The sequence below is a fragment of the Aythya ferina genome (genome assembly GCF_964211825.1).
Source record: "Aythya ferina genome assembly, chromosome: 2".
Taxonomy (NCBI): Eukaryota; Metazoa; Chordata; class Aves; order Anseriformes; family Anatidae; genus Aythya; species Aythya ferina.
This window is the reverse complement of record NC_140297.1, coordinates 28,613,247-28,676,718: the sequence shown is the minus strand read 5'-3', so window position 1 is coordinate 28,676,718 and position 63,472 is coordinate 28,613,247. Positions and strand designations below refer to the sequence as shown.

At 39.5% G+C, this 63,472-nt stretch overlaps 1 long non-coding RNA gene across 2 annotated transcripts; it reads right to left on the bottom strand.

Moving 5' to 3' along the window:
- Positions 1-31,689: 31,689 nt before the first annotated feature.
- On the bottom strand, positions 31,690-46,126 carry LOC311430748. Of its 2 annotated transcripts, none has more exons than XR_014689009.1 (3): positions 45,980-46,126; positions 32,473-32,517; positions 31,690-32,193 (listed from the first exon to the last, which is right to left on the bottom strand). It is a non-coding gene; the product is annotated as an uncharacterized lncRNA (long non-coding RNA). The 2 variants fall into 2 exon arrangements; XR_014689010.1 differs by lacking the exon at positions 45,980-46,126 and adding an exon at positions 35,255-35,398.
- Positions 46,127-63,472: the final 17,346 nt, after the last annotated feature.

Below are 63,472 nucleotides of genomic sequence, written 5' to 3'. Positions count from 1 at the left end.
ATTGTTGGGATAGAAGGGGACCAGTTTTGGAACATTCCGGGAGCAGATAGTCAAAACTTTCCTAAGGAATCCAGACATTGTAGGACAAACCATGATTTGAACTTTTTAATAAATGAATAAATAAAACCAACCAAACTTGAATGGAATTTCAAAGCCACTTCTTTTTGCCATGGATATTCTTGCTTTCTTGACTTTTGCCTGTTACATCAAAGAAGGTAGAAGGCATAAAAAGGACATTAAGCTGCTCTCACTACAACTTTGTCTATGATATATGTTGGTACATCCATTTAGCTATTTACCTATCTACATACATATATACATATACACAGACACATGCTGTGCTAGATTCTGAGCTCATGGAAACAACAATTATTACTTAAATCAGCTCGAGTTGTCACAAGATGCTTACTAGGCTGATATGGGCATACACAATGTCACATGTATAAATAAGAAAAGTTTAACAATATTGTCCTAATTTTGCATTAAAACCTATATATAAATACACATATGTACACATGCATATTCAGACATGTAAAAATATACATGTACACATATGCAAAAGACTGGCTTGCAGCTATCTGTCTGTCTATCCATTTATCTATTTAATTTCAAACAATTTCTGTATTACCATGATGTTTTACTGCCATGAAACTCATTTCATATTCCATCAGTCCCTTTGAAAATGATGAAGTGAGATCATTTACCCTGGTTTTGTTAATGGGCTGGGCTTTTTATTCTTACTACAACAAAATGAGAGAATAGCTTAGCAAATTCATATCCATTATTACAACAGATGTACTGCAGTGATACTAGTCAGATCATGTTTAATATTTGTGCTAATAAAGAAAAATATTCTGTCATTTGACAAAGTCTGAAATGAGAAAAGTTGGTATGTTTTCTTCTGTTCTGCAATGTTTAGTGTTCTGCCCAACCTACAAATTTCACACCTTTTTGTGAAAACTCCTGTGAAGTTCAAGAACTATTAGGCACATATGACTTTGTTTTGCACTTGTGTAAGTCTGAAGGTATCTACTTTTAGCATGAGGTTGTAATTAATAATACTTTGCAGGCATCCAAATGACTCTAAGCCTTCTGCAAAATTTAATTAATACTTATAACAACCTGGAGAGGTAGTCATGGGAGATAAAGGAATTCTTTCACATGAATTGAAATGCAGCTGTCCTTGGACTGGCATGTGGCAGCTGTTTAACAGGAGGTGGAAGCACAGCTTAAGACTGAAGATGAACTAATAGCAAGAGGAAATTTCGGTAGTTAAATTGTCCAAGGTTGGTTGAAGGGTGGACATTATGGCTAATGCTCTGTTGATTACATCATGATCCCATATGTCTGGCTTATAATAGCTGTAGTTTGTAGTAGGTTGATTAGAGAAATAGATACTTTACTAATGGATGCCTTCTATGCACTTAGATGGAAAGATAATTAATTAAACAAATCAGATGCAAACAAAATTATATTTTGATAAAAATGATGGGAGAAATAGAGAACCTTTGATTTCCCCAGCGTGACAAAAGCATTATGTATCAGAGCAAATCTATGCTATTAGTTTTGGAACAGTCTCTGGAGGACGTGTGGAGGAACAGTAGTAATATTTATTTAAAATGAAGCTGTCATTTCAATTCTCAAATAATCAGATGCCAATATAAAATCAAATGAGCTAATTTTCTACTCCAAGATTGCTCCTAGTAATGGTTTCCTGAGGATTTTGGAGGCCCTGGTTTCAGTGGTGACTGGAGGTCTTTGGGCAAGTAAATGTGCTCACGAGCAGTTCTCCACCATATGCATGTTTGAAGTGATGAACGGCTATGTCAGGGTTTCAAGAGTCATCTCTGTATATACAATGTTTCTTTTCCAGAGTTTCTGGCAGTAAGGCTACAAGAGTTCAAGAGAAATGACTTATCATTGTGGGTAACAGCCAGACAGTTTTATTGGGACTGGAGAAACCGCCCATATGATACGGGGGACTCTGCTCCCATAGGACTTGCTGGGTGGGGAACCTTTAGAGATTTCCAAAAAACCCAGGCCCGTAGGTTGCCTCTTCAGGTGACTCTGGCTATTGATGTGGCTTTATTAAAATTACATATTGTCGTTTCTTTCATTAGCACAACATTAAAGGTTTAGAAAATAGTACAACTCCCCATTTTCTGCTGTTGTAGTTCATACAATATTAATATATTAAATATCATTACTTTCAAATGACTTGAGATAAAGGGAATCAGCAATATTCCCCTGGGTCAGTTCCTCCATTTAAAGAGACATGCTTGTACTGCAGAATGGTAGTGGCAATAGTATTTTGACAAACAGCTATAAAACAAGAAAAAGTCCTACTTTCCAGTATTAATCCATCAGGAAGCTTTCAGGGATTCATCTTGTCTAAAATATTCATAGGCAGCAAAATGTCCTGAATGCCCTACAGAATTTGTGCAGAGTCAGGCAGATGATTGATAGTAAAGTTCTGTTCTGAGTCACTCACAGTATGTAATTCTATTTGTCTTGCCAAACACTAAAGAGCAAGCAACTCATAAAATGTAAAGGTAACGGGGCTCATATTTTCCCACATTTAAAAAAGGACCTGGTGTCTCTACCTCACTGTACATTGCAGAATGTAACAAATTTCCATTAAATCAAAAGAGAAAGGCACAGTGTTCCTAGTGGAGCACTTGGAAGCTGTGTTAGGCAGGTGTCATTTATTGTATCACATATATTTGTGTATATGATTTCAGAAAACTTCTCCACAGTTTTACATCATAAATATCTGAGATAAATTAATAACTAGCTCTCTCACTTTATTTATAATGACATTGAAAATATATTGAAGATCTTATCACTCATTGCTTAAGTATCCTCCCCCCTTCCCCCCCCCCCCCCGCCCCAGCAATCCCATTACTTCACTAACAAACATTTAATTCAGTAAGTATTGTCTTATTTGTATAACAACAATAAAATACACACATGAGGTTTGGTTACTTATTTCTGCTAAAATGCTACATTTTTTTTTTTTTGCCAAGAAAATGTGTTCATAGCTGTATGCGACATCATTAGTTTATTTCTGTTGCTTTACTAGTCTGCAAACTTCTAGGGAAAGACACCCAAACTGGTACAAAATAATAAATTCAAGATGAAGGGGCAGCTTAAATTCTGTCTTTCATTGTTTTTCTCATTTTAAGCTTGGCTATCAAAATGGTTGGACATTTTATATAGCATTTATTTTTTGTCCTGGCTGGAGTCCATGTGGTCACTTTCCCAGTAGACCTCAGATGACAACATGCAAACATCTTTCTTTCTGCTGAGTCCTTCTGCATCTCTGTGAAAGCCTGTTTTGACAGTGCTTGTACAATGTCACACTGCCAGGACACTGCTCAGAATAAAACCCAGCTATACTGGAGGGTGATGCACATGATCTTTAATTTTGGGGTTGGACATGCTTAGCACTACATTGGTTGGGAAGAACACAATAATGTAAGTGTCTCATACGGCATCCTTTGCAGTCATCAACGGTATTACAGGTGACTTTTCTGCCTCTTGCCACATTTCATCAAACTGGGAAACTAATAAGATACCACTGGTAGAGATACTCACTGACTTACCCAAGAATTCATGGCATTCCCCAACAAAGTGTTCATGAATGGAGTAGCTAAACTTAGGGAAAGTAGCTTTCCCTACCACTTTTACACTAACAAGGTGCTTAGAGACAAACAGACAGTTTGTCTGTTAATATAAGCCACTTGGACACAAAATGAGGAAAACTGAAAGCCCTACTCCAGTCTTCAGTAGGAAACTCAGGGCTCAAACCGGAGGAAACTGCTCACAACTGCTGAATAAACTTCTGCTGGAGAACACCACTGGGTTTCTGTGTGAAATAAATCACCCCAAGAGTCCATCACAAAGCCATAGTGTCTGAAAAAATAAATAAATAAATAAATAAAAATAATAAAAAAAAACACAATATATCAACAATGTATTTGTAAATAGAAGGCGATAACGATTTTAAGGGAAAAGTGTCGCACTGTATGGGCTAGAGTGGGAGCTTTTTCTTTGAACTCTGTGGAAACCAACAGTCGTGGAAACCAATAGACTGGAAACCAATCCTATGTCTCACCAAGTTCAGGAAAGGCTCAGCCTGGAGATGAGAGGAAACATACATATCACTGCATTAAAAACCTGCCCCATGTTTTCTGAGCATAGATGCTATAGGATGTGGGAAGGGAAAGATGCCTGCTCAGAGACCTCGTTTTAGACCAACTCAGTAAATTCAGCTATTTCACCTCTTCTGAAAGCAACTGCCTTTGTGAAAGACTGCTGGTTTTCTTAGCTTACCCTTAGGACTTATCAAGCTTGGTTTCCTTCTACTTGGTTTCCTTCACACAATTGCCATGCAATGCATCGAAGACCATATTTGTTCAAGACTGAAAATACCTCTAGACTGAAACAAAGCAAGCATTTAAAAATGTGCTTGTAGTTGAAATCTGAGCATGTAATACAGATAAGTACAGCTTTAGTTGGAAGAAAAGGAAAATGGGAGACAAAAAGAAATGAAAAAATAAATTAGTGATGGGGTTTAGCCAACCTGTACTGAAAGAAGAAGGGGAAAATCAGGAACAGAGGAGTGCAAAACGAATAAAAAACTCTGTCCCTGTAAAACAATGACTTCTGATTCAGCAGTATCTTTCTACTGCTGTACAATATTTGTGCTTGGACAATATTAATTTGTTAGTTTGTTTATTGAGTAATGCACTTTTTTTTTCTTTTTCTTTCTTTTTCTTTTTTTTTTTTTTTTTTTTTCAAAAACACCATTCCACTTGTATTTTTTCCACTGTTTTCCTATTTTGCCCGTTAAACAGACCAGTGGAGTGGAGTGTGAGGCTTTCAACTTTATATAGAACAATCTGCTGGTAAAATTATGCATGGCACAAAGCAGCTTATAGATTGCCACAAATTACACACCAATTCACCCTCCCAAGTGTAGTCTAGATGAAGCAACAAATATGCTATAAATTCAAAAGTGTATCCACATGCAAGCCTGTTTTTTTTTTTCTTTTTTTTTTTTTTTTTTTTTCATTCCTCTAAGCTTCATTGAAATCAGTAATGCAAGCATTCTCTTTCAGTCATCAGCAAAGACAATCGAAAAAATTACAAAAAACAATAAGCTGTAAAAGAAGGGTTAGTGCATACTGGCAAGATATTAATGGTACTGATTATACACATGTCTCAATAAAGAATCAATGAGCCAGATCCTCAGCTGATAAGAAGTGATGTCAGTAGAGCTGTGCTGCTATAATATACCAGGTGAAAATCACCTGGTATATTAAAGCCATGTCTCATCTTCTGTTCCAGAATCTAAGTACCTGGAAGTGCTGGGGAAGAACAGGAAAGTGTTCTTCTTAATAGCTCTCTGTCTGAGCAGATGAAGAGCTTATTGCCTGTGATTAGCGCTCTCGAGTGCACTGTAGTTAAACAGAAGGATACCTGTAAAAGTTGGCCAAAAATTATCCAGCTGATTCTCTGCTTTAAATATGAAAGTAGAGAGGGCCAAAATTCACTCTTTGTATTGCCTGGATCCTAGGTCTCATCATTAAAGCCTTGCAGCATCTACTCTCTGATCAGGCTGATGGTTGAAACTCTTTAATTCCAGTGTGGCTGATGCCACTGTGCAGTGAGGTCAACAGGAAGGTTTAGTTCATGATTTCCGTGCTCTGGGCAAGTGTAGAGAAACTGCCTCTTAAAGCAGTTTTTATAGGCAAAACTGGATGGTAAAGAGGTTAATTATTTGCACTGTCTGCCAGCAGTATAAGAACAGCATGTGTTCAGAATGGGAGTCAGACTCCTGCTGAGGAATATGATCAAGATAAAACAAATGCCAGGAGACTGATAAAGTAATGCAAATGACAATACTTGCCTAGCTTGCTAGAACAGATGGAAAAAGAAAGAAATACTAATAAGGTGAGGTCATTCTACAAGGATGTCAACATATGGATGCACAAATATTAGCAACAACAAAAGCTTCATAAAGGACAAAAATAGAAATATCACATGGGTAGAATACAGAATTATACAAAAAGTAATTACTGCTAGGTGGTTAGATATCTTGATGAATGCTTTAATGAACATCTCAGTAGAGATGAACAACCACTGGCCAAATTCACTGTTGAAGAAACAAATTTTGACAAGTTCTAGGAGGCATCAGCAATGTTCAAAGAACAAATTTTCTGGTATCAACCCATTGATTCCATTGAAGTGGAATACGAAAGGAGCAGCCAAACATGCTACACATTCATTTCATTTGTTTGCAGGTTTGAAAGGAACCCAGAGGACTTTAAGAAAAAAAGCTGGCCATATTTCCAGTTCTGGAAAAGGACAAGTATGAAGGCATTATATTCCTTTTTATACCTGATAATATAATATTTCTGACATCCTTTTTCATTGGCTGATTCATCCTACAAAGGAAATATACATTAGATTGTACAAGAATCAATATGAATTCCAGTAGAAGATATTCAAATTAGCTATTATGTGAGAAAAGTCAGAAATGTAACCAGAATACCTACACATGATGTCATTTTCAGAAATAGGTAATAAGGTCCCATTCAATGACATGTGAGGTACAAAAAGTAATTTTGAATCTTGGTAAAATGATTACATTGTGTTGATTGTGTATCTCTGGCTCAAAAAAAAAATAATCTTGTAAAATCAAGGAATGGCATTTCTTTTTCATTTGACAGCTAGGTGTCAGATTTTGGACAAGCCTAAATAGACAGTTATAAACACAGATTTCAATTGAGAGATCTTTTACTATCTGGGACTAATAATCACTAATAAAAATTGGTGAGCAAGGAAATTTAGTCATGGATTTCAGGAGCTTGAATTCTTGACTTCTCTCTCTGTGGAGAATTTTAGCTACACAGTTTTACCAGTCCAGGTGTTTCAAATGAATGTGAACTTGGTCATTCAGCTAAGGAAGAAGTACATGAAAAAAGGATTTGATGTTTTAGTCCACTAAGACAATATGGGGAGACAAAGTTCTAATATGAAATGATAAGAAGTCTATGCAAATACAAATATAGTAAAAAAAATACAGAGCCTAGATGAGATGGAATACTGAAGAGAGGTTAGATAAGTCCCCTTAAGAAGGCTGTTATGATGTTTTTTGATCCTATGTCCATCAAAGGGCAGGACGGTATCTAACAGCAGTGATTATCAATGATTGGCAATATAAACAATATCTCAATATATTCCAGAAGAAGATAGGGCCTATCTGAGAGACAGGTTATGCCTACAGAGAGCCAAGTTCCAAAACAGAAGTGAATTTCAGCAGGTCCCAGGAATGGTAAATAATTTTTCTCTTTGCTTGCCTCCTTCACTAGGGACTGGAGGATCTGCAACAAATGTCCTGAGTCATATGAGTAGTTTCCTTACATATATGCTGAGGGAACTTCCTTGAAACAGCAAGTAAGAGTGAGTGTAGTAGCTAAAACCAGAAGAGCTGATCTTAGCAAAAATCTATCCATTGACTATTTCGCTAATTGCTTAGTGAAATATCCGTGTTTTTCTGTCTCCAGGTATTGTTTATATATATTTTTGGTACTACCTAATCAACTGACGCTCTTATGCGTATCCTTGTGTAATATTTCTTCATTTGTTCAATTGCTATAATCATCATCGCTCTTATTCCATACCTCTACTATGATACATTTTCAGTGTAAATCTACATATCACATATACTTTTGTTGGATTTATTATCCCTTGTATTTAAAAAGAAAACGTACCCTCTCATTTTTTGAACAGCTACGTTTTTGTTCTGACAATGGCTGATATGGAACAAAGATTCCCTTCTCACACAACCTTTTTTTTGCTTACTGCATTATCCACAGCTTCCCTGTTTTTCACCTTTGGTATTTTAAAAGGCAAAAACTGAACAGGGTTTGATTCATTTCATTTCATGTGAGAATAAAAGAAATACAGGGTTGAAAGCTTGGAGATGGACAAAGGGTTATTGGACTCTATGACTCCTCTTGCAGCTTTGTCTTCTGTACAGCTCTCCTCTTAATATTAAAAGGTGATCATTCACTACAAAGTACAGCATAGAAAGAATACTCAAAAGTAACTTTGGGTATATTCAATAAATACTATAGCTCTAGGATGTACTATTGTATTATAAACCTATGTGGAGGACTATTTTGACTACTCCATTGCACACAATTTGTTAAACAGATATGTTTACATCTCCCCATATACAGATGCATTACAGCAGAGCATACATCTGTGAAAAAGACACAGGGGCTTTTTTTTTTTTTTTTTTTTTTTTTTTTTTTTTTTTTTTTAATCTCATGCAGCTATTTACTTTGAAATTGTAACAGATAGAAAAAACCCTTTCTCTGATCCTGATAACTTGCACTTTGTGTTTGGTATCTGACAGCTCCTTTTCCCAGGTTTTCTTGATGTTATTCTGCCTCCAAATACAGAGAATGTTACAGTTTTGGTCTGACTTACAAAAGTTTAAAAATGTGTTTTCACTTCCTTCCCAGAGGGCATTGTTATCCTTTAGCAATTCTGTTGTCTGATGTAGCAGAAGGAAGATTACCACTTTGATGTGGATTCCATTTAAAGCAGAGCAGAGTATCAAACTAGTGATCCAGAGTTGCAAAGAGTCAAAAACAAACAGCAGAATTTCAGAAAGCATTCATGAATTTGGCTTCAGTAAAAAAAAAAAAAAAAAAAAAAAAAATGTTCATGGCCAAAGGATATAATAGCCACATCACATTTTATGTTTTGATGGGTCAATTTAAAATTAGTAATATGAATGGCAGCAAAACCTGTGAGCATATTATCCTTATAATTAAACTGTGATTCACCTGGAAAAAAATAAATATATAATTTTGTTAAAACTCACACAAATTATCTACTTCAGTTTAACTTTGAAAGGGAAAGATGACAAGTTAATGGGAGCTACAGTAACTCTTTGGTTGAGACTTAATTAGTGGGAGCCATCAGGCCTCTCATTTTGAGTGTTATTTATCTTTTTATACTGAAATTATTTTAGAAGGTCACATTTCACAATTTTCTGCTTGTGTTTGGCAGCTGAATCCAAATTCTCTGGGTGAAATTGCTTTTGGTTGATCTGGATTAATCTCCTATGTGGATAAAAAGTTAAATCACCCTCCATTACCACCTACTTTGGCACAATTGTACATGGAACATTTTTGTACAGAAGGACTGGAGTTAGTATATGTACCAACTAAGAATAAAGGACTAGAGTTAGTATATGTACCAACTAAGAATGAAATGAATTCTTTCTAGAAGTATACATCTTGGCATTGTAATGTTCTGTACTGCATAGACTCAGTAGTAAATTTTAACTTCTGGGGATGCATATGGTACAGCCAGAAAACAAAAACAAAAACACAAAAACAACTATGTAGATTTTAATGTCGAGTGTAGAAACTGGCTTCTGAGAACCTTAATTGGAAATATGCAGATGTTAGACATGAAAACTGTCTGGATGACCAGGCCCAGCAGGTTTTGATCAGTAGCACAAAGTCTAGCTGGAGGACTAGTGGTGCACCACAGGGTTGATACTGGGACAATTAGTGTTTGACGTCTTCATTAATGACCTGAAAAATGGTACAGACAGCAACCTCAGCAACTTCACAGATGATGGAAAACTGGGAAGAGTGGCTGATACAGCAGACAGTTTTGCTGCCATTCATAGGGTCTGGGACAGTCTGGAGAATTGAGCTAAGAGAAGTTTCACAGTTCAACAAAACACAGCCTCACAGTTCAACAAAAAGAAAAGCAAAGTGCTATCTGGGGAGGAAGAAGTGTTCCGAGCAGGTCGAGGGAGGTGATCCTTTCTATTTTGGTAAGGCCACACCTGGAGTACTGCAGTCCAGTTCTAGCTTCCCCAGTACAAGAGGGACAGGAAGCTCCTGGAGAGCTCCAGTGAAGGGTGATAAAGATAATGAAAGGATTGGAGCCTCTTTCCTATAAGGAGAGTTTGAGACAGCTGGGACTGTTTAGCCTAGAGAAGAAGAGGCTCAGGAAGGATCTTATCAGTGTGTACCAACAGCTGCTGGGAGGGAATGCAAAAGAGGGAGTCAGACTCTCTTCAGTAGTGCCCAATGACAGCACAAGGTGCTATGGGTATAAACTAAGAAACAGGAAAATCCATCCAAACACAAGGGAAAACAGTTTACTGTCGGAAAGGTTAAACACTGAAACAAACTGCCCAGAGGTAGCATGGAGAATCCATCTGTGGAGATCTTCAAAGCCCAACTGGACATGGTCCTGGGCAACCCACTCTATGTAACTTTGAGAAGAGATGTTGGACTTGAGGACCTCAAGAGGTCCCTTCTGATCTAAACAGTTCTGTGCGATTCTCTGCAAGCTGATGACATATTAAGGATTTTGCATCGCACCATTTGTTTAGGGCAGTGGATGAGTAATATCACTTGCCTAATCTTATGTTGTTGATACTTCTGCATGTTAAAATACTTCTGCATGTTGAGACTTCTCTTCTCACCCTCTCAGTTGACAAACTGTGGATCTTACTAGCCAATTAAATGGAAGCCAATTAAATGGTAGGGAGTCAAAGACAAGGGGACTGCTCTGCAGTCAGCTAATCCTAAATCTCTGAAACCATGCCTCATGCCAGGGATGACAGACATTAGTTTTCTAAATGAATGTACCTCAGAGCTGATCTAGTGATGGTGCATCTCCTTAGCCATAGGCATAAGCATTGGGAACAAGCTGCAGATGTGACATTCCTGGCTGAGAAAGCAACAATTGAAATGCACATTAGATATCATATTCTGTCTCTTGGCTGCTTAAAAACATGCCCATCTGTCCATATGGCAGTATGCCTGTTAACAATAATTCATATCAGTTTTTCAGGTGTTGGGATAAACTTAGGTTGGCAGTATGAATATGACACTAAACAGTGACTCTTCTGCAAGAGTCACTTGCTTGGACAATGATACAAAGATGCTGATGACTGCCTCTTCTTTTGATTTTACCTATTGGCATAAGTGTCAGTGGTGTGATAGACAAGGAGAGAAAAACTAAGAAAGACTTTATGAGCACTTGTCGCTGACAGGACAGTTCATATTTTGTGGGTAATGTGAAAGAATCTTTAAGACTACAAGCCCATAAAACACAACATTTGACATCCAGGTCTGTAACGAACAGTTTCTCCAGAAATCGAAAGAAGAGGATATAATGTTATGAGGAAATTCAGGACACTATTTCAGCTGCAAATATTCCAGACTAACTCTCAATGCCATTTTATGTAGCTGAGAACTTTAGATGCAGTGCAATGAGTAGTACCAAGATGTGATTTTTATAATCTTATTTTGCTAGTCAGCTTTCTTGTTATCTCTTTATACAGATAAATTTCAACCTGCTCATGAACTACTTGCTTGCTATCAATAGCATTTCAGTAGTGTGAAGTGTTCTTTAATAGAGTTTTGCTTTTGCTTCTTGGTATGAGCTCTGCACCACTAAAGAAATTACGTTCTTAACATGTTTTACTAGAGATGAATTTAAAGTCTGGCATGAGCTTAAGAGCTTTGCCAAACCTGTGAGTATAATCTTCATAAGTTGTCTGCATTAATCAAAAAGTGCTAATTAGTAAATAAACTTCATTTTGGACAAGACCGCATTCATGTGTTAAGTTGAAATAAAAAACCTCTTCCCTCTGAGTGGCCCACATAAAAAGGATGCCTGATCACAGCCCAAATATGCTGGGAAGTTAAGAGCCCCCTGTTAAATAATTCCAGTGAATAGATCTCACCAGGGGAGGTGGAGCTGGAGCTGCCTAGTGCTCCATTATGTGCCAGTTGTTGAACATCTGTGCCACTGCAGGGTAAAACAGGCTTTCAACCAACAGCATAACTGTTGGACTTCGTGGAGCATTGTTTGCTCTGTAGTTTTTCTTTTTCACACCATGGGGCTATAGCTGAAAGCCTCAGACCTTGTCTGTAATGATTAAATGGATCATGTCTATTTGAGCCCATGCTCAGAACCTGCTGTCTGGGACCATTTAAAAGAACCGGCTTTATTTTGCTTGAGTCTGCAGATGTGTGAGTTTTGTGGAAGAAGTTATCTTCACGATGTATGAGACTGTAGCAAAAGTATATGTGTCTGCTGCTCTTCCATGCAGAAAACAGCCCTGTTTATGTGGAGCTGGAGGAAAAGGAAGGAGAAAGTACCCGAGGTGCTTCTGGTAGTATGAATGGTTCTGCATCAACACACTGAAGGTAGGAGACTTACAGGGAACTGTAACCATGGAGATGCCTACTGGTTTTGAAGTTAGGAAAAAAAAAAAAAAAAAAGGAAGAAAAACGTTTTTCTTTTTTAGGAAAATTGATGCAACGCCACTATTAGTCTGCTGGGGTTAATTCAATTTTGCCCTTGTGTGTGTGTATTTTCCATACACAGCAGAGGAACTCCTTGCATATCCATTCTTTGGGCCCTTGTGCTGTGAAGCCACTGTCAGCGTGGACAGCATTCATGTGTGGTCATGAACAACGAGAGCAGAGAGAGCTTCATATGTGAATGGTGACGTGATACAATTGTACTGGCAATGTGGGGTTTCAGCTAGTGGGTGGGTTTAGTCCTCCTTATTCATTCCCAGCCACCTGATCCCCTGTTTACATATATCCAGCTGATTGCAGCTTCACTCTGATTCATTAGTTCTCGCAGATGGGCTCTGGGAATTCGAGAGGAGCTCCAGTAAGGGTATAAGTATTGTCAAGATTGCAGCAGGAGCGAAAGACATGAGCTAATGAGCAAGACAGACAGCTTTAGCCCATTCCAAGAAAACAGTATCTGAAAAAGAAGGAAATATTATCTTCATTGTCATTGCCTGTCTGCTTGTCTATACATTGCTCTAGTGAACAGTGAGAGTGATGTTTCCTATGGTCAATACGTGAATTCTTACTTCCCCCATCTATATCTCTAGTGCTTGGATAGAGACTTGTGTTCCCAGCTTATAGATATGAAAGCTGTGCTTTACACTGGAAGGTGACATCCAGCAAGAATAATTTGCAGCAATAAATTTATTTTTAAACAAATTAAGTTCTGCAGGGGTCCAAGCCTTATGACCTAAGCTAAGCAGTCCACTCAGATAAGTACTGATTTCCCAGAAATATTTGTAATGAAATGAGTGGAGAGAGAAATATAATTTCTGTCTGAATTGCTCATGATATTGTCACTCAAACTATTATTGAATTGTTCAACTTGAGACTTACCAACAGATTTGACAGAAAATACTCTCTCTGAAATTTTACGAGATTTTTCTTCCTGCCAGAATGCGAATATTAAATACATAAAAGTAAGTTTCAGCCTGTAGTATTAAATAAGTTTCACATTCATTCTTTTTGTCTTTTATGACTCTTTGAGATGCAAATTTAATTCCTATGATCAAACTTCTATTGTCTTTCATAGTAGTTTTCCCAAAATAAACCAAACTCTACTGACCTTGACCAACATAATTTTTATTAAAAACATTTTTTAACAATAAAAAAAAATCTAAGCAGGACTTGTCTGTATGTATTTAAATGTATGACATCTGAAACAGTTTTATAAAAAGTAAATAGGATCACTTGAAAAGAAAGAAATAGTATTTCAAAAATGATGATGATGAAGATGAAAATGCAATCTTAATTGAGATGAAGCTTGCTTTACTTCTGTCCTTTTAAGATCACACAGTTCAGTTAATAAATTCTAAACAGTGATACAGCAATAGCTTAGAAATGCAAATGTATTAATTTTTGTTTTTATTTTGTTTATGTTGAAATGAAAAGGCTGATTTTTCTTTTAAAGCGATGACTGATCATCTCATCTTCTATTTAGTGCACAATTTTCTTAGTGTTTTTAGAAACTCAGTTTTAAAATACTGTTGAATATAAGTGAGAGTAGGTGAGCCTTTGACTGTTTTATATGTCATTCCAAAAAATAAAAATAAAAAAAAATCATACCACATTTCCAAAGGAACACCAAAGAGCTTTCTGTGGCAGTTGGCAGGTACATAAAGGCATTATTTTGCAGATATTATTGTTGATAGGTTTGATATACAGCATGGTTTGTCTGAGCCAATGGGATATTGTCTTCTTAACAAATCTCATCGTGCCAGCAGTGTTGCTTCTATAGGATGGCTTATCAGCTCCGACCAGAGTCTGCAACACTTGCACTTGCCTTCATAGCCTGAGAGGAAAATAAATTGTTCTCAAGCAGTTAATAAGAAAGAATTATTGTGAGTGAGATGCATGACATTATGAGAAAGCATGGTGTTTTACTGACTAAATGTTTCTTTGCAACCGTCCCCATCTTTGCTCACTTGGCAATATTCCCTCTTTCCCCTCTCCCTGCTCCCCCTGGAAAAAAAAGGAAAACAGGCTCAGTGTAAGTGAAATGAACATTTCATTTCTGGAACAGAGTCTCTTTAAACACTGTTACTGATGTGCTATTCTATTTTAAGAAGTGTACTTATGACATTTCTCCTCTGCATTTTAATATAGACATTGGAGAGGGCTGGAGAAGCATTCCTGCACTGTGTTACAATGTCATGCATGTTCATTTTTGCTATCTGTGCAGTTATAAATGAGAATATACAAATATATTACATGCCGTGTGAATATTAGATCTAAATACAGTCTCTCTCTCTCTTTTTTTTTTTCCTTTTTTTTTTTTTTTTTTTTTTTCTGTGGGTTAGTGGAGCGCTCCTGGAAAATTAGGGAGTTATAGCACTGAAGGTATGCAGTTTATGGGCCAAATGCTTCTCACCTTATGTAAATGGTTCTTTCAGATGAACGGAGCCACATGGGTAATAACTGAGAGCCACATTTGGTTTTTCAGTCAATACCTCCCAGCCATTGTCTGGGAATCAAAAAAAATGGTTTCTTTAATAAACTGTAAACTCATATGATGGCTAATAAATACAAAGGCAAATGGAGCTATATTGTCATACAGTTTTACTATCTTTTATTGTGGTATGTAGATAAGGTCTTGATTAGGCAAGCAATTAAGCTTTATACCCCTGGTCAAATCACATTTTAGTTAAGTAGAGATGCAAGCTCTTTGCTTAACTGTGACCTTCATCCAGAGAAAATAGGAAAATCATATATCATATTTTTAGTTGCATTTATATAAAACTACGGTTCTTCGTAACTCAGCCATACGTCCATTTGTTATCCCAGTGCTGTCATGCAGGGTGTCTCAAAATGCAGAAACATCTCAAAATGTAAAAGGCAGAAACCACATCTGAGGGAATTGTTCAGTATTTTATTGCTTTGAAATGGAAAGTGACTGAAGATCAAAGTACAAGAGAAAAACACTGATAAATACAACACTATTACAACCACTAAATGTTCTGGACGTCTTACTATCTGTAATCTGTGGATCTCGAAACATTTTCAAATACTATTTAAACCTTACAAAATGTTTGTAGTTGCTATTCAGGTTTATAGGTAGATAATGTTACAAGAAGAAATGATCACTTAGTCTGTGACAGGCATTTTATGATACAGCTGCCTGTGCTAGCAGAGGACTGACCAAGAAAATACTGTATAGTTTTCTGTCACTTTGAAACCATGCAGTATAGAATACCTGGAAACAACTGGTACCCTTCTTCTCAATATTCTACTTCCTTTCTCCTGGCTTTTGGCATGGTTAGATCTATACCTTGTTACAATGCTGGTGGAAATTTTGAAAACAAGGAATCCAAACTGTTTTCATTGTGTTAATGCAAATCAGTATAGATTTTCTTCATTTCAATCAACATTTGGGTTTATTAAGCCAACATGAAAAACTGCTATGTACTTAGGTCATGCAGTCATTCCACCACAGTATGTTGGCAGGTCATAGGCAAGTTTTGACATCTCACTCAAATCCAGCTCAACTAAAATTTTCACTGACTTGAGTTTATCACTATAAAAAGTTTCAGGTCCCTTTTTCAGTGAAACAGTTCACCATATGTATATGGATGTGTATGTATAATACTGAATCATTATGCCAAATGTGCCTAAGTTCACATACTTTTCTTTGGAGTCTAGTTGAGTCTTATCTGTTTTCAATATATTTAAGAAAAGAAATGATTAGGTGTCTGAGATTTGCAGAAACAGTAATCACACAGTGCATCAAATCTGCATGTGTTGGCGAAAATATAGTCACAACAAAATGTATTATGCAGAACAACCAGTCGATTTGATTAATTCCTATTCAAAATACAAAAAGAGTAGGAAGATTTATTTCTTTTTTATTATTCTGCACTACTAAAGCAAGTAAGAAGAGAAGGGGATAAGGGATAAATTGAATCCAAATCAAGATTGAGACAAGCAACATTCATAAATTCATATCCATGCTGTTCTCCCAAAGCTTCACAACTAATTTCTTTGAAATTTTCTCTTGTTCTTATCTAGGCCATCCTCCATATGGCTCCACATGCCTGAGTTTTTTCACCTTGAATTAGTTCTTTATATATTCTCCCCACCTACCCGTAGCCTTCTTATAACTGCATTAAAATGCCACCTAAATAAATTTGTGGTTAAGATATATGCTCAGTCATTTTGCAGTCAAAGTCAGCATACATCAGCACATTTCTAATGGATTCAAGCCATGAAGGTTCTTGAGTATTGCCATGTCCAGTTTGAAACAAAATGCAGAGTTAACTAGGAAATGAGCAACCTCCTGAGATTGTTTTCGTGCAGAGAAACATCTGGTGCCCTAAAACAGTCACAGGCTTCAAAAACAGGTAGAAGACAATGTACACTTGTTAACCATGATGGGACAGAAAGGCATTAAAAAAAAAAAATAAAATCCTAACTTTATGTAGGAAATTTTTGGAAAAAAAATGTTAATTTTCTAAAACAGCTAAGAAACAGGCAAACATTCAGATAGAGATTGCAGGTGGGAAAGAAGGAAGAGAAAGGGAAAGACAATGTTGGAAGAAGTCTGCAGCTCTAGCCAGCAAGAGGAGGTGCAGAAAGGCTGCTGAGTAGCATGATTTCTCCTTTCATAAATTCTTTTTGGTATTACAAAATGTGTGTGTGTGTGCATGAGAATGTAGCCCATCTGTTTACTGATCAAAGTGTGATAGTTGTACATAAGCAAAATAGAGGGTAAAAAACTCAGAAAGCACTGAGTACAGTTGAATTAGGCATTTAATAATGTAAAGGGCTAAGCTAAAAGGTAAGAGCTCAGATCTACTGTAGATATAACAGTACATAACCCTGAGGGTGGTAGCCAATATTTTCCATTAATGAGAAGCAAAACTAATAGGTTAAGAACAAATTCACACTATGATTTAGAACTTTAAATCCCAAATCTGCTTATTTAAAAACACATATATCTACCTTTCAAACATACAGATTTAAAAACAAAAGCAATTCTATAAATAATGCAAAAGCGTATCTAACAGTATATTTCCCTACTAAAACAACATTAAAAACAAATTAGGAGATGTCTCAGAAAATTCCTACTTCTTGCAAGTGGGTAGAGCAATATTATTACACCTCAATCATGACTAGGAGATAAGCACCGCCCTGCAAAGCCATGGGTACAAAAGACAGGGAACACACCTTGTCTCCTGTAGTACTGTATTGGGTTTATGTGGCAAGGGTTTGGTAATGGAGGGCTGCATGGGTGGCCTCTCTGAGAAGAATCTAGCACCTGCCCAATGTCAGATTAGAGCCAGCTCAAGTCAGCTCCAAAAGGACCTGACACTGACCACAGCCAAGCCAGTGTGTAACTGCAGCAGGAGGGCAGGAGGTTCTCCAGGCACAGAGCAGCAGTTCCCCTGTGGCCTGTGGAGAGGCCCCTGGTGGAGCAGGCTGTCCCCCTGCAGCCCATGGGTCCCACATGGAGCAGATCTCCATGCTGCAGCCTGTGGAGGAGCCCACAGTGGAGCAGGTGGTTGTGGCCTGGAGGAGGCTGCAGCCCATGGAGAGCCCCGCAGGAGCAGGACCTGGGCCGGAGCTGCAGCCCATGGAGAGGAGCCCACACAGGAGCAGGAGGTCTCCGGGGAGCTGCCGCTTGTGGGCGACCCGTGCTGGAGCAATTTGCTCCTGATGGATGGACCCCGTGGTATGGAGCCATGTGGGAGCAGTTCTTGAAGAGCTGCTGCCTGTGGGCAGCCCCAAAAGGCTCAGTTTGGGAAGGACGGCATCCTGTGGGAGGGACCCCACGTGGAGCAGGGGCAGAATGAGACTGTGAAGGAGTGGCTGAGACAAAGCATTAGGGACTGACCGCAGTCCCCATTCCCCATTCCACTGTACTGCCAAGGGGGAGGACATAGAAGAGGGTGGATGGGGGAGAAGCTGTTTTTAGTTTTTATTTATTTATTTGTGTGTGTGTGTTTGTTTCTCACTGCTCTTGCTTGTTATTAATAGGTAATAAATCATGTTAATCTCCCTATTAAGTCTGTTTTGCTCATGATAATAATTGACGAGTGATCTCCCTGTCCTTATTTCAACCCTTTCCATTGCATTTTCTCCCCCTTTCCCTTTGAGGAAGGGGAGTGAGAGAGTTGTGGTGGAGCTTAGCTGCACAGCTGGTTAAAACCACTACAGGTACACAGTTGGCCTAACCCACCGATGAATGTTGCTTGGGCTAACATTTGTGATTCAGGCATGATAGTAGGTTCTGCCTAGTTGAAATTCATAAATAATATCTCCAAAAAGTATCAGAAGGAATCTTCTTGGCAGTTCTAGCATTCGCTTTGTCAGTGTAAAATAGGCATCGAACTGTGAAGTATGGGGTTACAAAATTTCTAATATTCTCTGTGCCTGTTCTGTCTGTTCTGTACTTTTAAATTTCTAAGCACCACCAGCTGATCTGCTGACTTTGGGTCAAGGTTCAGCTGTATGCACTTTTTTTTTTTTTTTTTTTTTTTCTTCACTACACAGCTTTAGTTCATGTGCAGGTAACTGTCTATCTTATGTGCTGAGTTATACTTAAGTCCCATGGAGAAACTATATGCAGTTTCTAAATCTATGACTGTGTAACAGCACATGTTCTGTCCTACCTCTATACTAAATAGGAAACTGAAGTCCTTTTGCCTTTGAAGAATACTGTACTTCAGCATTACAGTCAAGGAAAATACTTTAGTAGAGAAGATAGATCTGGCAAGACAAAACAGTACTTAAATGATCATTAGGTGTGTGATCAGGGATCTCTTGCTATGGCCCATGCAAATACAAGTCCCTTATATTGTGTGTGCAATTTTAATCATCTCCCCAGGTCCCCACTCCCATAGCTGCCCAAAGTGCTTGTTGTTAATTAGGTCATCCTTCCGAGTTTTCTTTCCAGTAATTTTCATCTGATCTGCTGAACTTCTCTAAATGTGCTAATATGTGACTAATGTACCAGTTACAAGCTGCAGCAATCAAATCCTCAACCCAAGCAAGAGAGACAAAGCTTACTGTTCACTTCCTTATTTACTCCTTGAGAGATGCAAAAATACCACCTTGCTGCTTTTCAAGTTTAGGCACTTATTTTTCTGCACATCTTCTTAGCTTTTTAAGTGTCTTCCAGTTGAGGTAGGCATTGACACTAATCAGACTAAGGCTTAGACCAAGAAACATGAGGACTGAATTGACAGGGAAACTTAGCTTTGGCATTTCTTGATTTCTGAATTTGCAGTTCTTTTATCTTGTTGTTGTTGCTTGTTTAACATTTTTGAATATACTTATTATTATTGTTATTATTAAAATTATTTGTTTTCTGTCTTAATAGACTCATCTGCTGCAGCTACTGCATCTGTTAGTTGCCCTTGATAACAATACCTGGTTCCCAGGTGTGTATTTGCATAGTGAGTGATCTGATATCACTTTACTGAAGCCAGTTTACACTAGCTGAGAGTCTGGCCTACTACTGGTAATTAGGAATGGACTCATTTATTTGCTCTGGCCTTCCTTTTCTTAATAGTACCCCTGGTTCGTAGTACTAATGTACCATCTCAAAACCTGCTGAAGCAGAAAAGTTTAATCAAAAACACTTTTGCTTACACGCTTCTGCTTCTTGCTAGTGACATATATCCGTAACCTCCTCTACAGGATGTTCAATGTTATGCTTATAGTACCTGGATAAAAGTGTTTTAAGCTTTTCTCTGTAGAAAATGATCATGCTCCATATTTGCTAATAAATCTTACTTATCCTAGGGGTTGCATATTAAAACCAAGCAGTAAAAGAGTAAAGGATGAAGAAAAGGATGAGAAGAATGGGAAGCAAAATCAACAGGATCTTCCACATGAGAAGATCCTGTTGATCCTGAAGAATGGGAAACAAAATCAACAGGATCTTCCACATCCTCTTCTTTTCCTAAAGGAAAGGAAGAGGATGTGGAAGAGTGTGGTTGTATCAAGAGCAAGGTGAAAAAAAGACAAAAAGAAGAGAGGAATGAATAAAAGTATATTTATTGTGCTACTGTTTTTTTTTTTTTTTTTTTTTTTTTTTTCCCCATAAAGGAATAATATTTAAAGCTCAGGAATGAATATGTTTTAAAGATTATGAAATTAATGTCAGAATGGAGATTTATGTATTTAGTACAATGTTCTTCTACCCTGGGAGTTGAAAATGTAGAGTGATTATTAGCTAGGTTTCTGTTTTTGTTGAGCAGGTATCTCTTCTATTATTACTCTGTTCCACTATATGATCATATTTCTTTGCATAATTTAGATCTGATATATGCAAGTGCCTCCATTTTGAACAGACCATATGGAGAACTCCATGAGTGCCCAGGGAACAAGAAGTATGCAATGATTAACCATGGTTTTTGTTATTTGTTGAGCAGATGAAAAGAGCTGTGAAATAAAAGGCGTTTCACGATGGTTTCCATGTCCTTGTGCTGTCCTTTGTGTGGTTGTGCTGCACTAAGAGGAAAAAAAGGCTGGTTTTAATATAGCAAAGGAAATTGCATACCCATTCAAAGCATCCAAAGTCAGAAACAAAGGAAAAGAAAGCACTGGAATAGAATGCACTGATCTATATAATAGGTCAGTGATGATGAACTAAAGGAGAAAAATATACATATTCACATGTATATGCTTGCTTACAGATACAGGATTATGAATAAACAGATAAAGTGAGGAAAAATTGTCAGAGGGAAGAGATTAAGAAGATGTCTAATCAATCATTTCATAAGAGAAAAAACTATTAAACAATTCCTAAAACTTCTTAAAAATTCTAATATCTATAAAATTTTTAATCTCTGTTTAGTTCAGAACTTAAATAAAATACATTTTTTTTTCCTTCAGAAAAGAGAAATAAAGCATGATAAGATTTTTACTTCACATAATATAATTCGGTTTAACATAATCGAATGTGTCTATAGGACCTACATTTTAGAGGATTTAGGTGCTAGTATTTTTAAGTTGGAATATTAATGTGACAACAGAAAGTCTAGCATCAGATAATCTCCAAAGAATTCATGGGTCATATCTGGCCTTACACAATGTAGTAAAAAAGAAGAACAATATAGGCCCTTCTTTGGGAGTAGCTTAAAAGACCAAAAACTGGGTAGACACACAGTTATGAACATATTATACAGTTTTTGGTATGTTGAGCAGATGCCAAGCTCTGCTGACCTGACTCTGTAATCAGTGTCCCCATCAGTGCTGTGTTATGCCCAAACCACTTATTGCAGTAGTACAGATGCAGAGCTAATACCATAATGATACATCCATATGCATTAAGAACTCAGACAAATCAATCTGATGCAGAATAGATTACTTTTCTTTCTTGGATGTAGTTATTGCACTGTATTATGTCATCTACATATGACCTATGTAGCCTATTGCTGTTACTACTATACAGAATCTTTGGCTGATGCAATGCATCTCTTGGATTAATAGAAAATATAATCAGATGGTACATAGACAGTGAGTGAGGTAAAAGAAATTATACAGGTTAATTTAGAAATTGAAGAGTGAAGAGAGAGAGTGCTGGAAAGACTGTAGCCATTCATTATATCTGATAACATTATTTGAAAGAAGAAATTCTGCTTTTGTTAACAGAAGAGAACAAGAATAAGGATAAATGGTCATTCATAGCAGAATGAGAAATTAAGTGTTTGTTGTCCTAGAACTTACTCTTTGGACAGAGACTCAGTACATTATTTATTTATTTTTTAATAATATACAATTAGTAGTTGAATACTGAAATAGTGGAGAAAATAATATTTAGGTTCATTAAGACTTCAGAGGTCTGTAGGAAAGAATTGTGCCTGACACAGAACATGAGGGTTAATATATTTCAGAACTCATTTCATAGGGAAAAGTGCAAAGCAAAGTGCAAAATGCAAAGCAATAGGCTATGAAATGGTTGCAGCCTCTGAAATGTGATGTATACTGTGTCTGAGGGAACACCTTGGAAGCTTGAAAACTTGTGACCCTGACCCAGGATTATTTCTATTTTCACCTGCTAACTACATGTAGTAATGGAGTGCATCTCCAGAATTAAGAGGTAAATCTTAATTCTCTTAATCTTAAAGATTAAGAGAATTAAGAATTCTCTTAGAATTAAGAATTAAGAGGTAAATCTTAAATCTCTTGATTTACCTCTTAAGGGTAAGCAGTAACATGCAAAAATCTTGCTGTCGTCCACACCTTATTTCTGGGTAAAATTCTTGACTTCCTGCCAGTCCAGTGTCACAGCTTTGCTCTATTCTGCCTTTCCTAGTATTCCTTTCCTGGGAAAGTCCTTGGGCTTCTCTCTCAAAATAAATGGTGATTTCTCCATTTACTGAATTGAAAAATAAACCCAACCCCCAAGAACAATCCAACATAAGAACATCCTGCCAGATTTGGCTTTTTGAAAAGGTATAGATGCCCACAACAGGAAACTTTTAGGCAAGTGCAAAGTGCTCCCCAGGGAACCACATCAAATTCCCCGGGGAGCTTTGTAGTCTATCCAGTTCATTAGTGAGTTTCAGGGGCCATCTGAGATGTTAAGGTGTTAAACAAACATTTCAGAAATATAATTTTGGGATGTGATGCAAGGAGTTTATCTTATGATTATTGTCAAAGTCCTTTTCTTAAATCATTTTTTAAATCAGTTATTAGAATTTCATCCAGTGTCTCTGCACACCTTTGCACCTCATAAACTTAGTTTATGATAGATATTTAGGCTTTAGATATTTAAGGATGATGATGAAATTAAAAAAAAAAAAAAACAGCAAGAGGAAAGAGATTTTATATTTGACAGCTATATTAAATAGTTTGGTATAGTCTTTATGGAAATGTTTTTGATTGTTCTTCCTTTCTATATGTGAGGTCACAGTGCATCATGTTCTAGTAGGCTTAAATATAGGGCACATATCAAAAAGACTGGAAAATGCTGTTCTCAGAAACTGATTACAGCTCTTAACAATTTTAACTGAGACCACAGAAGAATGAAGAGATCCATAAATGCTAACAGAGCAATACCACAATTCATCTAATATGACATAAACTCTAGCCTTAATTTGTCAGTCTTAGTAAAGAAATCTTTATTTCCTCTCCAAGCCCAACATTTACATTCTTTAAAGACAAGACTAGTAAAATCTGTGACATTCTGACAACTGCTCAACTGTCTGTACTGAAAATCTTTCTGTTTGAGAGACTTTATGATAAGAATCATATGTTTAATAGTAAATTTGTCAGTGAAGTGGCATAATACTGCTTACATCTTGTGTTTTTGAATATTTATCGCTCATGTGGATTACCATTCAGAGTAATCAATTGAAATAAAATTTATTTCCCAGCCAAAACTTTTGCAATTGCTTTAAATAAAAATGACGCAAGCATATCTATGGTACCTATACAGATAAGAATTTTGTGGTAACATTACTATCTCTCATCTAACACTGCAAATTTAATATTTATGTTTAGATGATTACAATCTATTATTATTATCATCACTAATTGTTATTAATAATAATTATCTATAATAAAGAATTATTATTATTATCTTCATCCCTTTTTAAAGATTTTTAAAATAGATAAATGCTTACATATATATTGATACAAAACCCTACATTTGGTGAGACAAACCCTGTCTATAATGAATGTAGACATAGTCTAAATACCAGTTGGCTAAGACATAATAAAAGACATTGCTATTTCTTGTAAAAACAGGTAATTTTCGCCTGCTGAAAGACCAGCCCAGTATCTTGAGACCTGTATCTTAAGAAAATATACTTTCACATACAGTCGTATTATAGGATGGGGAAGTGAAGAACCATTTGAAGAAGTATATAGACTGTATTCCAGGTGTTCATTATGTATTCCAAAATACAACAATGCTTAAAGTACACTATTAAAAGTTGTACATAGTTAAACTAGTGAGCTTCCCTTTTCTCCTTCTCCTTATGAATGAATATATTTATATAATATATAATATATACTATATATACTATAATATAGTACATATATATACAATAATATATATATATACTATATTATATATATATATAGTATATATACTATATATATACTATACTATACTATATAGTATATAGTATATACTATATATATACTATATATATACTATATAGTATATACTATATAGTATATACTATATACTATATATATACTATATATATATATACTATATATATATATTATATATATATAGTATATATATATATATATATATATACTATAATATATATATATATATAATATAATATAGTATATATTCAGCTCCGTCTGTCTGTCTTGCCGAGGCGATCAGCTCTGGGGCAGATGTGCTCTGCAGCGGAGTGGGGGATCGGACAGGCAGGGCTAATTTTTCCGGCATGGAGCCCACTTGAGGGAGCCAGCAGGACCCGGCAGCCCTCGCGAGGGAGGTGAACGAGGCGAGAACGAGGCGTATGAGCCAGAAGGGCCCCCTCACCAGCCGTTCAAAAGCTGCCCCTAGGGAGCGCAAGCGACCAGGATGGGCAAACAGCGCGTGGCACGTTAGAAAGGAGTGGCACGGCAGTTCGCGCAGGCAGGGCAGAGCAGAGTGTTCTCCCCCGCCCATACGAACGCCTCCTCTAATGGCGGTCTACTGCTAGCTCAGCTGCGATGGTGTACACCAGGCACAGTGCGCTCTCCAGGAAGTCTGTACACACCCAGACCAACTGCCCGCTCAAAACCGTGGCATTTCAGGTCTCCAGGTGCAGGGAGTGCCTGAGCCTGTTGCTACCATCTGTGGGGGGGTAGAGAGACTGTGTGAGTGAGGATGACCCGGTCTGCCTCGTGGCAGAACTCAAGGAGGAGGTCGAGAGGTTGAGGGATATCAGGGAGTGTGAGCGGTAGATAGACTTGTGGAGCAACTCCCTGCGTGGCCTAAAGGACAGGTGCCGGGATGAGACACCCCAAAGGGGGGTGGACCCCCTGCCCTGCGGCTCTCGGGCAGGGGGAGGGGACCTAGGAGTTGAGAAGGAATGGAAACAGGTCCCCGCTTGACATCGCAGGCGATACCCCCTCCACCGGCCCCACCTTTCCAGGTGCCCTTATGCAACAGGTTTGAGGCCCTTAGATTGAGACAAAGGCCGCTGAGGAAGAGGTAGAAAGTCTACCCAGGAGGATGTCTAGGGCAAGGAAGTTGACTCCGTGCTTCAGGACTGCCTCCACCAGGACAGAAAGAAGGGTGATTCCTGTGGGTGACTCCCTTCTCAGGGGAACAGAGGGACCTATTTGTCGGCCTGACCCTGCCCGTAGGGAATTCAGCTGCCTCCCTGGGGACAGGGACATTGCCAGAAAGCTTCCCAACCTGGTTCACCCCTCTGACTATTATCCCCTTTTAATAGTCCAGGCTGTCAGTGATGACATTGAAGAGAGAAGCCTGAAGACCATCAAACGGGACTTTAGGGGACTGGGACAGTCTGACTTTGAACTGTTCAGGACACTGGTTGGTAGAGTCCCCTGGGAGGTGGTTCTGAAGGACAGAGGAGTCCAGGAAGGCTGGGCGCTATTCAAGAAGGAAATCTTAATGGCACGGGAGCAGTCTGTCCCCATGTGCCCAAAGACGAGCCGGCAGGGAAGAAGACTGGCCTGGCTGAACAGAGAATTGTGGCTCGAGCTTAGGAGAAAAAAGAGTGTTTACAGTCTTTGGAAAAGAGGGCAGGCCACGTGGGAGGACTATAAGGATATTGTGAGGCAGTGCAGGGACAAAATTAGGAAGGCCAAAGCTCATCTGGAGCTCAATCTGGCGACTGCCATCAAAGACAACAAAAAATGATTTTACAAATACATTAATGCAGGATGGAGGACTAAGGAGAATCTCCAGCCTTTACTGGATGCGGGGAGGAACTTAGTTACAAAAGATGAGGAAAAGGCGGAGGTGCTTAATGCCTTCTTTGCCTCAGTCTTTAGCGGCAAAATCAGCTGCTCTCTGGATACCCAGTACCCTGAACTGGTGGAAGGGGATGGGGAGCAGAATGTGGCCATCACTATCCATGAGGAAATGGCTGGCAACCTGTTACGGCACTTGGATGTATGCAAGTCGATGGGGCCAGATGGGATCCACCCGAGGATACTGAGAGAACTGGCGGAGGAGCTGGCCAAACCGCTTACCATCATTTATCAACAGTCCTGGCTATCGGGGGAGGTCCCAGTTGACTGGCAGCTAGCAAACATGATGCCCATCTACAAGAAGGGCTGGAGGGCAGACCCGGGAAACTATAGGCCTGTCAGGTTGACCTCAGTGCCAGGGAAACTCATGGAGCAGATTATCATGAGTGTCATCATGCGGCAATTACAGGGCAACCGGGTGATCAGGCCCAGTCAGCATGGCTTTATGAAAGGCAGGTCCTGCTTGATGAACCTGATCTCCTTCTATGACAAAGTGATGCGCTTGGTGGATGAGGGAAAGGCTGTGGATGTGGTCTACCTTGACTTCAGCAAGGCTTTTGACACCGTTTCCCACAGCATTCTTCTCGAGAGACTGTCTGCTCTTGGCTTGGACTGGCGTACGCTTCGTTGGGTTAAAAAACTGGCTGGATAGCTGGGCCCAAAAAGTCGTGGTGAATGGAGTCAAATCCAGCTGGAGGCCTGTCACTAGTGGCGTTCCCTAGGGCTTGGTACTGGGGCCGGTCCTCTTCAATATTGTAGTGGGTAATTAATGTGGTAAGATTTTGGTAGCAGGGGGGCCATTGGGGTGGTTTCTGTGAGAAAGGATCTAGAAGCTGCCCCATATTTGGGAAGGGCCCCACTGCTGACCAGAGCTGAGCCAATAAGCGATGTTGTTATGTGCCTCTATGAGAGCATATTTAAGAGAGGAAAAAAAATGCTGTGCCACACAGCAGCTGGGAGAGTGAGAGAAGTGAGGAACAGCCTTGAAGGTGCCAAGTTCAGTGAATAATGAGGGGGAGAGGTGCTCCAGGCACTGGAGCAGAAGTCCCCTGCGGTCTGTGGTGAGGACCATGGTGAAGCAGGATGTCCCCCTGCAGCCCATGGAGTACCCCGGTGGAGTAGGGTTCCATGCTGCAGCCCGTGGAGGAGACCAGGTGGACCTGCACTGACAGAGGCTGCCACCTGTGGAAGACTCCTGCCGGAGCAGATTCTGGGCCGGACCTGTAGCCCGTGGAGAGGAGACCATGCAGGAGTAAGTGACCTAGCAGAAGCTGCTGCCCGTGGGGGACCCAGGTTGGGGCAGTTTTCTCCTGAGCAATAACCCCAAGCAGAGCTACAGGCTGGGAGATGAGTGGTTGGAAAGCTGCCAGGCAGAGAAAGACCTGGGAATATTGGTGGATAGTCAGCTGAATAAGAGCCAGCAGTGTGCTCAGGTGGGCAAGAAGGCCAACAGCATCCTGGCTTGTATAAGAATCAGTGTGACCAGCAGGGCTAGGGAAGTGATTGCCCCCCTGTACTCGGCTCTGGTGAGGCCGCACCTCAAGTACTGTGTTCAGTTTTGGGCCCCTTGCTACAAGAAGGACATTGAGGTGCTTGAAAGAGTCCAGAGAAGAGCAACAAAGCTGGTGAGGGGTCTGGAGAACAAGTCCTATGAGGAGCAGCTGAGGGAGCTGGGTTTGTTCAGCCTGGAGAAGAGGAGGCTCAGGGGTGACCTTATTGCTCTTTATAAGTACATTACAGGAGGCTGTAGCGAGATGAGGGTTGGTCTATTCTCCCATGTCCCTGGTGACAGGATGAGGGGGAACAGGCTAAAGTTGTGCCAGGGTTGTTTTAGGTTGGATATTAGGAAGAACTTCTTAACTGAGAGGGTTGTGAGGCATTAGAATGGGCTGCCCAGGGAAGTGGTGGAGTCACCATCCCTGGATGTCTTTAAAAGACATTTAGATGTTGAACTTAGTCATACGGTTTAGTGGAGGACTTGTTAGTGTTAGGTCAGAGGTTGGACTCGATGATCTTGAGGTCTCTTCCAACCTAGACAATTCTGTGATTCTGTGATTATATATAACTATATAACAATATAGATAACTATATAACAACATAGATAACTATATAAATATAACTATATATTAATATATAACTATTATATATTTTATACATTATATATTTTATACATATTGCAGCCCAGAAGGCCAACTGCATCCTGGGCTGCACAAAAGAGATGCAACCAACAGGTTGAGGGAGGTGATTATCCCCCCATACTCTGCCCTTGTGACACCCCACATGGAGTACCAAGTCCAGGTTTGGGGCCTGCAGCGTAAGAAAGATGTGGACCTGTTAGAGCTAGTCCAGAGGAGGGCCACAAAGATGATCAAGGGGCTGGAGCACCTCTCATATGAAGAAAGGCTGAGGGAGCTGGGGATATTAAGCCTGGAAAAGAGAAGGCTCCAGGAAGAACTCATTGTAGCCTTTCGATACTTAAAGGGGTCTTATAAAAAAGGTGGAGAATGACTCTTTACTCGGGTAGATACTGATAGGGCAAGGGAAAATTCCTCACTGTAAGTGTAGTGAGGCACTGGAACAGGTTGCCAAGAGAAGTTGTAGATGACCCATCCATGGAAATGTTCAAGACCAGGCTGGATGGGGCCTTGGCCAACCAGATCTAGTGGGTGGCGTCCCTGCCTATGGCAGGGGGGTTGGAGTTAGATGTTCTTTAAGGTCCCTTCCAACCTGAGACATTCTATTTTATATATATAATTAATAAAAATATATATTTAAATTGTAATAAACTCTAGTAAAGCATTTCAAAATATCCTTCTTAAATATTTTTCAAAGACTGTCAGGTCTTCATTCTTCAAATGTTGCTACTGAAGTGGAAACGCTTGCTTCAAGGAGACAGAAAACATCTGACACTATATTCTGTAGTGCATGTACCACAAAGCATCCATAGAACTCCATCAAAGATAATTTGGTGGGTATGTTTACAATATTTTTGTCTAAATTCAATTTGTGTAATCATTTAAGAAGCTAATAACTTTAAAGGGAATGTGAGACATCCCTGTGAGAGAGACCAAAGCAAGAATACTGCTATGTATGCAGAAACAGGTCACCAACTCAAGCACCTGAAGTGTTCATTCTGAGAATATCTTATAAAAGTATTAAGATACTAAAAGTGGTATTTATTAGAAAGTTAATCCTGTCAAGCCTCTGAATGCATCTTGCTTCTTCAATATTCTGTCCTCAAGAATACTACAGAGAGGTACTTATGTTTTCTCTGAACTGAAATTCACCTTTTATTATTTTTATTATTGTTGTATTCTCACTCTTCCCCTGATTAACCATCAGTCTTTTGTACATTTTGTTCATTTCATTTCCACAGAAAATAGGAAAACAATATCTTCAACAAGACAATGATGAAGAGGGAAAAAAATCACACCACAATTTCAAGATAAAAATACCTACTATAACATGATGTTAACAATGTTTTTTTTGTTTGTTTGTTTCGTTTAAATTTAATTTTATTTATTTTTTTATTTCCAAAAGGGTTACCAAGACTTTCATTTTAAGGACATGTTGAAGTACTACTATAACTGCAGGCGCTTCTGGCTTTGCCTCTTGAACTGTTTTAAAAGAGGATTCATGGAGAGCTGTTAGCTGCCTACTGTTAGCAGCAAGAAAACATACAAACTGGAACCTGGGACTCTCCGTTCCTTGTAGCATCCCATAGATACTGGAATATAAGATCATACTTCTATGCTTTCTTTCTCAAAGTCCTTAAAGAAATAAGCATGCAGGCCTTTTAAAGAACCATTTCCCATTCTTATGTATGCAGCATTTGATGTCATTCCTTTGTGCAAATAATATGATAATGTCTCTACCTTTGGGAGACAAAATTCTAATAGCTGAAGGGAAATACTGTCTCTCAAAGGAGCAGATACAAAATCAGTTCTGGTGTAAATAGATGCAACCGGTTGTTTTCAATAGAGTTGTATCAATTTGGAGCTAAATTAGGTCTATGACTGGTCCAACACTATAATCTTCAGCCAAAATTGCCATTATTATAATCAAAGTTTGTAGGATATTAAAAAAAAAAAGGGGGGGGAGAGGGAGAAGAGGGGGAGGGAGGGAGAGATAACTCAGAGAGCCTCGTGACCCGTTTGCCCTTCAATGGGAAATGGAGAGTGTTTTTCTCTTTGATCACAAGGTCAGGAAGTATTTCTGCCACTTGACACAACATAAGAATACAAACAATGAGACAAATCTGTAACTGATGTAAGTACAAATTCAATTGCACCACATCTGAGTTTAGCCTCTGAGGTGGTTTTACCAAGCTGGGCAGCTGAGCTCCACCACCACTGCTCTCTCACTCCCCTTCCTCAAAGGGAAAGGGGGAGAAAATGCAATAGAAAGAGCTCAGGGGTCGAGATGAGGACTGAGACATAACTCATCAATTATTGACACAAGCAAAACAGACTCAGCATACGGAGATTAATATAATTTATTAGCTATTACTAACAATAAGTGAGAAATTAAAACCAAGCTAAAAACAGCTTCTCCCCCATCCACCCTCTTCTATGTCCTCCCCCTTGGCAGTACAGTGGAATGGGGAATGGGGACTGCGGTCAGTCCCTAATGCTTTGTCTCAGCCACTCCTTCACAGTCTCATTCTGCCCCTGCTCCACGTGGGGTCCCTCCCACAGGATGCCGTCCTTCCCAAACTGAGCCTTTTGGGGCTGCCCACAGGCAGCAGCTCTTCAAGAACTGCTCCCACATGGCTCCATACCACGGGGTCCATCCATCAGGAGCAAATTGCTCCAGCACGGGTCGCCCACAAGCGGCAGCTCCCCGGAGACCTCCTGCTCCTGTGTGGGCTCCTCTCCATGGGCTGCAGCTCCGGCCCAGGTCCTGCTCCTGCGGGGCTCTCCATGGGCTGCAGCCTCCTCCAGGCCACAACCACCTGCTCCACTGTGGGCTCCTCCACAGGCTGCAGCATGGAGATCTGCTCCATGTGGGACCCATGGGCTGCAGGGGGACAGCCTGCTCCACCAGGGGCCTCTCCACAGGCCACAGGGGAACTGCTGCTCTGTGCCTGGAGAACCTCCTGCCCTCCTGCTGGAATTATATTACCTTTTTTTTTTTTTTTTTTTTTTTTTTTTTTTTTTTTTTTTTTTTTCCAAGAAAATGCATATAAAAACCTGTTATGTATACTTCAGGGTATCATACTGCATCGTTGTTGTTAATTCTCATGTTTTGTTCTAGGTCTCTTTCTTCCCCTTCCCCCCCAAACCCCTCCCCCCTTTTTTTTTCTTTGAAACTCCAGCTACAGAGATGTGTCTTGTCCTCTTGGTTCTAATGTGTCAAAACATGGCCTCAGTGAACTCTAAAATCAATAGAAAGAGCTAAAATATTTTAAAAATATAATTTAAAAATGCATAGGTTTTAAAAATTCTTCTCCTCCTTCTTTCTTCTCCTTCTTCTTCTTTTCTAATAATAAATAAATAAATAAAAGCCAGACCTGAGATTATTAAAGACTTGTAATTGGTAAAAATTCTCTGCCCACAGCTGCCAGGTTGAAAAGGCTTTTTTACCCATGACTGGAAGATACTGAGAGAGCAAAAAATGGGCATGCAGTTTCCCACTTGGCTTTCTATGCATTATTTATAGATGACAGAAGCATTAGAGAAGTCCAGGCAATCAGACTGTGTAAGACTTTCAGTGAACAATTCCATTTAGAATGTTGTTTCAGGGAGATAGATAATGTAATTAATATAGTTTGGAGGTGAGAAATCTCATGCACTGCATCTGGAAGTTTCTCTTCAGGAAATCCTGGTAGCTTGCTGATGCTGTCAAGCAGGGTAACATACCTCTCCTGTGAAAGAAAGCATATCACTGCATCAGCAGAACCAGAAAATGACAAAATATACACAATGTGGAGAATGAATGCCAATGTCTTTGCACCAAGAAAACACACTCACATAAGAAAAATAAATCTAAATCAGTTGGAAGCTTGTAAAACAGTTGAGCCAAGAAGATGTTCCATTGGTTCTCTAAATATGTAAATCACTTTGAATAAGTGAGAAGTATTGGTATTAGGCACAATAAATTGCACAACAAACAAACAAACAAACAAAAAAGCACACACACATACCTAGACAAGGTAGTAGTTTTCCCCTCTGCTTCCCCTTGTAGCTCTCTGTCAACAGTGAAAAAGCAAGGTATATTGGGGGCAAATATATTAATTTACAGAATAAATAAAATCTTTCATTTATAATCCTGAATATTCAAAATACTTAAAAGAAAATCATCTGTTTCTAACTCATGTTTTACTGTTGACTTTTCTGCCTTTCATTTTCAAGCTTACATTTTCAAGCTTTTACTTTTAGCTATGAAGCCAGAAACTTTAATAACTTAACTGTAAGGAAGCCTTAAAGACTTGAAAAAAAAATCAAAACAAGAATACTTTGCTCAAGGACCAATGTCTCACTTCCTTCAAAACAAAACAACCTTGTCCACTTCTGAGCTCAACTAAAACTAAACAAATGCTCTGTGCATAGAGTTTTTCATCTGTGGAAATTACATAAAAGTAACTATATGATAGCTGCTTGTGCAGATGTCTCTGATGAGTATAGAAGTGGGGTAAGTCAGGGATAATAGTTTTTAGAAACAGCTAAACATTTTGTGCTTGCAGTATTGTTTTAAAGCCAGTACTATTATTGGTCTGTACAGCTAATCCGTAAATGTTAAACAGGCACTGCCTCACTCACTTGACTCAAGTAAAACTGACTCAAGTTTTACTTGAGCACAGATGATGAAGGGGGAAGAAAGTCAACAAAAGTTGTCAGGATCCTGCAAGTGAAATAGTTGTCAGTGAGAACTAAGGGTATACATGATCTGGTGGTTTAAAGCAAAGCCAGACTGAGTTACTTGTGGGCAATGAAAAATAATTTTCCCTGTAAGTTTCAAATAACTACATTTAAAAAATAATCTCCTTATCCTTTAAAACTGTAGGGATGATTAATTTTTTGATTAAAACCAGTCATAGGTGTGGTTAATCTGAAAAGCATGTGTTTCAAAATTTGAAAATACAACTTTGCAAATTAATTCAAATGAAGGAAAAATATTTTTACATCCTTATATGAAGATAAAGAGGTGAGAACAAACTGTTGGAAGTCTCTGTCAAAAGGATGCTTCTTTCTTTATCAATTACTATTAACAAATGTGCTTGCTGCTGGTTGCCATAAAAATAGCTAGAAATAGCTGCCTACTGTCCTACTTTGGGACTACAGGAGTGTGTCTCTAAATGATTTCTAAAACATAACAAAAAAATAAGAAGTCATATTTTAAAGAGAGGTTCTTGTTTTTAAGAAATTGAAAATAATTGCAGATCATTTTCTAAGTAAAATTAGGCCTGCTTACTATATGGTTACTACAGTATTATCTTTCAATCTGCTGATTTGAATAGAGGGACTTGCAGAAATGATTAACTAATGTAATTTCTTTCATGCTTTAAAGACTGCTTTAACTTCCTGTGCAGCAAAATGAGAAATCCCTTATTGCTCTGCTTATCCACATCTTTCAAAAACCGAAGGGATTAAAAATAAATAAATAAAATGAAAGGGTAAATGAAATAACAAGTTGTTTTAAGTAGCAATCTTACATTTCAGAGTGAGTCTCTAATACAAAATATAGTCATTTTAGTAATAATGGTAATTGTATTTAATAATGCTTAACTTACATATTATGCTTTCAGACTGTATTCATCTTGCTTAAACATATTCAGAGCTCTCTTGTAACAATTCTAGTTTGTTATGACCAAAAGATGGCAGCACTCCATGCAGTTTACATTGCCTTCCACTATTCTTTCTATTCACCGCTCTCTCTGCAAATTCCATTTTATAATTTATAATTAAGTTTTCCTAGGCAAACAAATATTATTTAGAAATCTTTCAAATGAGACCATATCATTCCCAGTTTTGGAAAGGTTAATTTGGTTTTGGAAGGCTTAAAAATAAATTCCTTTAAGTTTAGTTCCCTTAGGATAGTTTCAGTGTAGTCAACCATCAGTATACAATAAATAGAAATGATAAATTCCAACGTGAAGTGTGTTTTAGGGAAACACATCCTTCTGTTCCATGGACTTTAACACCTGAGAATTTATATCATACATGTATATGTCTCCTGACTAATACCAGCACCTTGATGTAAACACCTAAATTCACTGTATATTCCTATTCCTCCTGTGGCCAGAGTTGCTCAGAATTATATAATGCCTGTACACTGTTGTACCCACAGTGGCCTGAATCCACATTGCTCTGTGATATTGAATATATAACATGGTGGTTCTTCCTCAGTGATAATCTAATTTGATGGGGGCAGATGCTCAGTGCCTATGTGGCCTTGACCATGACATTAAGAAGGGAGCTGCTGACTTCAAAATATATACCCAGTTATTTGGAAATTAGGTAAGAGCAGTCATAGGTGTGTACAGAATGATCATTAAGAAAACTGGATCTCTATTTGAATTTCAAAGGTGAAACTAAGAACTGAACTGCTCTATCAAATCAAAGAGGGAGGGGGAGGGGAGGAAGATGAAGGAAAACAAATAAACAAACAAAAACCACAAGACTTGACTGTTCAAAAAAAGGAATATAAGTGGCTAAGAAATGAACAGCGCAAATTCTGGAGAAAATAAGTGGTTGAGCTAAGAAATGAACAACAAAAAATCTACATGTTCACTGTAACAAGTGGCAAAGACTCCATGAATATTGTGATCCTAAGCAAGGGGATAAAACAATAAAATAATTTCTTATATGAAGCCTTTGGCAGAAAAATTGAATGATTAGGCAGAAGGATTAGGCAGAGTTGTGGCCCCCACACAAAATTTTGAAAATATCCAAAGAATGAATAATAAATAATTATCTGTGGCCTACCTTATTCCCATTCCAAATAAATGGCACAGGCCGTTAAGAGAAGTCAAATGACTGAGAAGTCCAAGCATAGAACAGAATAAGCCCATCCAAGAGAATCCCAGAGGCAAGATGAAGACAGACCAATCTGGAACACAATTTATTGCAGAGGAGGGAATGGGAAGCAATGGAAAGCTGCAGAGGAGGAGTAACAAAAATGCATAAAAATGAACTTCATTGTAAAGAATAAGAGAAGTAGAGAAGCTTCAAAATAGATTTTTCAGATACATAATACTTGAAAGAATATTCATTAAAAATGTCTATGTGAGAGACTCTAGTAAGTGTAGAGCCACATCATTATTCTTTTTTATTTTTGTTTGCTCTTTTGTCACTTACATTTTCATACTGACTCTAATTAGACTCAAATCTAATTCTATCATATTCTGGTATTTAAGTTTATCTATAGATATAGTAGCTGATGATTTTCAGAACTACATTACTTTTTGCATTGAATGAGAATACTGGGATCCATCACATATAATTATTTCTTTCTCTTCCACTCTGTTATATGGATCTGATTTTATAAGGGATTTTTTTAACAGAAGGCAGTGCTGAAGAATGATGATTTACAGGCCTCTCCACTTCGAAGCTGGTTCCACTTAATAAGCTAACAAGTTTTTTGACCTTAAAAACTGTTGCACAGCTGACCTGAAATCCAAAGCCTTGGGAAGGGGAAGTAGAAAGAGGTTAACCATAAATATTCTGGGACCTTAGAGTATTTTAATATAATCTGTTTTGAGTAGTTCCTTTCCTGTCTGGACATTGCTGTGTTTCATTACATATTTTCTAGGGATAGAGAGCCTTGCAGGAAAGTAATAAAAGCACCTAATTACTTTTTTTTGTTGTTGTTTTTTTAATGTTGAAATAAATATTAACAACAAATCAATACAAATTAACAACTGAATTTTCCATTAGACTGTATAAAAATAGTATGAAGTAGAAAAACCAAAGTGTTGAAATGTTAATTTCTTTAGTAAGAGGTTTCTGAAAGTAGGAAAAGAAAATAATGAAAGAAACTGATGATAGAAAAATCTAAGGTACCTGAAATTTCTCACTGGCAGGAAGTTGCTTAATTTAACAAGATGGAACGGGTGGTAGATCTGATGATAATATCTAACAGTAGTTTAGTAAAATGGGTACTAGAATAAAACCTGAGACATTTTTGAGAAAATACAGTCCAGAAGAGATGGACTTAATAGAGCAAGATGCCCTTGAAATTATAGATCTTTACACGTGTTCTGGTTAAAAATGCCAACTGAGTGTTTGACTGAGCTAGAATGAATAGGACTATCAAAGAACCCGAATGTAAGGGTAAGACAAAAAACAAACAAACAAACAAAAAACAGCTGGACTTTTCAGGGTTTATATCCAGTTACATAACCTTGTGAGAAAGTGATCTTAATTGCCATTCTTAGTTATCCATGACTTGCTGTATCTTGCTGTAACTGTGATTCTGAAATGCTTAAAAATGATCTAAGAACAAAAAATTGGAGTTCTTTTTTAATAACAAATAGAATTATATTTTATTTTTATATGAAATATTTTCATTGTATTTCTATACCATATGAGGATAGCAGGTGACCTCATGACTGTAAAGGAAGAGAGTATCAGAGAACCAAATGAATCAGAAGAATGTTCCAGTCATGCTCCATGTAATAGTGGACATTAGCCGTGGGAGCAATTAGCTCTTATAATCCTTAACATTTACATTCTCAGATGTCCAGCATTTAAGAATAACAGCATGTGAAAAGAAACCAGAAAGCAGACTGTGATGAGAGAAATGAAAAAATCCGATCAATTTATGCAGCATTGCCTTACCATTATGTTGAATAAAGTGCAGTTTAATTTTTAATCAACTTTGAGTCCATGCTCTATTGTAACTCCGCACAAGATAAATGAAACAACTATTGTATTGCAAAGTGACCCTTTCTTGAAAAGACAATTGTGCTGTAAATCCTGAAGTATATGCCATGAAAGCCTACTTTTACTCCTGAATTCAGCCATTTCGAGTACCTCCTGTATCTAATATATCTTTTACCAATTTCCCCACAATAGTAACAGTAGTAGAAGTAGTAATCAGTAAACATAAATTATTGTGAAGATATTTAGATAGAAGATAGTAAAAGGATATAACAAATATTCATTAGCATAGGGCCTCTACTTACTTTTACATAATCTCTGCAAGATTGCCCACTTTATGCTACACATGATTTTGGTTTTCAAGTGTATCACTACAAAATAAATGTGTGCTATGATCTGTACACTGGTTTTCTCCAAACTGCCGTCACATATTTCAAATGCAGGTATTGGCAGTGCAAAGCTGTTTTTTGATTCTTCAGATTGTGAAATTCTCCCCTGTAGACACACAGAGTGAAAACAATGTTTCAGATTATTCATTTCTAAAGGAAAATAAAGACTTGAACCATCACATCACTTAGGATACTAGGGCTATAAAAAACTCTACCTGTGACAGTTCTTATAATGAAATCTTTACAGCTGATGACAGCACAACCTGTTTGTAATGTGCCCCAGAGTCTGGCCCATATCATATTTGGTACCTCTAAAAGCAACTACCACAGGGAAAGTGTAGCAGTGAAAGCAGACTGGAACAAACTGGATGCAGCCATAGAGCCACACAGAACCACTGAGTTTAGCCTTCATGCCACTAAGCAAGCCCTGTCTATTTTTGGAATTCCTCTCTTTTGGCTTACTTAGTAAAAATAGCAAACCATTTTTTGAAAACAAAACAAAAAACTGTTTAGAAACAAACTCCTCTCATAGGAAGCAGTGCATCTATTCTAGAATAAAACAGTATTTTTCCCAGCTGGCCAGGTTTTAAAAACCCACCTTAACTTTATTTCTGTTTTGCTTAACCTCACAAGAACAATATGGGCTCTTGTGACCAAAAGGCATGCTTGCTGTAATTCTCTAATAGTTTATGCAGGCTCTTCTGCTCCCTGCAGCTTCTTGGAATGCAGAAATGTGTTCGGTTATTTCTCTGAGCAACCATGATGCCACGACCACCTGCCTGCATTCTCTAAGTTAGCTGCTTGTAACAGTAGAATAATTTTAAGATGGCACTGTTAGCTTTTAAAGGCTTAAAAGAATGTTCTAAGGCAGGTCTATTTGAGGTCCTTCCTCTACAGCTGTGTTCATTTATTTTAGGAATTTTGGTGTTACCTGTTAAGTTAGAGCAGTGAAGGAATACGTTAGGTGTATTAAGTATGGAATTGAAAATAGTTTTCTCTCTGGCATTTTTCAGTTCCTGCTTGCCCTCTTAAAGGCTCTTAAAGTCTCATGTGCCCTCCTTTCTTTCACGAGACATGCCTGATATTCTTCTCACTATATACATAAAACTTACTGGGCACATTTTTATTTATTTATTTATTTATTTCCGTTTTCCTTTTACAGGAATATATTGAAATGGTAAACTTTCTTTCCAGTTCAAGTGACTGGAGTAATGCAGTGCAACTCCTCATATGGTGTGAAGCCTCAAACAATTTGAATGTTGTAATTCCAGAGTTGATCTCAGAGGGCAAAAGAGAACATGTGCTGATGAAGAAAAAAAAAATCACTTGAGATAAGCTAGAGAATTCCTATTTAATGAGGGCAATATTTTGCCAAGCTGCCATCAAATAGGTGCACAGTCAAGGAAGCAGAAAATTCAAGCTATGGCAGACCAGCTTCATTGCAAGTTTTGCAACCAGAACTGCATCCCTGAGCACTCAAGAAGTCCGGCCTCTATCCCAGTACACGCACAGGCAAGATTACAGCTGGATCACTTACACTGACCTGTTTGGAATCAGAGCTCCTGTTGCTGAGTAGCTAGAGACGCTGGCAGGAAAAGCAAATGCACTGGGCAGTGACATTCCTTGATGAATACAAGCAGCATAACAATGCTAGTTGTATAGAGAAAGTGGAAGATAGATAAATGAAGCTGGAAGAAACAGTGATTTTAAAGCTCTGGTCCAGCAAAGTAGTGGTAGAAAGGGCAATTCTTCACCCAAAGTCTGCAACATAGGCATATAGTATTATGGATTTCAACAGAAACTTCATATGAGTTGATTATTGCAACGCACAGTCTTATAGCACGAAGAAATAGTTTTAGAGGGGATTCATTATTACTTGCTAGTATCTCTTTAGGCATAATCACTTCCATCTCTGCTACAACAGGATTCGTGTGTTATACTCAGAGCTTAGTGCTTTGCAGTATTTATGGAATATGATCATAAAGACCAAAAGAAAGAATTATGCCTTGGTTGGAATGCATCATTACTTTCCGTTCCATTATGAATGCAGAAAAACTGTATCCTCTCTGCATGAAGAAACTAGTTTTGACTGTGTTTTTGAAAAAATATTAAACTAAGGAGATGATAATGTTTTTTCCTAGTGTGATCTGCACATGACAATATAGAAAACCTACCCTAGATGATATTGTACATGTATATACATTATGTACACTACAAATGTATTATATGTATTTTATTAATATTTTTCAAGAAGGCTTGATTTATGTGCATCAAATAATTGAAGTTCATTTTCATTAATTATTGGAAGCCACCTGAGCATGTAAATATCTCATCCACAGTCTCTGAAATGGCATTCATCTGAAAGCCAAAAATATCCTTCATGCTACCCTCATAAATGTCAGCTTTAGCAATTATTTACATGTGGGACATCAGGGAATTTAATCCCCAGGTGAAGCCAACACTAGATGCAAAAGAACAAGTGACATCTATTATACCACTTTGCATCAATTGTTAATGATCCATTTTACTAAATGAAGAGCACATTTACTGCATGTACTTGTCCTGAAAATGGAAAATCTACCACCATATATAGACTTAACAGTTGAATTCAATCAGCAAGTATAAAATGAATGAAATAGACGAGTTTCTTTTCCTTCACTTGGTAGAAGCCATTGAGTTGTGCCAGTGTAAAGGGAAGCAACATTTTCTGTATGTTATTAGTGCTCCTTCTTCTGCCCTCTCAAAAGTGAAGATTCAGTCACTAAGCTGCAGTCAAGGTTAACCCTGCTGGGAGCTGAATGAGGAGCTGAATCTTACAGCATATTGTCTCCTACTGTAATGTCAAAATGAAAGTAAGTGGAAGTATGGAAACACATGAGAGTTAAAGAAGGAATAAAGTATCTTTATAAGGCTGGTGGATTAACTATACACATTTTCTACCTTGTGTACGGGAGCACAGGGAATAAATATGCTGAACCTGTTCAAATTTCAGGATAGCTGACTCTTATACATTAACGTGTTGAAAGAAAACAGTTATGCCATTCTGTAAGAGTGAGCTCGGGTCTTGCCTCTGCTACCATCACAAGGCTCACGCGATACACTCAATTTTCTGTAGGAAATGGTCACCTGCAAGACTAATACTAAGACTGACACAACGTTATTACTTGAGGGAAATCTTAACAGCTGAAAGAACAGTTGAAAATCCAAAGATAAGGTTTCTGTTTTTAGGGAAACTGCCTTTATAGGGGCTATTTGGAGAAGGATTTTCAATAAAACAGAGGAAGCTTTAAGAGACAAGGTAAAAGAGGAAGTCCAGTTCTTTAAAATGACAATAGAAAAAACAGTGGTGGCAGTAACAGTGCATGCTGGAAGGAAGTGGTGTGAAATGGAATAAATATGAAAAAGTCTAGAATAAATCACATCGGAATATATTTTTGCAGGGAAAGATGTAAGGAAGAGGCATGAGTGAAGGACCTAGGTGGTGCAATTTTGCACAATCACAGGAGAAGAAAAAATTAAAAAGTAACGGCAAATCACCTTGCAGACCCACCAGCACATTAAGATTTCTGAGTTCTGTGAGACTAAGTGATGTGTTATGGTTGCGATGCAGGGGTTCTGTCCATGTGCACCGGAGCACATTACAACTAATCTGTTCTTGTGGTTTCAAGTACGTCAGAAGAAATTTAATTGAATAAACAACTCTGAACCTCTTGCACCTTTATTTTGTGCTGCGATTAGCTCAACACTTATTGCAAACCTATCTGATCTCAATTTTTGTTTACTCTTGTATTTTGTCTTTATGACGCTTGTAATTATATGCTCTCCAGTTCTTTCTCTGCTTGTTTGCTCTTCTGCAAAACACAATATTAGCGCTTCAAAAATCCATTTATTGCTACCAGTGAGCTTTGAAACACTTATTGGTCATGTCACAAATGACTAGTCTCTAATTAGCCCATCCTTTAATTGTTCAGATTCCTGCAACTTAGTCAGACAACTGTTGCATAGCCAATGGTCAGTGGCCCCATCTGAAATCAGGTTTTCTGTGAGAAAATCAGCCTGCACAGGTGATATAGAAGTCTTCCACAGAGCAAGTGGTCAAACAAGCATATTACCTTGCACTCCCACAGCTTCCATCTCACTTCCTTCATCTGCCAGATACAGTGGGACTGAATTGAGGCTGGTGCTAATGTTTACAGGGTGATAGAGGCTATGGTGCTGTGCCATGTTTGAAGCAATCAGAAAGCACTCTACTGTGGCCAATGCTCCAAGACCTTAAAAATATTAGTCATGATCCAGGGCATAAAATGTTTCAATTCTGAGAAGAAAAATGACTGGAAAGTATGCATTTTGCTTAATCTTGATGTTTTTAAGTAATAGAAATGGCTGAAAGTTTTCAGTCTGTATCATGTTTCTGCTGAAAAAATCTGCAATTGCAAAAATACAACTTTTCCACCACAATTGTGGAGCATCAGAATTTGAATCCTCTTTTTTTAATTCATCAGTATGATATGTACCAGAACCAGGACTGTTTACTTTATTGTGCTGTCAAAGGTAAAAATTTCTTCTATATATTCACTATTGACAGATAACTTGACTAAAACTATTTGACATGGTCAGACTTATACACAGTTAGTAGATTGTCATATGAAGTTAATCTTAAATGTGATGATATGTGAAGCAAATCGTGCAAATACAGATGCTATAGGTAGGCTCAGCATGGTTTAGCTGGTGTGAGCTTGCTGGAATTTTTATTGTTCAGCACTTCAGCTATACCATTTTCCTTTAGCTCCTCCAAGTATATCCTTTATAATATATACAAAAGATAGTTTACCTGTCTATCTGAGTATTTATGCTGCATATAATAACATTAGGTTTGCAGTCTATCTCTTTGTTGTTCAGCCTGGTCTTTTCTCACTTGCTATGGATCTCATGTTAGCACTTCAGTTACAGATTTCAGGGAATTGGGGTTTATCTTTGAATGTGACTCAGCAATTCATGAATATATAACCTTGTCAGAACAGCTGGAGCGTGTCTCTTACCTGCACTGTGGGATGTGCTATAGACTTTTTCCATAAAAGTAGAATTTGTTAAAGTGCAATTCCAGTACAGTGAAAATCACTATATAGATCTGACCTTGGAATTGGTATTTTTTCAAAATTTGTTAAGTGGTTAACATTATACTTTGTTTCACAAGCTTTATTAAAGGTCATTTAAAGTCAACCAGAACTTTGTATTGAACTTAACTCTTTTCAATTTTGTAACATTTTATTTAATACAAAGTTAAGAACAGCTGAATTGAGAAAATTTCACAAGGAAATGTTCTAATTTTTCATGAGTTGTTTTGACATTGTTTGACAGTATTTTTCCCTTCACCAGTGTAATTTCAGCATAGTTGACACAAGAGGCTGCTTGTACTTACCCAGCAGCTGAATCCCAAATTGCTATGGCTTAAAGCCAAGTTTGAACAGCTTCACTGCCATTCATACCTGAGCTTGCTGCAATTAAGGCCACACTTTTTCATTTGTACAACAGATTTAATGGTTCCACTGTCAACTATCAGCTGCATCTGTTAATAAGACATTCCTAGCATTTCCTGTAACTTACTTTAGGTATCAAAAATGATGAAGTTGTACTGAATTATGAATCTCTTTTGGTAATTCTGAAATGAATACAGGTTGGGCAATGATTGCATAGAGGACAACCCCATGGAGTGGGGATTGTTTTGGGGAGTACTTGTGGATCAAATGCTTGACATGAGCTGGCAATGTGTGCTTGCAGTGCAGAAAGCCAACTGTATCCTGAACTTCAAAAGGAAGTGTAGCTAGCAGGTTGAAGGAGGTGATTCTTCCCCTCCACTCCATTCTCATGAGACCCCACCTGGAGTGCTGCATTCAGCTCTGGGGCCCCCCAACATAAGAAAGACATGGACCTGCTAGAGCAATTTCAGAAGAGGACTACAAAGATGGATCAGAGGGCTGAAGCACGTCTCCTATGAAGAAAAGGCTGAGAAAGTTGCAGTTACTTAGCTTACAGGGGAGAAGGCTCCAGAGAGACCTTATAGCGGCCTTCCAGTACTTAAAAGTGGCCTACAGGAAAGATGGGGATTTATCAGGGTCTGTAGTGACAGGACAAGAGGTAATGATGTTAAACTAAAAGAGAGTTGGTTTAGATTACAAGAAATTCTTTATTATGAGATTGGTGGGGAACTGGAACTGGTTGCCCAGAGAAGTTGTGGATGTTCCCACCCTGTTCAAGAATAGGTTGGATGTGGATCTGGGGAATTTGATCAAACGAAAGTGTGATTGCCCGTGATGGGGATTGGAACTGGATCTTTATGGACCCTTCTAACCTAACCCATTCTATGATTCTGAGTCTCTTATGGCTCCACAGAAATCTCCCTGAATGTGGGTGAAGGCAAGATCAAGAATTTACCATCAGAACCTCCATCCTGCTGAAAACTTGTCTTTTGCCTCCTTTTTTTGTAGCTTCCCTACCGTGAGAACATTGGTTCTCATGGGCGGTAGACACTACATATGAAAGCCACAGAAACACTGTATGTATGTCAGATTTCTCTTTGGCCTAGATAATTTACATATCAGCCACTGTCATCTCTGTGCCGAAAGGAGACCAAAGTTAAGGATCATCATCATTATCCCATCATTGCCATGATCACTAAGATTATGAATATTGGTATTAGCATTATCATCACTGTAGCTTTTCACAAGGTCAGGGTCAAATCAAAGATTTTTCCTAAAGCAATAATGCAAGACTGCAACTCTACAGCAAAACCTGGGAAGACAGCTTATCTTCCTTGGACAGCCTTAATAGGCCATACTCTTCTTTTGTGGATTCAGAGTCTGCACACAAACCAAGAACACTTTCTCTGGTGGGAGAGGGCATAGTAAGTACTGCAAAGACAAACTTATGTGAGGGGAGACAAAGATATGACTGCTAGACAGGGATTCTAGGAATCTTTTCCATTCGTATTTATATAGATTTAGCACAGAAACCCTAAATACATTTTAAGGCTTGTGTTTGTATTTTCCACCTCATTCTCCACTGTATTATTTTATTTTTGATTATGCAACTTTGAATCTGTGAGTGCAGATATGAAGGAACAAAGTAGAAAGTTGAGCTTTATATTAAGTTTTATTTGAAATCACTGGACTCACCTGCAGAAATCTGCAGAATCAGGTTGGGACAGAGGTAATTTGATGCCAAGAGTGAATATATGAGGATTTAATTAGGACTAATTTCATGAACCAAAGTTTAAAAATTCTATGTTTCACCAGGTATGAAGATCTGTAGATTTCATTTGGTTTTAGTTTGGATCTTAAGCAAAGACGTGTTATGTTACTATTTTAATATTTCAGAATGGAAAACCTGTTAAAATACTTGTACTTATACTCTTCTTTTTATAGAACAAAGGTTTAATTATGACATCCGATAACCTCAACGTATTAATGGCTCTGATGCCACTAAAACAAGTATTTTAATGTAATTGCAAGTTAGACTAAGAGAAGCAGAGGGCATACATTAGTAGAAATAGCTACAGGAAGCAGAAAAAAGAATAGAACACTTTAAAAGTAATTGCAAGGGAAATGAATCCAAGTTATAAGCAAAATGTTTAAAACATTCCCTAATGTGAAATTCCTATTTAGTTATAAGGGTGCTAGTAAGTGCCTCCTGTATTACTTTCTTATACCATGTATATTCTACCATCAGATAGGATAAATGGAAATGTCTTTTTGTTCATTGACTGTATTGTCGTTTTTGACTGAAATGTTTTATTCAGGCCTGAAATTTTAACCCAGCTGACATAAAATCATAGTTTTCTGTCATCATGTCAGTGACCTACATTAATGTTATAAAAGCAGCACCTGGGTTCTATTTTTTGTAAAATAAACCTTTGTGGAAATCAGGCCAACTGCATAAATTTAGCACAGACCTGACTTAATGCTATATCTAAAAAATGCTTATCTTGAAAGCATGCTGCATGCCACAGACAAGTCATGTAAGACCTAGAAGGATTCAATTTTTTGGTAACCCACTTCTACTATAGCAACATGTTGTGAAAGGGTGCTCTGGGGAAATGTATTTATATTTTAAAATAATTTCTCTTAAACAATTTAATTGACAATCTTTATTAAGTTATATTGTATTTAGTCATAATGAAAATTATCCAGGGCCTCATGTACTTATTTGGCAAATTATGAAGATGATTCTGCTTCCTTTGGTCATATGTTGTAGGTCTCATACAAGTAACTATTTCAGTGAAGATCAGAGCTGTTACTCAAACAAGTCAGATACCTTGGATGTAAACAAGATACGTAAGATCAAGGAACACTTAATTATATATTTTTCTTCAACCACAGATTGTTAAGGTTCAAATTCCTAATTTATGTTTCCTGTTCTTTTGTGTCTTGTAGCAAATACTTACCGAGGCGATCGGCTCTGGGGCAGACGTGTTCTGCAGCGGAGCGCGGGATCAGACAGGCAGGGCTAATTTTTCCAGCATGGAGCCCACTTGAGGGAGCCGCCAGGACCCGGCAGTCCTCACGAGGGAGGTGAACGAGGAGAGAACGAGGCGTAGGCAGAGCCAGCAGCACCCCCTCCCCGGCCGTTCAAAAGCTGCCCCTAGGGAGCACGAGCGACCAGGAGCGTGGCAGTTAACAGGATGGGCAAACAGGGCATGGCCCGTCAGAAGGGAGTGGCGCGGCAGCTAGCGCAGGCAGTTCGCGCAGGCAGGGTGAGCAGGAGGGGCAGAGCACTCCCCCCACCCATACAAACACCTCTTCTAACAGTGGTCTACTGCTAGCTCAGCTGCAGTGGTGTACACCAAGCACAGTGTGCTCTCCAGGAAGTCTGTACACACCGAGACCAACTGCCCACTCAAAACCGTGGCATTTCAGGTCTCCGGGTGCAGGGAGTGCCTGAGCCTGTTGCTACCACCTGCAGGGGGCAAAGAGACTGTGTGCGTGAGGTGCGAGCAGGTGGATGACCTGGTCCGCCTCGTGGCAGAACTCAAGGAGGAGGTCGAGAGGTTAAGGGATATCAGGGAGTGTGAGTGCGAGATAGACTTGTGGAGTGACTCCTTGCGCGGCATGAAGGGCAGGCACCGGGGTGAGACACCCCAACCGAGGGTGGACCCCCTGCCCTGCTGCTCTCGGGCAGAGGGAAGGGACCTAGGAGTTGAGAAGGAATGGAAACAGGTTCCCGCTTGACATTGCAGGTGATGCCCTCCCCCACCGGCCCCACCTTCCCAGGTGCCCCTATGCAACAGGTTTGAGGCCCTGGAGCTTGAGAGACCAGTAGCTGAGGAAGAGGTAGAAAGTCTACCCAGGAGGATGTCTAGGGCAAGGAAGTCGACTCCACGCTTCAGGACTGCCTTCACCAGGACAGAAAGAAGGGTGATTCCTGTGGGTGACTCCCTTCTCAGGGGAACAGAGGGACCTATTTGTCGGCCTGACCCTACCCGTAGGGAATTCTACTGCCTCCCTGGGGCCAGGGTCAGGGACATTGCCAGAAAGCTTCCCAACCTGGTTCACCCCTCTGACTATTATCTTCTTTTAATAGTCCAGGCTGGCAGTAATGACATTGAAGAGAGAAGCCTGAAGACCATCAAATGGGACTTTAGGGGACTGGGACGGTTAGTGGATGGAGTGGGAGTATAGATTGTGTTTTCGTCCATCCTTACGGTGGCAGGGAGGGGTACAGAGAGGATGCAGAAAGCCCACCAGATAAACGCATGGCTCAGAGGCTGGTGCCAACACAGAAATTTTGTTTTTTTTTTGACCATGGGGCGCTTTACTCGGCACCTGGCCTGATGGCTGCAGACGGGTCCATATCTCTAAGGGGAAAACGGATCCTGGGATGGGAGCTGGTGGGGCTCATTGAGAGGGCATTAAACTAGGTGAGAAGGGGGATGGGGCTGAAACAAGGCTTGTAAGAGCTGTGCCAGGGGTAGCAATGGCAAGGCTAGGAAAGAAGGCAATGGCCCAACTGAAGTGCATCTACACTAATGCACGCAGCATGGGTAACAAACAGGAGGAGCTGGAAGCCATCGTGCGGCAGGCAGGCTATGACTTGGTTGCCATCATGGAAATGTGGTGGGACCACTCTCATGCTGGGAGTGCTGCAATGTCTGGCTATAGGCTCTTCAGAAGGGACAGGCAGCACGGAAGGGGTGGTGGTGTGGCTCTCTATATCAGAGAGAGTTTTGATATCATGGAACTTGAGGCTGGGAATGATAAGGTTGAGTCCCTATGGGTTAGGATCAGTGGGAAGGCCAACAAGGCAAGCATCCTGGTGGGGGTCTGTTATAGACCGCTGAACCAGGATGAGGAGACTGATGGCAGCTGACAAAAGTTGCGAAATCATCAGCGCTTGTTCTTGTGGGGGACTTCAACTTCCCAGATATATCCTGGAAGCACAACACAGCCCAGAGAAAGCAGTCTTGGAGGCTTCTGGAGAGCGTGGAAGATAGCTTCCTGACACAGCTGGTTAGTGAGCCTACCAGGGGAGGTGCCCCGCTAGACCTTCTCTTCACAAACAGAGAAGGATTGGTGGGAGATGTGGAGGTTGGAAACTGTCTTGGGCAGAGTGACCATGAAATGGTAGAGTTCTCCATTCTTGGAGAAGCCAGGAAGGGGACCAGTAAAACCGCTGTATTGGACTTCCGGAGGGCTGACTTTGAGCTGCTCAGGACACAGGTTAGTAGAGTCCCTTGGGAGGTGGTTCTGAAGGGCAGAGGAGTCCAGAAAGGCTGGGCGCTCTTCAAGAGGGAAATCTTAATGGTGCAGGAGCGGTCTGTCCCCATGTGCTCAAAGACGAGCCGGTGGGGAAGAAGACCGGCCTGGCTGAACAGAGAATTGTGGCTTGAGCTTAGCTGGAAAAAGAGTGTTTACAATCTTTGGAAAAGAGGGCGGATCACTCGGAAGGACTATAAGGATATTGCGAGGCAGTGCAGGGACAAAATTAGGAAGGCCAAAGCTCATCTGGAGCTCAATCTGGTGACTGCCATCAAAGACAACAAAAAATGATTTTACAAATACATTAATGCAGAACGGAGGACTAAGGAGAATCTCCAGCCTTTACTGGATGCAGGGGGAGGAACTTAGTTACAAAAGATGAGGAAAAGGCAGAGGTGCTTAATGCCTTCTTTGCCTCAGTCTTTAGCGGCAAAACCAGCTGCTCTCTGGATACCCAGTACCCTGAACTGGTGGAAGGGGATGGGGAGCAGAATGTGGCCATCACTATCCATGAGGAAATGGTTGGCAACCTGTTACGGCACTTGGATGTATGCAAGTCGATGGGGCCAGATGGGATCCACCCGAGGATACTGAGAGAACTGGCGGAGGAGCTGGCCAAACCGCTTACCATCATTTATCAACAGTCCTGGCTATCGGGGGAGGTCCCAGTTGACTGGCGGCTAGCAAACGTGATGCCCATCTACAAGAAGGGCTGGAGGGCAGACCCGGGAAACTATAGGCCTGTCAGGTTGACCTCAGTGCCAGGGAAACTCATGGAGCAGATTATCTTGAGTGTCATCACGCAGCACTTACAGGGCAATCGGGTGATCAGGCCCAGTCAGCATGGCTTTATGAAAGGCAGGTCCTGCTTGACGAACCTGATCTCCTTCTATGACAAAGTGATGCGCTTGGTGGATGAGGGAAAGGCTGTGGATGTGGTCTACCTTGACTTCAGCAAGGCTTTTGACACCGTTTCCCACAGCATTCTTCTCGAGAGACTGTCTGCTCGTGGCTTGGACTGGCGTACGCTTCGTTGGGTTAAAAAACTGGCTGGATAGCTGGGCCCAAAAAGTCGTGGTGAATGGAGTCAAATCAGCTGGAGGCCTGTCACTAGTGGCGTTCCCTAGGGCTTGGTACTGGGGACAGTCCTCTTTAATATCTTTATCGATGATCTGGATGAGGGGATCGAGTGCACCCTCAGTAAGTTCGCAGATGACACCAAGTTAGGTGCGTGTGTCGATCTGCTCGAGGGTAGGAAGGCTCTGCAGGAGGACTTGAATAGGTTGGACTGATGGGCTGAGGTCAACTGTATGAAGTTCAACAAGGCCAAGTGCCGGGTCCTGCACCTGGAGCGCAATAACCCCAAGCAGAGCTTGGGAGAGGAGACCACGCAGGAGCTGGTGACCTAGCAGAAGCTGCTGCCCGTGGGGGACCCAGGTTGGAGCAGTTTTCTCCTGAGCAATAACCCCAAGCAAAGATACAGGCTGGGAGATGAGTGGTTGGAAAGCTGCCAGGTGGAGAAGGACCTGGGAGTATTGGTGGATAGTCGGCTGAATATGAGCCAGCAGTGTGCTCAGGTGGCCAAGAAGGCCAACAGCATATATTGTATAAGAAGCAGTGTGGCCAGCAGATCTAGGGAAGTGATTGTCCCCCTGTACTCAGCTCTGGTGAGGCCGCACCTCAAGTAGTGTGTTCAGTTTTGGGCCCCTTGCTACAAGAAGGACATTGAGGTGCTCAAAAGAGTCCAGAGAAAGGCGACAAAGCTGGTGAGGGGTCTGGAGAACAAGTCCTACGAGGAGCAGCTGAGGGAGCTGGGTTTGTTCAGCCTGGAGAAGAGGAGGCTCAGGGGCAACCATATCACTCTTTATAAGTATCTTAAAGGAGGCTGTAGCGAGGTGGGGGTTGGTCTATTCTCCCATGTCCCTGGTGACAGGATGAGGGGGAACAGGCTAAAGTTATGCCAGGGTTGTTTTAGGTTGGATATTAGGAAGAACTTCTTAACTGAGAGGGTTGTGAGGCATTAGAATGCGCTGCCCAGGGAAGTGGTGGAGTCACCATCCCTGGAGGTCTTTAAAAGACATTTAGATGTTGAACTTAGTCATATGGTTTAGTGGAGGACTTGTTAGTGTTGGGTCAGAGGTTGGACTCGGTGATCTTGAGGTATCTTCCAACCTAGACAATTCTGTGATTCTGTGATTCTGTGAAGTAGTACTTTACATTCTGCACACTGAAGTGTATGTTTGTACAATAAAAACTGTAGTAACATTTTTGAAATCCCCCATCAGAGAGTTTATTGTGTGCACCTTATTTATCTATGCATTAGCATAAAACAGTTACCTTATAGAAAAATGTACTTTTTATTAGGTGCCTTCCTTTACTTTTTGTCAGAAATATCTTCTCTTCTGGTAAGACAATTAGCTAATTCTGTTATCATTTGCAATTCAGGTGACATTGTTGCAGAAATGCTGCATTTCTATGGTGCTTAATCTGTTTAACACATTATTGATAGTGAAGTTCTGACAACTTATGAATGAAATAAGTATGAAAAATGAGTACCCTGTTTTTATAATATTCTCAGTTTGCTTTCTTACTCCAAATGTAATGTTTCCTCATCACAAGAGCCAGCAATAGATGCATAAGGTATTAACCTACTGGTAATAGCAAATGTATTCACACTCACAGCAACACAACAGCAAAATGATAACTGCTCAATATATTTTCCATTTTCGCTTCTGAATTTTCTTATCCTGTGTCCTGAACCCAAGGGACCCTGAGCTCCTACTGAATGGGAGACACTACTTTAGTTGTTGTTGCTGCTTTGAGAATCATACCAAAGCTGGAAGCTGCCAGTGAGTTTTCCTATTAGAGCAAACTGAATACATTACTCTCCATGTTTTCTGCACCAGTTGTTACTCTATCAAAAACTGATTTCACTATTTAGGATAGTTTTTGACTTTTTCAGATTCTGCTTATTGGGTATACCAAGTTCTAGGCAAAACACTGCATAGCAGTGAGGAATGAGGAGAAAAAGGGTGAGGAACTGCCCTGTGAACATGAGGTCAGGGAAGGAGGAGGTGCTCCAGTTGCTAGAGCAGTGATCCACAATGCAGCCCATGGAGGAGTCCACAGTGGAGCATGTATTTCCCCAGCAGCCTGTAGAAACCAGGGGAAATGTGGGATGGGAAGGAGCAGCAGAGAGAAACTGTTATAGACTGACTGTAGCACTCCATTTCCATCCCCCCCCCAACCCCAACCCCTCTTCCCTGCAGCCACATAGGGCAGGAAGTAGAGGAGTTGGGAATGAAGGAGTGAAGTTCAACCTGGGAAAAGGGGGATGGAGAGGAGGCGTTTTATTTTCTATCTTTGTCATCATCCAAATCTATTTTAATCAGCAGTAAATTAAATTAATTTTCCCCAAGTGGAGTCTGTTTTTCCTGTGATGGTAATTTGCAAGTGATCTCCCTGTCTATCTTGACCCATAAGCTTCTCCATCTTATTTTCTCACCCCATCCTGTTGAGGAAAGAGAATAAGAGAGCAGCTGGGAGGGCATCTGGCAACCAGACAAGATCAACCCACCACATCAAACTTCCCCCTTTGCTCCACTCTTTAAAGGGCTGGATGTAATCACCTAAATAGACTATACGCTGAGAGAAAAAGTAATGAGAACCTTAGGGTGAAAGGGGCAGGAAAAGCAGACCAGTCTTTGGCTGGTATAAATCCATGGGGCTCTGTTGCTGTCCATGGATACAATTATCCAGATAAAATAAATGGAACAGTTCTCCTGCTTTAACCAGCTGAACATCTGGTCCATGATTTTGTTTTGTGAGAGAAGTGACAGGCTAATTATGCTTCTTTTATTACCATTTGTGTTTACTTGGTGAATTTTTAAACGAGTTTAGGCTGAAATAATGAGTAACTCTGCTTTTAAGACCCTTCTTAAAAGTCACCATATAAAGATATGTAGAATTTGCATTAGAATTAGTTAAATTGCAAACAACAGAAGCAAAGAAACAAAATTCCCAAGTAGTATTAAACTCTCTAGGTAAAAAATTTTGCAGATTAATTTCTCTAAATATGCAGGTTGGGATAACCACAATTGAGTTATCAGCAGCCCTGTGAGGCGGTGATGGACAGAACTGACAAGTAGATAGCCTGGAGTGAGGTGAATGAAAGGGAACATATAATCAACAAAATGGGGATTAAGCAGAGCCACCTCCAGTGATTCCATATAAGCAAGGATGCACCTACAAGGCATCGTTATGGAGAAGAATCACACATCCTTTCTCAGAAATAAGCATGTGCATCTTTGAAGTGTCTGTACACTAATACACACAGCAAAGGGAAAAAGCTTGAGGAATTAGAGATTTGTGGGCAGTTGCAGGGCTATGATCTTGTTGAGATCATGGAGGCCTGGTGGGATGTCTTGCATGCCTGCAGCATTACAATGGAGGGATACAGGATCTTTAGGAAGGACAGACCAGGAACATGAAGAGGTGAGCTGTCCTTTATGTGTGAGAACAGCTGGAATGCACAGAGCTCTGCCTGGGAATAGCTATATGCTGATAGCTATTAGCTATTAGAAGCTATTTCTAAAAACAAAAGCAAAAACAAAACAAAACAAAAACAAAACAAAAATATCCATATGTAGCATCTAGAAAAAGTGATTTATTTTGTAATGAACACGTTATCCTCCAAATGAAATTGAAACAGGGAGATAACCAGAAGGTAGAACTACAGCTGTGTTTGTGTACGGCTAATCAAAGAAAGGAATTGTTTGCTTTGATGCTTATCCTGCTGTCCTGCAAAGAATTAACCCAAGCAGCTGACAGTCCGGGTATTTATTTTCTGAATATGGAAATCAAGGAAAAACAAAAATCACCATAGCACAATTACTACTGCCCCTGAAAAACTGAGCTAACAGTTTACTTCATCAATGTAGGTTTTAAAGTTAAATTTATATTTATATATTTACTGTGCAGCAGCTTATTTGTCAGTGCTCTTCATTATCAGAACAAGTAAAATATTTATCATACATGTAAAAATTCACCTTTAAATTATAGTTTCTCTTCCAAAGTGAAAGTAATTCTTGAAACCTGACGTTAGTAGCAACAAATACCTGTGTCCCACTTGTACACAGTGGGTATGTGAAGCCAGTCTGAACTCTTCTGCTAATCCCTCCTGAGGCCTTTATGTTTTTATTATTCAAACTGGAACTGTGCAGTTTCCTAGCTGCAAGGCTGTTATACTGCCTATGTGCGTATATGTGTGCATGTTTGTATATATACATAAATATACAAGTAAACCATTTAAGAAACTAGGACTGTTACAAGAACTAAGTGTTCCAAAACTCTTTGGCAGTCAGTAGAGCAGAATTTTAGTGTTTTTTTTTTTTTTTTTTTTTTTTTTTATTTCATTTTTTAAAAGGTTCAAGATGGCTTTATGAAAGGCAGGTCATGCCTGACGAACCTGATCTCCTTCTATGACAGAGTGACGCGCTGGGTGGATGAGGGAAAGGCTGTGGATGTGGTTTACCTTGACTTCAGCAAGGCTTTTGACACCGTCTCCCACAGCATTCTCCTCAAGAAACTGGCTGCTCTTGGCTTGGACTGGCGCACGCTTCGTTGGGTTAGAAACTGGCTGGATAGCCGGGCCCAAAGAGTCGTGGTGAATGGAGTCAAGTCCAGTTGGAGGCCAGTCACTAGTGGCGTCCCCCAGGGCTCGGTGCTGGGGCCGGTCCTCTTTAATATCTTCATCGATGATCTGGACGAGGGCATTGAGTGCACCCTCAGTAAGTTCGCAGATGACACCAAGTTAGGTGCGTGTGTCGATCTGCTTGAGGGTAGGAAAGCTCTGCAGGAGGATCTGGATAGGCTGCACCGATGGGCTGAGGTCAACTGCATGAAGTTCAACAAGGCCAAGTGCCGGGTCCTGCACCTGGGGCGCAATAACCCCAAGCAGAGCTACAGGCTGGGAGAGGAATGGTTGGAGAGCTGCCAGGCAGAGAAGGACCTGGGAGTGATGGTGGATAGTCGGCTGAATATGAGCCAACAGTGTGCTCAGGTGGCCAAGAAGGCCAACGGCATCCTGGCTTGTATCAGGAACGGTGTGACCAGCAGGGCTAGGGAGGTGATCGTCTCCCTGTACTCGGCTCTGGTGAGGCCGCACCTCGAGTACTGTGTTCAGTTTTGGGCCCCTCGCTACAAGAAGGACATGGAGGTGCTTGAGCGGGTGCAGAGAAGGGCGACAAAGCTGGTGAGGGGCCTGGAGAACAAGTCCTACGAGGAGCGGCTGAGGGAGCTGGGCTTGTTCAGCCTGGAGAAGAGGAGGCTCAGGGGCGACCTTATCGCTCTTTATAGGTACCTCAAGGGAGGCTGTAGCGAGGTGGGGGTTGGCCTGTTCTCCCACGTGCCTGGTGACAGGACGAGGGGGAATGGGCTTAAGTTGAGCCAAGGGAGTTTTAGGTTAGATGTTAGGAAGAACTTCTTCACTGAAAGGGTTGTGAGGCACTGGAACAGGCTGCCCAGGGAAGTGGTGGAGTCACCATCCCTGGAGGTCTTTAAAAGACGTTTAGATGTAGAGCTTAGGGAAATGGTTTAGTGGGGACTGTTAGCGTTAGGTCAGAGGTTGGACTCGATGACCTTGAGGTCTCTTCCAACCTAGACAATTCTGTGATTCTGTGATTCTGTGATTTTAAAAAAGAAACCATTTCACTGAGTGGAGAATATGATCCCATTTCCATGGGGTGGCAGAGAAATGTGGAGGTCTCTGCACAAATTATTTTTGTACCAGCAACACTCTGAAAAGTACAGAAAGAAAGTAGGGCCCTGATACAGAGAAACTAGCAAGATATTGAGCAGAGGCAACTCCACAGTTGTCATACACCCTGTTCTATATAGTATATTGGTTTTGCTTTTTTCTCATCAAATAAATATTAAATCATCAAATCATCAAATTCTTTCCACCAGGTCAATAGATGATCAGCCTGGTATCTGCCATGAGAGAAGACAACATTCTGAAGAAATTCTCAGTGTAAGAGTAGTAATATGGGGATTCATCCGGCCTGAACTCGTGGTCACAATGTATCTGTCAGGGTCCTGAGGGCACTACTAAACCTTATTGGCCCTGACCAGATTACTGCAAACAAAATTTCCAGGTTTTGATTGTTGCCCAATAAACTTCTGGCTCCTTAACTGTTCCATTTTCTCAAATAAATATTCAACTACAGGCAAGTCCATTGTCCTTCATCACAGCAAAGGGATACACACTCAAAAGTGATGAGCCAGAGGCCATACATAAGAGGGAGAAGTATGGGAAGAATGGCTTCAGATTTGGACTTGGAGGCCTGAGATTGAAAAAAGGTTAAGAGTAAGGCCTAAGGATGCAGAAAGCACATAGGCCTAAGTAAGGCCTATGTGCTTTCTTTTCATAGTGTGGACTCACAGTAGTATACACATCACCAGTATAGGCTCCTAATTTAGGTGAAATCAAACTGTTTTTCTCCCACAATCACAATGCCCTGAGTTCCTGAACCCGAGGGGCTGGCTCCCCTCACTGGGGCGGTCACTCCCAGCTCACTGGCTGCTCCTCCAGCAGCTGGGCCAGCCCCGGGCCCAGTTGGAAGATGGGCAGGGCAGATCCTACAGCTGCATTGCTCTGAGGAAGTCCATCAGCCTAGCCCTCCAGCTCAGCTGAGCAGTCCTGGTACCTCTGGAGCCACGTTGGGAGCACATGGTGAATCTGGACTTGCATGGAGAGAGGGCAGGGGTTCAAGATAGCAGGCACCAGCCCATCTGCTCCCAATCACTTTCCACATTGAGTAAGTTTAATTTTGGCACCTAAGAACTACTGCTGGCCCCATCCATGGGCAGTTTGTCCAGGTGTTGTGGGGACACAGGCTTTGATCAGTGCTAAGTCACTGAGCATAGCTGAATTCTTCCTCCTTGCTCTGAAGACACACTGCATGATAGCATATGGACAGGCAAGCCAGGACTTAACAGTGGGTTCAGACCCATGCTCAGCATATAGATATGTGAATCATCAGCCTGTAGAAGACTGGTAGAGCAGGATGGGCTGTGATCAGGACTGCCCTTGACCTCAACATCTCAACATTTTCATCCTCATCCACATGTTGAGCTGCCTTTGGAGATTAATGGGGGTTGCTCTTTCCCTAATTTATTGGCAAAAGAATTCATCATCACTGTAACAGTACTATTATTATTATTATTATTATTATTATTATTGTTGTTGTTGTTTTGTTGTTGTTTTGTTGTTGTTATTGTTATTATTATTATTGTTGTTGTTGTTGTTATTGTTGTTATTATTATTATTATTTTCTTCCTCCCTTCCTCCTTTCATCCCTTCTTTTTTTCTAGAAGACCTAATAAACCTTTTGCGGTAGATCAAGAGTTTCCAAGAGAAGGGGGAGCTCCTGAGGGGTGTCCTTAGGAGGTCCAGGCAGTTTCTCTCTCATCTGTGGGGTTACAACTCACTCATCATGTTGTGAGACCTCTCAGAGGCTTAATACACAATAGACAGAGAAACATTCTGCTATAAGATCAGTTTTTATGCTTTTTTTGCAGAAACAGAGAACTGCCCAACAGCAGACGTTGAATTAACTATCTGTTTGTCAGAGGTGAAATGGCAACTTTTCAGTACATCTACCTCCATTAACACGCTTCCAAGAGAATCAGAGCTTGAAAAATGTGTTAAACCTTTTTTGCTGCACCATAAAATGTTTTAGCTCCCATTTAATTTTATCCATGATTATTTACAATAAAATTACTTTCATCTGCCTATAAATCCTTACCTGGTACATTCTTTTGCCAAATTGCTTTATTAATCTTTAGTTATTATTAATTAGAAATGGCACAAACAGCACAATCATTTCCTTAACTCTGGCCGACAGCTGGGCTTTAATAGACTACAAAGCATGACTTTAGTTTCTGGAATTTATTTTTCTCCTGCATTAGCTATGTCACATGGTTGAAGAAGGTGAAGAAAAAGGATAAATATTTCTGAGTATCATTTTTAACTGTAGAGGGACAATGTTTTATAATAACTATAATGGATTGAAATTCATGGTGTGTACTTAAATGATGCAGACTAGTAAAGCAGCTAGCAGCTTTGTATTCACAATTATTCAGCTTTTTTTAATTTTTATTTTTCACAGCTCCTCCCTTAGGTATCAGCTTACTCATCTGTTCCTAGTATCATTGGTCTCTCTCTGCTGTTTTTGTGGGACCTACAAATTATGTAATGTGTGACACAAATCAAATAGTTTCCCTGCAGTGACAATTGATAGGCAGAATGTTCACATTTAACAGTGTAAGATCTTCGTAACTGCATAGCTAAGGAAGAGCATGCTCTTTCCATGGACTGATGCATCGTTGTCATGCACTTGCTAACCATGTTTCTTTGACTTTACTTAGCCACCTACTGGAATTCTTATTGATGACAGAAAAGGTATCTAAATAACTTGTGAGTACCAGGGATGGAGTAGCTTTCAGTATCTACATCTAAATAGAAATAGCAAGCGGAAGAGTAGGGAGATTCCGGTAACACTGAAAACATTTCAAATCTTTGCATTTTGCACATACCAACTCAATAATGCTTTCTTCCAAACAACATATTGCTATTGCTATTAATGATCAGCTCTGAATAATCACAGCCCATGGGGTAAAAGTGTGACTGGTTCCCAGCTGATACTACCCTATGCTCAAGTGTTCCATAGATCCTATTCTCAAACACATAAGAATCAAGGAATGCCAATCGTCTTCTGTGTCCAGGCTTTTACATATACTGCTTTGGAAATTTGAGAACACTACCTATTTCTGAATTAAAGAAATGCCTTATAATTGGCTCTTGAATTTTCCTAATATAATCAGGACAAAGGATATAAAACTGTACGAAGCAGAATACCTGTCACAGAGAGAGCTATGAATTTACAATGCAAATGTAAGAAATATGGCCCAAGGACTATGCAAATGTTCTGATGAAAAAATTATAATGGAATCTTTTATAAAGGGTCTTGTGTTATTAACATCTTCTTAAACATTTACATAAGTGTGTAAGAAAAGGAAAATGAGGAACTGCACATAGACTAGGCCATAAGTTAATACTAAAAGAGATCCAATACATAGCATTCAAGAAGACTGAGAAAACACAGCAGAAAAAGATATGATTGCAGAGAACTCTGATGAATGGCCAAGACACAAGAAATTTCTATTGAAACATATTTATTTTTTAGGCAAGAAACCCAATTTTTAAGAATAGTTTTTAAAAATAACTTCTTTTTTCATTATTGCTTAACTAAGCTATTAATTTCTGCAATATTTGCTCAAGAAGCAGTATTTCGTACTTATTTTGAAAAAAAAAAAGCCTGTTTTTGCACCCAAATCCTTGTGTGACTTTGAGAAATTTGCTTTTCTTGGAATTTAAACTTTTCATTCCTATTGTGTAGAGAGGCACTTCCTCATCTCAGTGATATGGTAAAAGTATCACTTCTGATGACTTGTTGAAATGCTATAATCATGGGATATGTGTGGCAACACAACTTACTCAGTGGATGGATAAATGAATACTATTCATGTATTTATAAAAATTGAAAACTAATGTATGTAGTGTTCTTCTTTCCATTCTTTGATCAGCTTTGTTTTTACAATCTTGGAAAAGTGATGTCCACAAAAACCAGCTTCTCTCTACTGTCTAGTAGTTCTTACTCAGACTACTACTATCAGAAGTCATTGGTCTAGCTGGAGCACCCAAATATTTTATCCTCCCAAAAGTACTCATTCTATTTTGTATACTTAGAATTGTATTATTGTATGTTTTGAAATGTACTCTGCAGACTGAGTTTTCTTAAGAACAGAGACAAGCTTCCTAGCTCTCTGTTCAAAACCTACAGTAAGGGCTCACAAAGATGTATATTGTACTTTTTGGCTCAATTTTTGGCTTTTTAAAATGCGTTTAAAAAGATTTACTTACACTTTGAGGGTGTACTTACACATGAGGTTTCCAAGATTAAATTGGTCATGGTAGTTTTTCTGTCTGAAAAACACCAAGTGTTATGAGAGGAACATGGGATCAGAGGGACTACAGCTACAAATAAAATTCCTCCTCAACACAGGCAATTCCATTTTTTTTGCAAACTGGGAATGAGCTTAGTACTTTCAACCAATTACTGCAGAGATAAAAAATTGGAGATTTTTTTTCTAGTTTTCTTAAATCAACCCAAGCTATATAGAGAAAAGAATCTTCTTTCTACAAGCAGCATTATGCTGCAAACTGTAAACTGTCAAACAATGTCATGCTGAAAATGTTTTATATCTGCTCTGTCCCTCCCTTGATATTTGTTATTGTTAAAAAGAAAGGACAAGTAAGGCAATTGAAGGTTACACTTACACCACACACATGTGCGCACGCGCACCCACAAAACAGAAAAGAAAAAACAGTCTTTTCAATTATAAATAGTGAATTCTATGAAACAGCTGCAACACTTTTCTGAATTCTTTGTTTCTCACTGCTTTCCCTTCATGCCTTGAGCAACCAAAAGGATTAATTCTGGGTAGTTATTTAAATATAGTTACTTGCTAAAAAACCTCTGCCAAGATCAGAGAAAAGGGATTAGGATTAAACTGTTCTAATCAGAAGTGTTTTTTTTTTTTTTTTCTTTTCTTTTTTTTTTTTTTTCCTCGTTATAGCAACTTCTTTTGCTTCAAGAAACAAGTATTAACACTGTAAGGACAGCAATCTTGTGTAGTGCATATTTCTCAGTGCCAGTAGATATCATCCTTACCAAATATAGAGAAAGGGATTTTCTGTCACCTTTGCCTATCGATGCCCTATGGATGACTAAGGATATTATTAAAAGACCATGTATTAAAATACCATCACCACCATGTGTGTTTCTTTCTGCTTTTAGTTTGTAGAATGGCTTTGGCTTGTGTAACTTCTCATCAGAAATCACACACACAAAGTTTGTGAATGTTGTAGCTTTAATTAAAGCTCATCCTTGGTGTGACTGTAATTGTAATAACACCTGTAATGCTTTCCTATCATCTTGACTTCTTTTCTGTAGCAGACGAAGTGCAATAAAATAATATATACAAAATATGTCAACATGCAAATGGCTTCTTAAAATCATGCTCTCTTTGGGTCTCATTTACATTGCATTTACACTGTATTTTTCCTTTCCTTTCCTTCCTTCCTTCTTTCCTTCCTTCCTTCCTTCCTTCCTTCCTTCCTTCCTTCCTTCGGAGGGATTAGAGGGGTCTGGCAACACTTTTACACTTAGAGAGAAGAGAAAGGGAGCTCTGTTGCAGGTTACTTTTAATTATTCTACTGCCCATCACTAGCATGAGTAGTTCAGTGAAAGAAAGGTCACTGTAATGATTAGGGGAAGCTGAGGAGTTGTCAGCTGCATCTATGGGGTGAGGCAGATCCTGACTGCTCTGGTAGTAGGATGTAGTTACTGCCAATGTGGTTTAGGAGAGAAGAGCTTTGGTGCAAGAGACTGACTGAGAGGGAAGAAGTAGTGGAAGCTAGCTGTAAGTATTTGTGTCAAGCATTATCTATAGGAATGAGAGAAACAAAATCAAAAATACACCTGTTTTTTTTTTTTTTTTTTCTTAATTTAATAATCAGTGTGACTAAGTCTACTAAGTAATTTAATTTAAACATTTGTGTGAGTAAGTAAGTCTGCTATTAAATGTATCCTTTCCTTCAGAAATTGATTGTAATTGAAGGTAAGAAATGCTTTCCATCAGATTACTAAAGCATCTTCTAGTAGTAGATAAAGGCTGGCTCAGCTGATGAAGGAACATTGATTGTAGGGATCATTGTTGATGAGGAAACAAATTGTGAATGAAGTTTGGAAAATATTTCCGCAGTCCCATTTAGCAATAAACCCTCAGTAGATTGGAAATAATTTAGATGTTAATCTCCTGGGGACAGAAACTCTCTTTCAGAGTGTGTCCTTAAAATTCAGAGCACATATAAACCAGAATTATGACTGGGATAATTAGCAATAGTAAAAGCGTCAATAATAATGTTGTTTAGCTGTCCATTTCATTCTGTGACAGTTAACTAAAGTTCAGGGCCTCTTGATAGTTTCAGTTAGGTGGAGAGATTGGTAGTGGAGATTTTTAGCTGGCCTTATCTACCTACAGAAAAATGCAGAAGTTTTATTTCCATGAAATGGGAAGATTAAAAAAGGAAGCTATTTTCTTTTTGTGCTGAAGTCTTGTTCTGGTAATTTTTTTGTTCCTGTGCTCATTTTTTCTCTTCTTTCTTTCTAGGCTTTTTACTGTTTCTCTCGCAGAGATTTGTGCAAGCACTAACATGTGTTGCTTGGGTGTTGGCCTGGATCCATAGAATGTCCCATTACTGCCTTAGTTTTCAGGAGAGGCTCTAGTTAATGTTGTTGTAAAGATCTCCTTTCTCATAACTGGTGACCTGAACTAACATTTTTCATTCATCAGCTTAACAGGAAAGAGCCTTCAGCTTCTGTTTTTCAGATAGACGCTGCTGGGTTCTGTTCTCTTAGAGCCTGAACAGGTTGTTTACTTGCACCAGCTCTGCAGAGTTCATATACTTTTTGGCTTGAATGATTTCATGGACTTCTTGCTCTGCCACCACCTAGGATTAGCAGTCAAGCAAAGACATACGAACAGTGCTGAAGGTACAAACCTGAAAAGGCAGTTTTAGAAGCAGAACAAATTAAAAACACTTAGTAGCTGGATTTTGCTCCAGTTGCTTAACCTCTTACCTAAAATCCCAGACTTATTTCAGCCCTTTAAATGGGTGTTTGTAACAAAACACCTTACCATTGCCCTCAGTTCTGAATAATCTTTCCAAGCATTTCTTAGGTACAAAGCTTTGGAGATACGTTTTGGGACCCAAATTTTTTAAAATTATTCTTTGGGAAGCTATTTTTTTTATTATTATTATTTTATGGACTTCCTATCAGTCCTACTGGGCTAATTGCTCACGAACAATATAAGAGACTTCTGTTTATGCTTCTTAGATGCAGTTAGCATGTATAAGTGGTGATTTCATATTTTTATATATTTTCTTACCATCTAGAGAACAGCAATGGCATATGACATGTTAACATAATTGAGAGGGTTGGTTAGTAGTGTATTGTCTGGTCATGGCATGAAGAGAAAATCTATTTTTCCCAGCTTTTACTGTGAGTTCATGGCAAATAAATGAGTATTATGCTTGCTATTTTATGTCTCAGGTCAGACAATGACTTTTATTGGTGTTCTAAAAGGAGGGATGGTGCTCTAATTTACCACCGCCACCAATATTATTCTTCCTCCTCCTGTGTATGTAGTAAAGTTCATAACAAAATTAAGTAGATATAGTGTTAAAAGTTATTACGCTCCTGCATTTGTAGATAGAGAGGTGAAGGAAACTTTACACAGATCAACTCTTGCTGAGCCTTGACTTCCCGCACTGCTATATGCTTTTCGTCTTCTGTTAAAAGGCAAAGAAAAGGACTCCAGCATTTTTTAAAAGAGATAAGGATCATCTATCTCCCACACACTGCCTCCCATTTTTGGAATATTTGGGATGGTGCTCTACATGTATCAACATTCTCCTTGAGAAATACCTGGGATAGAGTGTGGTTGTTTAGGACTTTCTTTGACAAGATAATGGATCCCATAATTCATAGAAGATGGTCTCTATGAAGTTCTCATAGAAGAGGTCTACAAAAGCCTTTTCCTTCGGTCCAGTTGTTGGACCACGGGATACATTATTAGCAGGAAGGTACATAAATCTCTTTTGCCTTCAGCTTATGCATACCTTTCACTGACTTGATAAGAAACTAATGTCTATTTTAATGTTGGATTAAACTAGAGTCGAAGGGGGAAGGGGCTAAAACCAGGCGCTCCGGTGAAGACCTAAGGGATGGTACGCTAGAATCAGAGGGGCTGTGTGCCAGTGGGGTCCTTTGGTCAGATCCACAAGGTGCTGAGTGTAAGGAGACGCACCTGAAGTGCTTTTACACAAACGCACGCAGTATGAGGAATAAAATAGATGAGCTAGAAGTCCTGGCCCAGTCCCGCAACTACGACATCATCGGCATAAGTGAAACCTGGTGGGATGAGTCCTGTGACTGGGGTGTTGCGATAGATGGTTACAGGCTCTTCAGGAGGGACAGGCAGGGTAGGCGAGG